Here is a 72,089-nt window from a genome sequence, read left to right as displayed (position 1 = left end):
GTTACAGTAGTGGATGACTTATACCACAAGTGTCACGAGGAATTGCACCCACCTCCTAGTCTGCCGTAGCAGCCAGCGGCAGGATAGCTGACGCCAGTGAGGATCCAGAGGCCACGTCAAGGCGATAGAACCTCGAGAATGTGCAAGGCGCTGTCCAAGATGCCGCCGCACAGACGTCCGTCAGTGACACCCCCTTCATCGCCGCCCAGGACGTGGCTACGCCCCTGGTAGAATGGCAGATGACATTTGAAGGGGCAGGTTTACCGGCTACTTCATAAGCCTTTTTAATTGTGTCAACTACCCAGTGGGATAGCCGCTGTTTAGACAGTGCACATCCCCTATTCTTTCCGCCGTAGCAGACAAATAGCTGCTCTGAGCGTCTAATACTCTGCGTTGCCTGAATATACAGTCGCAACGCACGGACTGGACACAGTAAGTGGGCCCTTTCCTCCACCCCGGATGTAAACGGGGGAGGATGGAATGCCGCCAACTCTATGGCCTGATTAGTATGATTGGGGGGCAATACTTTAGGTAGGAATGAGACATTCGGCCAAAGTGTAACCCCAGAGTCGTTCGCCTTCCAATGAAGGCATACTGGACTAATAGAAAGTGCGTGGAGCTCACTCACACGCTTGGCTGTCGTGACTGCTAACAGAAACGCAGTCTTAATGGATAAAGAGCTCAAGGACGACCCGCCATAGGCTCAAAGGGCGCCCGGCTCAATGCCTGCAGGACCAGAGGCAGGTCCCAAGTTGCAGCACGCCCCATCCTAGGGGGGCGTAACCTCTTGGCACCACGCAGAAACTGTGTCACCCAGTAATGCGCACCAACTGACCTGCCATCAATATGGCTATGATTAAAGGATATAGCGGCCGTGTGTACCCTCAACGTGGAGGCCGCACGGCCGGCATCAAGTAGACACTGTAAATAATGTAATACATGTTGTACAGGGCAAGAGACTGGGTCTAGACCCCTGTCGCTGCACCATGATGAGAACGCAGCCCAGCAATTAGAGTACACCAACCTTGTGGAAGGGGCTCTTGCATTCCGCAAAGTCTCACATATTGAGGGGTCAAGCACACTCAAGAGTGACTGATCCCTCTCAATGGCCATACCCAAAGCTGAAGGAGGCTCGGTGATGGATGCCATACCTTCCCGTCCAGCTGGGACAGGAGGTCCATCCTCACTGGAAGCTGCCAAGGATCCCCGTCCAATAGACTGAGGAGCGTTGAATACCATATTCTCGAGGGCCACTTGGGGGCCACCATGAGAACTCTGTGATCTGACAATCTCACCCTGTGAAGCACAGGCAACAACAGGGGGATCGGAGGAAACGCATACAGGAGCGCCCTCGGCCAGATGTTGGCGAGAGCGTCCATCCCAAGCGGGGCACTGGACTCTGCCAGGCTGAACCACAGAGGACAATGAGTTGTGCCCTTTGAGGCAAACAGATCTACACGGGCTACCCCGTACCGATCCCAAATCAACTGTACCACCTGGGGGTGCAATCTCCACTCCCCAGAGGGCAGTCTCTGACGAGACAGATAATCTGCCACAGAGTTTACTCTGCCTGGCAGGTGCATTGCCCTCATCGAGGAAAATAGAGGATAAGCCCATGTCCACAGTCGCTGGGCTTCCCTCAGGGACTCCAGAGACCTGGTCCCTCCTAGATGGTTGACATGAAACACCACTGAGGTGCTGTCTGTCCGAATGAGCACATGCTTCCCCCTGAGAAAGGGTAAGAAGTGCTTCAGCGCCAAGGAAACAGTCCGGAGTTCTAGCACATTGATATGGCGTCCTCTCCACCGAGAGCACCATACCCCCTGGACTGACCTCTTCTGCCATACCGCGCCCCAACCTTGAAGCGAGGCATCTGTTGTCACTACCTCTCGTCTCGCCGGGACTGAGCCGAGAGGAACCCCATGCAGCAGGAATGCATTGTCCCGCCACCGGCGGAGATAACCAAGGCACCTGCGAGTGACTTTGACCTTGACCCCCCTGTGTAGGCAGGGGTCCATGCGAAGGCCATTGAACCACCTCTGTAGTGGGCGTAGATGTAACAGCCCCAGAGGAGTGATCACTGAGACTGAGGTCAGCATGCCAAGCAGTCTGAGCCATGTTAGGACAGTCAACATTGCCCCCAGGCGGAAAGACCGCAGGAGGTTGTGTATCTTCTCTACCCTCTGTGTAGTCGGTCGTGCCTGCATCGATACCGATGCTAGGGACATGCCGATGAAGGTGGTCTGTTGTGTCGGAACCAACGAGCTCTTCTCGAGGTTCACCGACATGCCCAGTGCCTCGATGTGAGCGAGGACCCTGGATGTCACCTGTTCCGCCTCCCTGAAAGAGGGGGCGCAGATGAGCCAATCGTCGAGGTAGGGAAGTATCTTCACTCCTGACAGGCATAGCGATGTTAAGGCTGCCCTCATACACCTTGTGAAGATGCGGGGAGCTAGAGACAGGCCGAACGGCAGAACGGCAAACTGGTAGACTTGGCCTTGAAAGGCAAAGCGGAGGTATTTTCTGTGCTCTGGGTGTATAGGCACATGAAAATACGCGTCCCTCAGATCTATTGAGGTGAACCACTCCCCCTGTGTGATCGTCTGCAGGACGTCGACTGTGCGAAGCATCTGAAACGGAAGGACCTTGAGGTACACGTTCAACCTTCTTAGGTCTAGTATAGGCCTGAGAGACCCGTCTTTCTTTGGGATGAGAAAGTAAGTTGAGTAGAACCCCTCGTTCTGTGAACGTGGGTGAACTACTGTTATGGCTCGTTTGTCCAAGAGCTTGGCCACCTCTTGGGCCAAACACTGGGCCTTCACGGGGTCTGTGACCGAGGTCACCCTGACCCCTGAAGGTGGTGGGGGTCGGTGGCGGAACTGCAACCTGTAACCTTGAGACATTGTTGTCAAGACCCATGCATCCTTGGCATGGTCTGCCCAATAATTCAGGTGCTGCTGTGAAAATCTTCCCGCCGCCGGCCCCCGACCCTCAGGCTGTGCCTGGAGGGTTATTTGGGGGCTTGGGGGGGGCGCTGGTTATGCCATTGCCCACGCTGGGGCTGGCGAGGTCCTCTGGACTGATGTTGCCATCTGCCTGCAGCCGCCTGGTCCCGTTGCCAGGGCTGCGGCTGAGGACTCAGGTAGCCCGAGCGTCGCGGGTCCCGCGCGCCACGTGGCTTAGAGGGTCGAACGGGGGGGGCCATCATGCCTCTACCCCGTTGACCCCAGGCTTCTGAAGCCTGTCGTGACTGCCGCCTACGTTCTAGTGCTTTGTCTGCCTCTGGCCCAAACAACTGGCCCGGCACAACAGGGAGCTTCCGTAGCGCCCTTTCTGCATTCGTCAGACATAGGCGCCTGAGCAAGCCACACCTGACGTCGTGTCACGACCAGGGTGGACATCAAACGGCCAAGTTCACTTGACATTAAGCCGAAGGTCTCAAGAGCCACATCGTTAATGTCGCCCAACTCACTCCCTGGTTGCCCGCTCTCTAAGATCTTGGACTGGGCGAGGAGGAGCACAGAGAGAGAGTTTCCCATACGGGCCATGCAGGCAGCGGAATCATATGCCTTCGACAGAAGGCCATCAGTGACCCGGCACTGCGAGCTGCGACAGCGGGCTGCGTTCTTCAGAGCCTCATCCGGAGGGAGAACCAGCGCCGCAATGCACTGGTCCACAGGAGGTATGTGAACCAGTCCATGTTTTTCTGCCTCACTCATGGAGGCCAGGGCTCTTGCATCCTTGCCTCGGTGGGCAGGTGCGCCTGGATCAGCCCAACACTGCTTCAGCTGACTTAAGTAGTGAGGCGAGGGTGGGACAGCAAAGGGTGGAGCCGCAGCAACCCGTCGGAAGAACGGGTTACTCACAACCTGAGCGGCCGGTGGCTCATCCAAACCGACCTTAGCCAGGGCAGCACGCAGCGTTGCACGCAACGCGCAGGGCCCATCTCCTAGCTCAGTGCTTCCCGAGCTCCTGCGGGAAGTCTCTGAGCCATCCTCAGCCTGCACACTCCCAGGCTGGGGAGTACCCTGAGACCCCCGTTCGGGGGAAGGGTCGTACCTGGGGCTATAACCCCCGTCATGGAACTCAGAGTCTGAAGCTCTAGTTGACAGGACGTCAGCATTGTCTTCCTCCGATTCCCAGGCCGCCTGGCGTGGGGGAGGTGCTAAAGGCAGGCGAGGCGGTGGCTGCACCATTGCCTTAAGGCGCTCTATTTCAGCTCGCAAATCGTCCATTTCATGGCGATATGGAGCCTTGTCAGCCCCCGCCGACCTCTTCGGGGCAGGGTGACCGCGCTCGCCATGAGACCTGTGTTTGCGCTTCGCCTTCCCACCGGAAGGGACCCCAGAGGGTGGAAGGTCTCCCCTGTAAAGGAGGTTCTCCACCCCCTGCAGACTGGCCTCTCTCACAGAGAGTGGCAGGATGCTACAATTCATGCATGCCTGGTCAGTCAGAGCTTCCTTGAGATGACCGATACCCAAGCATGATGGACACAATTCATGGCCGTCCTCGACCTGAAGGTGAACCTTACAGGACGAACACTCCATATCGAGTCAGTTGTGTAGCCAGGCAATACCAACGAGAGCTGTACAATTACCGAACGCGTTAGTAACCTCCAGCAACAATCACAAAGTGTAGCTAATCAGTCAGGCTAAAGTAGCTTGCCGTTAGCTCATCAGGCTAGGAAATCTGAACACCAACCAGAACGTCCAGCAGATTTGATATTCACCTTCAACAGTTTAGAACAGCTTAAATGTCAATCAGGTGTTTAACCAGGCAATCATAGCGAGAACTGTGCAGCCACAGTACGCGTCAGGAACTTCCAGTAACTTTTAATTAATTGATTATTATTATTATTTTCAATCAATTTAATTTTTCAAATTAATTTAACTTTTTAATTAATTTAACCTTTAATTAATCAAACAAGCTATTATAGCCAGGTAAATCAGGCGAGTGCTGTGGGCAGCCCACAGCACGCGACCGACACCCAGTGTGGAGGATCACTCTCACAACACTCTGTGTAAGACAGTGTGTGTGTAGCTGGTGAACGAGCCACGCTCGAAAATCCTCCCGATAGATAAAGAAAAGAGAGGAGGAGATAGTTTGACAACCACAGCCTTAAGAGGGCAATAAATTGCGCTCTCGACAACTGTCACAGGCAGGATGTCAACTCACCAAACAACACGTAGTGTCTTTCTCTCTTTGGACCTGCAAAACAAAGAACCGATGCACGGATTCTTCAGAGCAATACTTACCCGCGATGCACGCCAGGTAGCAAGAAGTTCAAAGAGGCCGCGCGCAGGCTATCATGTGCTTATGTAGCCGGGACGGCGGACGCACAGGTAGCCTACGCGTCACATGACTTTTTTTATATAAATACTCGACCTGCGCGGAGCGCGAGAGGCATTATTCACTACTGTAACTGCCTACTGGCAGTCAGGAGGGAATGAAACAGAACAATTTTTTGGAGAGAGAGAACTCATAAATGATACATGGTATACAAGTGAAATGAGGAAAAACTGAAACATTATAAAATGTAAGCTGATAAATGGGCACTCTCTCCCGATTGACCACCTGAAAACTTGTTTCAGGTGGGTCAGCCCCGGTGAACCCTGTTACTGAACAATCACTCTCAACATGCAATGTTTATCAGAATAAAGAGCTTTAACTTTTTAATAAAAAGGTTTTTGTTTTAACCGAAAAATATATGCTACCCTCATATCAGTGGAGAGAAAAAGCATACATACCAGGCAAACGAATGCTGCATTCCCCTACTAACTAAAGGGGTCATTTATTAATCATTTGAAAGGCAGGATCTTATGAAATACAATAAGACTGACAATTAAATGGGCTATTACAAAGTATTGCCGATTGATGTTTGTCTTCTTCAGTGTCATCATGCAATTCATCCATGATATCCGCCAATTAAAGAATATTAGTTGAGTATCATTTCACATTTGAGTTATTGCCAACGTACATTCTCAAAAATGTATTGACAAACGTACATAGACTAAGAAGTAACCTGTTTGTTTCGACATAACCCGGTCCCTTCTTCAAAATACAAGTCCTCATTTCTTCTGGTTCCCTGATTTGGGGCTCAGAGAAATCTTTGAACTACTATATTAAATAGCCGACAATAGTTTCCATTGAATGGGTACAAGCCATAGGCTTTCTTCTTCAATCAATCAATCAGTCCTCAGGTCCATTCAACTACTGAACTAATCAAGGGGCTCTTGAATATCTTGAATGAAGGATAAGAAGAAGAGCACTGAATTTACTGGGCTTATTGACCAATGGTCTTCACATATAAATGTAAATTATATGTAGCATTAACTTCCCTTTTCTTGTTCCCCACAATCATCATAATCTATCATCATCATTATATTAAATATCATATTATATTAAATATCCTAAGTTTTGAGAGCCACAAAAGGCTAATCACTTAGGACAATAGTTCCCACCCAGTCCTCAGTTCCATTCAACTACTGAACTAATCAAGGGGGCTCTTGAATATCTTGAATGAAGGATAAGAAGAAAAGCACAGAATTTATTTATATACATTTCATTTATATTTTTGTTGTAAATTATATGTATTAACTTCCCTTTTCTTGTTCCTCACAATCATCATAATCTATCATCCTCATCATCATCAAAAGGAAGGTCATACATAGGCTACTTTTGTACTTCACTATCCAGGTGGGGGTGCCAAAACAAACAGGCTACATTTCAATTACAGGTTTGTCAGTATTTGTGTTTTATTTTATTTTATTCATCGGCAGTTTTTTGGCTAGTCGTTTCACACTTATTGAGACTCAGTCTAATCAGCAGCTTGTTGATGTCACTGTTCAGATTATGATGCATTAGTCATAACTCCACTGAAATATATAAAAACAGGTTTCAAATGATAAACTATTAAAATTCTGTTACATTTGCTCACCAATTCTCCACTCCTAGCTCCTCAGTTTTCTATAAAAGCTCCAGAAATAGTGCATAATCCTAGTGGCTTTGTCAACTATTGCACAGAACATGCTCCTTAAACAACACCCACAACCTGTGTTAAAAGATGGACACTGTTGTAAATGAACAATTTTGACTTTATAAACAAACGTGGTCAGATCACATTAACCCATTAAAACGGGGAAAGCATTTGTCATTTTAGCTCATGTACTGTATATGAGTGTCTGGGTCACGATTTAAAAGAAAATATTACATAGCTCATAGCGCGTCATTTTGTGCCACGCTATGAGCTTGTGGATCTGCTATTTTTGAAAAATCATGAACAGTTGTGCAAAGCTTTGAATATATATATATTTATATATATATATATATATATATATATATATATATATATATATATATGTATGTATATATGTGTATATATATATATATATATATATATATATATATATATATATATATATATATATATATATATATGTATGTATATATGTGTATATATATATTCAAAGCTTTGCACAACTGTTCATGATTTTTCCAAAAAAAAAAAAAAAAAAAAAAAAAAAAAATATATATATATATATATATATATATATATATCTATATCTATATCCCTGGAACAAAACATTTTGAGATGGGGGTCTGTGGCCAAATACATATGTTGGGGGTACTTGACATTAAAACATTTGAGCACCACTGATATAGCAACATAAGTTTCAGAAAACTGTTTTGGAAGACATTTGTCAAACTCAAAGTAACACATAACAAAACATTTAATACATCTGGACATCAAACTCAAGTAATACATATCAAAATAAATCTTGCCAAACTCAAAGTAATGCATAACAAAATAAACTAGAAAAAGTGCTCCTCGGAGCACAGGTCTCCGCCAGGTCAGGTACGTTATTGTGGCCTCCTGGTGGCGCTATAATAGGCCAATGTGAAAAGGGTGTCATTTCTTCTTAGGCCTTTCACGGCAATCGGACACTGCATTCATGATCTGAGGCTTTTGTTCCAAACATGTGTTTTGCTAAATTAGACCTGCTGGTGGCGCTATAACAGGCCAATGTGAAAAAGGTGCCATTTCTTCCTCGGCCTAGTGGGAATGTGCGTGTGAAATTTCACGGAAATCGCAAGCTGCGTTCATGATTTGATGCATTTTGTTCAAAACTGACCAATCCTGCAAACTTTGGAAGCCAACCTTAGCCAATGAGGATGGAATATGGAAAATGGGACAGATCCGTGTGGATCACATGACTACAGAGATCATGTGTACCGATTTGCGTGAAATTTGGATAAAATCTGAATGAGTAATATCAAAAACTGTGTTTTATATAAGTCGGCCTCCTTGTGCCGCTATAAAAGGCAGATGTGAAAAATGCAGGGCAAACGTTTTTCTTTGGTCTCTAGGGAGTGCGCATAAGTGCGCAATTACACAGATCAGTGCAGTTATAGGTAAAAGCGCGAATCGGCCTGTTATAGCGCCACCATGAGGCTGATTTGAAAATTCTCAAGTGGTATTTCCTCCTTGGCCTAGTGGGAATGTGCTTGGAAAAATTCACGGAAATCGCACGCCACGTTCATTATTGAGGCATTTTGTTCAAAACGGAGCACTCCTGCAAACGTAGCCAATCAGGACGGAATATGAAAAATCTGAAAGACTCCTTTCGTTTAATGACTATAGATATACTGTGTACCAAATTATGTGATGTTTGGACAAAATCTGTAGGAGTACAGTCAAAAAAATTGTTTTGCAAAAAAACAGCCTCCTGGTGGCGCTGTAACAGGTCCATGTGAAAAATTTGGGGCAGAGGTTCTGCTCTGGTATCCAGGGAGTGTGTGTGCACAGTTTCATTCGATCAAGCCAACGGTGCTGGAGATTAGCTGTTCACAGACAGACACACATACGGACGGACGGACGGACGGACGGACGGACGGACGGACGGACAGGGTGCAAAACATAGTCTCCCTATGCCTAGGGACTGGCGGAGTCAATAAAAAGGCAATCACTAAGACCAGGGATGTAGTCAAGCCGCTTGGGGTACATGCACATGTATGTCAGTATGTCAGTATCATGCATTTACTATGTGGTGCTACTAAAAACATTTTATCAGGACAGGAATGCTGTGATGATCCTGGTAACCCCCCCCCCCCCCCCCGCACACACACACACACACACACACACACACACACACACACACACACACACACACACACACACACACACACACACACACACACACACACACACACACACACACACACACACACACACACACACACACACACACACAATTCAGTTCAATTCAATTTCAATTCAAAGGGCTTTATTGGCATGAGAAAACAAAGCAAAAGTGAAACAATACAATCAAAACAAAACTATGTACAATTAAAAGGGAATAGAAATGATGTGTATACAGAGCTGTTACATTGCAACTGAGGGATATTTAAATTATAAAACCATAAGAATTGTGCATTTGCTGTCAGAAATAGCTAGCCTATATCCACATAGGAAAGGTTAGCTTAGGATAAGCTTTTGCAAAGTTGTGCACAAATAGCAGCTATTTTTCAAAAGTGCTTAAAGGTAATTGCTATTTTTGTATATACAGTGTTTCTACAATTTAGCCTAAATTATTTAGGCATTTAGCAGATGCTCTTAATCCAGAGCGATTTACAGTAAGCAAGGAGATCACGAGATAATACATCAAATGCATAGAAATAGTAATCTAGGATCAAAGGTAAACCAAGAACCTATCAGTCTAAACAGTAGAATATCCAATAAATCTATTTCTATGTACCAAGGTCACTCGATGCAGACAGGCAGGAATACACACAATGATTGTTCCGTTTCATGTCCTTCTCTATCACAGAAGCTCACAGATCTAGTTGCAAGCACATTGTTGTACTTCACACAGCAGATATGGGAGTTTTTTGTCATTAGTGTTTTCAAACTCTCCTTGGGTGATTGTAATCTGTGGGAAGTACAGTATGTGTCTCTGATGTCTTGGTACAGTGGGCAGGCGGTTTACAGCCCTACAGCATGTCAAGAGGAAATTTCTGTTTCCATTATGACAGATTGAAAATAACTATACTTGACGTTAAACCACTTGAACCCCAGTAGCTTTCCCTATTCTGGCGGGAACATTAGCCAACAATAGCAAATCTACAAGCTCACAACGTGTCGCAACACGACACGTTGTGAGCTTGTAGATCTGCTATTTTTGAATTTGCGGAAATTGCATGCTGTGTTCATGATTTGAGGCAATTTGTTCAAAACGGAGCACTCCTGCAAACTTTGGAAGCCATTTTTAGCCAATCAGGATGGAATATGTCTCTAACCACGTGTGATTAGAGATTCATGGTTTATTATGTTTATTTGAGTTTGGTTGAAGTATATCCCACTACTAGTTGACTTATGTTGTATTATTGATGACACATTTGTACCATTTTATGTTTAAGTTTGCCAAATACTGTATTAATATTGATTGTCTGTATGTTTTATGTTATTTCTCATGTAGAACAACACACTGACCGAACCCTGTAATTGTGCCTGTGCATCTCTAAAGTAAAAACGTAGGAAAAAAGTAGGAACTTTGACTTTGACGTGTCATAAATGACATACCATATTGTTGGCTACAGAGCCTGAATCAAGCCTTCACTACAGAACAGCATAATGAAAGATCATAATTACTTCCTTGCCTAGAGAAAAATGTACTTGACTTTCCCCTAATCGATAAGGTATGTGTCAAAGGTCAAAAGGAGATGGGGACGAGAGCTGTTTTCTGTTTCATTAACCTCTTTCAACCTGGTGTCCCACATTTATTCTGTATAGGTGAAGATTTTCAAAAGTATTCCCCATATTTCTCCCCCAGCCCCAAAATAAAAAAAAGTCCACAACCCTCCTCTGAGACACAGAAGTGAGTAGACAGAAATGGTGCCATATTATAATGAGCATTAGTGAGGACCAATTACATAGCATAGGTTGAACATGGCCGAAGTGGTCCTTTAAGGAAACGCTAATGTGTGGGAAAATTAACGACTTGTGATTTAAGAGCACGGACAGTGAGACTGAGCGCCACCCATTCACAAAATACAAGGACACGCAAAATACTGTTAATTTATACATACTATTTAGAGTATATTATATGAATATTAACATAACACTGTACATATTCCGCTTTAAAATACTCAGTATTTACACGTGCATATAAAGTGCTAAAAAAGCCACAAAAAAAACAAATGCACCCTTATGGGTCCATTTGGTTACGCTGAGGATTTTACTGTGTGATTGAGTTTGCAACAACCCCATGTAAATCATGAAACTTGGCCCACAATATTGTGATCCCGGGTATCCTGCGATGTGTTAAGCATGGCAATTCAATATGGAGATAAGTTGCAAGTTATGTAGTTTTGGCCACACACAGTATAGAGGCTGAAAGAATATCCCATAGGACAATAGAATGTCAAGGACAATCTTCTCTGTGATATTGAAGGCCTTTCAGACCAATAATATGAATTGACAGTGGAGGTATTACCATATTATAACCTAACAGTAACTGGAGGCGGGCAGCTGTAGCTTAGTGGTAGAGGCTGTCTGGTAATCAGAATCACATGTGTCGAAGTGTCCATGAGCAGGACACTTAGCTCCCCCCCAAGCACTCATCATGACCATCTGAGTAGCCATCAGCTGGGTAAAGGTGAAACCGAAGTAGAGTAGAGTAGACATAGTCTTATATACCAACTAGAAAAAGTGCTCCTCGAAGCACAAGTCTCCGCCAGGTCAGGTAGGTTATTATGGCCTCCTGGTGGCGCTATAATAGGGCAATGTGAAAAGGGTGCCATTTGTTCTTAGGCCTTTCACGGCAATCAGACACTGCATTCATGATTTGAGGCATTTTGTTCCAAAAATGTGGTTTGCTAAATTAGACCTGCTGGTGGCGCTATAACAGGCAAATGTGAAAAGGGTGGCATTCCTTCATCGGCCTAGTGGGAAGGTGTGTGCAAAATGTCACGGAAATCGCACACTGCGTTTATGATTTGAGGCATTTTGTTCAAAACGGACCTATCCTGCAAACTTTGGAAGCCAATGTTAGCCAATTAGGATGGAATATGAAATTCCGGACACGTCCATCTTGATCACATGACTATAGAGATACTGCGTTCCGATTTGCGTGATAGTTGGCCATAGGCCTAATCTATACAGTACAACATGGCCCATCCTATATGGACATAACTCCTATAAGGCCCTTTTAGACTGAAAATCCTGTAAAAGGGTCGCCACAGGTTCTTTCTTGACCCACAAATGCCTTACGATCCAAGTACTGTGTTCGTAAACTGGAGAGGCAACGATAAAAAGAGCTGAAATCAGAGACTAAAACCAGGTTGAAAAGGGTCCTTGTACAACCAGCTCAGTGGCCTTGTGGTAAGAGTCTCCGCCCTGAGATTAGGAGGTTGGGGTTTAATTCCCTAGCCGGATCATACCAACGACTGAAAAGACAGGACCCCATGCCTCCCTGCTTGGCACTAAGCATCAACGGTTTGATTGGGGGTAAATCCCTGCGACATACTAACGTCATGTCCAGGGCAGGGGGTGTACTTGTACATCAAGTTGCCTCACGGTACAGAAGCGGCTCCTGCCCTGTGGGCCACACGGCCCTTTAAACACCAATGGAATACAATAAAACAAATAAAACTAAAGTCTACGAGGGACACAGGTCCAGCAGGATCTGATGACAAAGAAGTGCCAGATCACCTGCTCCACGCCACACTCTGCTGGATACACAGGATCACAGAGGGCCAAGTGCTGCTGGATTAATTTTCTCCATCACTGCGGTCTTCTGAGTGACCACTTTACTTCTGCATTTGTTGTTTGTCATACCTTTTGGCCTGACCCCAATTCCAAATGACCCTTCACCCATTTAATGCATATCTCTGTCCTTTAACCGAACAACAACCAAATAATACATATCCTATTTCATCACAGTATTGTACACATATCATTTAGTCCATGTCATACGTCAGCATGATCAATACTGTTTTTCTTCTAAGTTTCATCATGTCCAGCGTTAGATCTGCAACTCTGTGCAACATTACAGTCAAGTTCCTCTTCCTTGAACACCCCTATGATTTTGCAAAGGCCCAGTACTGTGTGTGTGTGTGTGTGTGTGTGTGTGTGTGTGTGTGTGTGTGTGTGTGTGTGTGTGTGTGTGTGTGTGTGTGTGTGTGTGTGTGTGTGTGTGTGTGTGCGTGTGCGTGTGTGTGTGGGGGTTCAAAGTCTATACTGTGTTGGACACATCATCAGTTGATAGTGTGTAAACATGTTGATAGGATATTGATCCAAATGAATAAATCTATGTTTTCATGAGCTGGTGCATGTCACCAGCTCATGAAAACATAGATTTATTCATTTGGAAAATCTCTGCTTTGTCCTGTGGGTCAGCGGTCAACACTATTCCATCATTATTATATTATATTTACACTACAGCACTATTACATCATTATTATATTATTGTCACTGTCGGGCAGAAACCAGCTATTTCCACATTAATGGTCAAAAACCTCCTAACTCAGCTTGAGATGGATTTGGCTAAAGTGATACATTCAAGTATCTGACAATGTATAAAGTCACCATACCAAATGTGATGAGGCAGTACTGTGTTGTTCTAAAAACGTCAATATTTTGGCCATAGCTGGTTTCTGCTAGCCTGGTAAAGCCCCTCCCTCCGGAATTCTCATTTCCATTTGATCAAATAGAAATGAGATTTCCGGAGGGAGGGTTTACCAGGCTAGGTTTCTGCCCGACAGCAGAGATATTATATTATATTATATTTACACTATTACATAATTATTGGCTGTATTCTAATATCTATTACTATGGCTAAATTGCTCCTTCAAGGGCATATTTTCACCAATAGATTTATAGAAAGAGGGTACAAACAGGAATGGGTTGATGTCGCTTCTGATCGTTTTAAAGCCATGACGCAAGAGGAATGCCTCATAGCTAAAATTAGACCCCAAAAAATGGATTGAATTCAAACCCATGGGGTTTGAATTCAAACAAATAATTTCAAAACACTGGCATATAATTCAATCAGACCCAAGACTCAATACTGTTTTTAAAGAAGCCCCAGCTGTGGTCTTTAAACACCCTCCCAACTTGAGGATAGATCTTATACACCTGAACAGAAGAAAAGTACTTTTTTGGATGACATTCCCGATGGGAACTACAGGTGCGGTAGTTGCGCCTAAGGCGGCTTCACTACCAAGTGTAATACCTACACACATCCCCACAGTGGAAAAACTGTTAAGATCCGTGGTGTAATCACCTGTATGTCCAAAAATGTAGTGTACCTTATTAAATGTCCCTGCGGCCTGTTGGAAAGACCAACAGATCCCTTCGCACCCGCATCAGCGAGCACCGCTATAAAATTAGATGCGGGGACGAAATAAATCCTGTAGCTTTGCGCTTCAAACAGGCAGGCCACAGTATTAGCTCATTCCGTTATGTTGGCATCGAAAAGGTGGCACAGCCCCCCAGAGGAGGCAATCAGGGGCGCCGTCCTGTTACAACGAGAAATGTTCTATATTCACTATCTCAATTCTATGGCTCCTCATGGTTTGAACGAGGAGTTCGACATCGTCGCCTTGCTAAACTAATGGCCTAAGTAATTTTCTTAAGTTTTTCAGGAAAAATAAAAGACTGATCCAAAACTAAACTATATGATATTTCTTAATCATTTCACCCAAAATGTTTATAACAAATTATGACTATTAAGTAGAAATAACACTGTCTGTCAGTTATGTAACATAAGAGATTTAAATAGGTTTAAATAGGATTAAATCTGACTTAGGCCCCAAAAAAAAGCAAAACATTGTACGAAATGGCTAAGTCACAAAACCATGTGACTTAGGCCCAAAAAAATGGCTATTTTTTGGGCTAAGTCACAAAAAGGGGAGTGAACAGCATGATCCTTTTCAATTAGGATATGGGCGATTTTACCAGAGGTGGCCAGTGTCATGAGGAGCTGACTTAGGCAAAAATATCCCCCATTCCGACAAGGCATCTCAGTGGTACCACCGCATCCCATCTTTTGTGGAACACAGTCTAACCCTTAAAAAAAACAGAGATTTCCATAGGGAGAACCACTGTTAAAATCAACCGGGAGTTGGAACCCCAAGGCCTAAACCACTCACTTAACTCCAAAAACCTGCACTGAGAAAAAATTAGTTCCTAATGCTCTCTCCCCCCCAACCAAAATACCACCTATGTGTGTCTCCCAACCCAATTTGTTCAACTTAACAAAACCCAACAAAACCTAAATTACAAAATTAATTGTGTGATAGAAAACGCTAAAGTTTTATTATCACTAATTTAGGCTAAAAAGTGACGAGCCCCCATCTTGTCATGAACTGAATCACATCATGACAAATGGGAGACGACACACAGGATTAACTTTAAATGTATTTATTAATAACTCAAAGAAACCAGAAACTAATACTTAATTAGTATGTGATGTGGAAAGTCAGTGGTATCAGTAGTGTAGTGCGTGTATGGATGTGTGAAAATGTAGTGTATGTGCAAGGTGCAAAACAAAGTAGAAACTAAACTCAGACAGAACCAAAACCAAACAATGGTTCCTGTGTAGGAGAGAGAGAGAGAATGGCCTTGACCTGGTTAAACACTCCGGAGGATGATTGGAGTCAGGTGTGCCGTCCTCTAGGCACACCCCTGCAGGCTGGTCCCCTCCTCCTACACATGAACAGAGAACACCATTAGAATCACAGCAACACTACACCCAAACAGGATGGGTCATCACATATTGCATTATTGTATATTGCATTTAAATGTTTTTATATATCTGACTGTTTTGTATAGGGTATGGACACTTGATATGTAAAATAAATAGTTTTTCTGATGGCCATATAGGCATAATGGCTGATCTATATGTATCTGTTATTGACTCTGACAGAGACTGAATTCCCATTCCAAATTAGGGCGTTGTCCCCGGGTGTTTCCATTCAGTGATTTGTAAACTCTGCCTACGTACTATTGTGACTTTATATACCTGTCTACTCTTTCAGCTCAGTATACCTGACGAAGGCCACATCGGCCTTTACCGCTCTGTTTATTAAATTATGTCGGGAGAATCAAGACGGTGTGCAGACCTTTTCCCATTGTTCATATTTTCACTTTCAAACATGTTCATTTTAATGACTACCAAGGCTTTTGTGTTTCACCCCAGACGTTTGATTCAATGTTTAGAAATGTGATATTAATTTGATCAGACACTTACTTCCTATATAAACCCATTGTAACTTCAAACTAAATTTTAACCATGTAAGACTCATTGTAAACATCCAGCCTTTGTTCTGGTGACTGATATTGTTTTTTCAATTACTTTTTTCATTTATCTTTTATATAGACTTTTTTTTATGAAAAAAAATAAAAATAATAATAAAGTAAAATATAACAAATTAAAACGTAATTAAAAAACATGACCCACCCCCAGCGCGCGCTCAGGTGGCGCAGTGGTAAAGTCCCTGGCCACTGGCCAGTGCCAGGTACTGGCCGGTGGATTCGGCTTTGTCGGGCGTATGCAAACACAATTAGCTCGCGTTTGGGGAGGGAAGCCAGGCTGGGAGGGTGATATTGGTCATTGATTGTACTCTTATACGGGCTGGGGCGGCACCTGTCAGCAGAGAGTGCTGGGCGGGAGGAGTGCTAGGACGAAGGCCCTACGTCCTCCCGGTGGGGGCTCCTCACTGGCAGGTGAGCCAGTAGGATACAACAGCAGTGACAACACATAAATGTGTGTGGCGAGGACTTAATTGGAATGACGACTAAATTGGGGAGAAAAAGGGGGTAACAAATAATTTTAAAGAAAAAAAAACGACCCCTTAACGCATTAGTATATATCAGTCACCAGAACCAAGTAGGCCTATTGGTGTTTTCAATGGATCTATCATGGAAAGACAAAAGTCTGAATAGATGTTAAAATGACCTCAAACATGTTAGAAACATTTTTCGGTGCATGACACTGGCACGCAACTAAGTATAAATCATGTTTAACTCTACATTCCAACACCTAAATCTAACCTCAAAATCTATTTTCAACCACATTTGGTCCTCAAAGTATAGAAATACAAACACAACAAAACATGACATGTAGACGGTCACAGGACACAATATTTGGTCTCACGAATCTGCTTCATGTCTTTGCTTCACAAACACACACACACACACACACACACACACACACACACACACACACACACACACACACACACACACACACACACACACACACACACACACACACACACACACACACACACACACACACACAGCAGATCTACAAGGTCACAATGTGTCACGTTGCAACGCGTAGTGAGTTTATATTAGATCAGCTATTTTACAGTGCATGACACTGGCACGCAACTAACTATAAATGTTTAACTCTAATTCCAACCCCTGAATCTAACCTATACATTTCTAATCTTAATCATAACCCCAACCTGAATCATTTTCTAATTATATAGCTATCTTTAAACCATTGTTCTTGTGAGGACCGGGAAAATGGTTGCCATGCCTCCTTATTTATTATAAATGACTTTGGGCATGCTTTTCTGTAAAGTCGCTTGTAAAAATTGGTTACTGGTTAGGTTGTATTTTTTGGGGCTTGTTTCTTACGTGTAGTTGATTATCAGTTTCCTAGTGTTGTATAAACCAGTGGTTCAACATTTTCACGTCAAGGACCCCCAAATGAATGTAGTTGTCCAATGTCCACATGGACCCGCATCTGAAAATATTTTGTGCCAGGGACGCATTTAGGTGGGTGCATATATGAAAAAAAAGCACCTTACCCAAAAAGAATTGGAACAAAAGGTTTCTCAACTGTTTTTTGTAGTATGTGGTGTCCTGAATAACATACTAAAAGTCTACCAAAGTTTGACCACTTTTAAGGTGTTATTTTCAAGATGGCGTCCAAGATGGCCAAAACAGCTTAATTCCTTCATTATTTATCCTAGACAAGTACTTTTTGTGTCTAACCCCATGTTTTGGGGGCCTGGGAATCCATTGGACTTGTCCAAATTGCAGAGATACAATTAGATAATTGTGAAATCCTATATTTTGTTTGAGACTCTATTAACACCCTCTGAAATGGTCACCCGTTTCAAGTTAACTTAACTAATTATATAATAACTGTCCAACAACTTATATTTATTTTTTACTGGAACAAGGCTTTAAGATATCCTCAAAACATAACACAACTAATAGTTACAATTTGCAGAAGGTGGTGGCAGAGAATATTGTCAGTTGATATATAATATTGTTTTCAATATTGCCCAAAATAAATTCATCTTTGACTATACACCCCACCCAAAAACAATTTCTTGCATTTTGAACCAATCTCTCTGCACCTTACCCACCCCACAGGAACTTCATAACTCCTCCCCTACATACACGAGAATATTTATTTTTCTCGTGGACAAGCGCAGTGTCATCTTGTAGACACACGATTTTGAAAAACATTGAATAGATGTTTATAGAACTTTTTAACACATTAGGAAGGCAATCAGTGTGGGTGTGCAAAGAGGGATGGGGTGGTTATGGAGGTTAGTGTAGAGCTGTCAGAACTGGGTGCCTAGACAGAGGGGAGTATGCGGGGTGGGTCTGGTCTAGAGTTTAGTGGGCCTAGGATTCCCCCTCAGGTGGGTAGAGGGGAGTATGGGGGTTACTGGATTGCTCCCTGGGCACTTGGAGCACAGAAGAGCAAAGTTAGGAGCCAAGGAGACCCTGAGCTTCTGATCTCCCCCATGTCCGATGTGCAAAACCTCCAACAGAAATGATACACCATTTCAACGAAGACAGTTCTGCAAACGATACATGAAAGATAAACTTCTTTGCCAGATCTCACTCCAAGTGGCTTAGGTAGCCTGTGCTCTCCTCGTTCTCAGCTCCTCCAAAAGCAAATTAGCATTTGGGATGCAAACGATTTCTAAGCCACAGCACGCTGGAGGACGGAGTGAGGAGGAGGAGGCAGAAATTAAGGTATTGGAATGTAGCTAATGCGTGAGGCTGAGAGGAGTCCCTATATGTCGCCTGGCTCACTGGATAGTCCCACTGGTCCCAAGTGGACCTCCACGCTGGCTCCCGAGATAGGCACTCCCAAGATAGGCACTCTTGAGTTAGCATAGGTAGCCAGTGGTGGTGGTTGTAAGACCTCCACATGTTGCAAGACTGTGTCAGGCTAATCTCTCAAGAACAGATTCTGCACTGCGTTGGAATCTGTCGGGGAGGTTCGTCATAACGTGCGCGCATTCAGATCAGGAAGCAGGCCGCGCTTTACCCAATAAAATGTAGTGGGCGGGATTCACATGTCCGTCGATCTTTCCCCCTCGAAACAAACCCAAACTAATTTAACAATAGCGTACGCGGAGCAGACAAAACCACGGAAAGATATTCACATTTTAACTTACTCTTTCATCATAGAAACAAGTGGGCTTATAACCAAAACGATCCATGTTCTCTGGGAGAAGTGGTGTTAGTGTTCCGTGTAGAAATATTGTTAGTGGGAATGAAAACATAGTGGCACCCACCGGAAGTGAAAGCTGAAGGCAGACCTCTAAACCCCGGTTTCCTTGCGCACTGGTGTCACGTTTTCTTCCGCCCAGAGCCAACATGCCAACGTGTCCCTATGTATGCTGGTCCCAAATGGACCTCCTGGCGGGTCTGGCTCCTATGCCCGAGATAGGCGCTCGTGAGTGGGCATAGGTAGTGAGGAGGGTCACACCCCCCCCCCCTCCCCCATAGTGGTGGTTGTAAGACCTCTACGTGGTGGTGCATGACTGTGTGTCAGGCAGACATGGGTGTCTATGTCGGACTGGCTCACAGGAGAGTTGGTGGTGGCTGACCATTAATATTCCCGGGGGCCCCCAGTGACTTATCATTATGGCTCAGAGCGGCATAAACCAAAATTGGTGTATGCCGAAAGCAATGCTTGTTTGTTGGATAGCAGCAGGGACACAGCCCTTTATGGGCGTGGAGGTCGGTTAGATTGGGATTCTATGGGGAGACTGGAGCCCAGGGCGTCATAGGCTATCATATATGTCCCCTATACGTACCTTCTTGCTCTTACAATTATCCAGAAAAAAAGATCAAGGTTCAAGCTTATTGCCAGCAGTACCAATCACAAAACAAAGACATGTGAAATTAATGTTGCACTAAAACCTCACACAGCTACTCACAGGAATAAGGAGATGTCTGTGACAAGCAAATCTGAACCTTATCTACGCCACACTCCTCCACCACGGCACCACCCCCCTCTAGACACCCAGTAGAAGACACTAGACACATGTTGTGATAGCTCTGTACTGACTTGCACACCCTCTCTAGGCCCACAAGTGGCCATTTTTTCCTACTAAGTGTAGCGTTGTGAGCTTGTACATCGGCTATTTTCACAATGTTTGCCTCTTTCTTACCTAATATTTGAGATAATATATACATATAGATAATATAGTCTTATAAGAGTAACTAAATTGTAACTTTAGAAATGTGCAGATACCCTGTATACACTTATACTGTATGTTGGTTTGTTTACTGTTGAGTGAGAAAACAATGTTGCACATTAGGCTTCGTCCACACGTACACGGGTATTTTCATAAACGCAGATTTATCGTTTTCGTTTTTGTAAACCTCCGCGTCTACACGCCCCGTTTACAAAAATCTCTCTGTCCACATGAAAACGCATTAAGACGGTAAAAACGCAGCTGTCATCGCGAGACTGTCTATTCACAGCGGTCAACAACTGTAGTCTCGCGATGACAGCCAAATATATCTTATTATTAAAGATTTATCTTTAATAATAAAATACAAACCAATGCGCTGTTGCGCCTGGCCCAGGAATTAAAGTGCTACGTCAATGCTGCGCCATGCCATTCGCTCCAAATGACACACTTCAGTTTTATTCATTGATTACAAAGGAAATAATGAACTGATTGCAATAATATAAAATTCTCTCAAATCAGTAACAGGTAGGTGATACAGATGTGTCCATCAAATATGGTTTTATTGAAAGGCAATCCAAGGTTAGAGCTTGGAATCCAACCTTCGGGGAATGTCTGACGTTGTGTTTTTATCACCGGTGCCAGTAGGCTATTATTATTATTATTATTATTGTTAATAGACAGGCTACTTTGCAACATATATGTTAGAGCAAGTGCTTGCAGAACATAACAAATTATTATATTTTATTATTATTTATTATTATTTGGTCCCTCCGTCCCTGAGTCCCGATGAGACAGACAAATCCACAGCGCCTATATTTATTTTATTAAAATGTCAATAAAAATATGTATTCTCTAAATATTAATATAATAATATTTCCTGAATGAATGAACTTGGTAAAGTGTCTCGTAGGGTCGGGATGACATGTTGCTATAGTCATTAATTACCCCAACCAACATCGAAGCACCCGTGTGCATTAATCCTTCATTAATCCTCCTTTTATTAAATAAAATAAAAGTTTATATCTGTCTTGTAAACTTTCTATCTAATCTCTGAAGTGTCTATGTTACTTCTGTGTATCAATTATGATTTTATTACCACTCAATAAAATGCTATGTTGAAATGTATATGTTGAAATGTAACTTTCGGATCTGCGGCGTGTGTGTGTGTGTGTGTGTGTGTGTGTGTGTGTGTGTGTGTGTGTGTGTGTGTGTGTGTGTGTGTGTGTGTGTGTGTGTGTGTGTGTGTGTGTGTGTGTGTGTGTGTGTGTGTGTGTGTGTGTGTGTGTGTGTGTGTGTGTGCGTGTGCGCGCGCGTGTATATAGGGGGGGTTGCGACCTTAGGTCGCAACGCACGTCGCCTGCCAGCTAGGTCGCCAGCTACGAACAGTGTGCCAGGCTCCCGACCGACGCACGGACCGCACCGGCCGTGTGTCCAAGCCCCCCCCCCCCCCCCCCCCACATGTCCTGAAGCTATCCGCGACCCCCCCCCCTATTAACCCCTCCATCCCCGCCCCATAAAAGTAATACAATGTTTGAAAATAGCACATCTAAGCTCCCATTGTGAGCTTGTAGATCTGTTATTTTTCTTATATCTATAAAATATGGCTGAAGTGGTTGATGTATAGTTTATAATATAATAATTTATATCTGCAAAGTGTAGGATTATTATTATTATATTATTATTCGTTGCCTAGTCCAATACAAACCAATGCTTGAGTGCGCTCCAGCGGTGCGCCCACAGCCATCTGTCTGTCTGTCTGTCTGTCTGTCTGTCTGTGTGTGTCTGCCTGCCTGCCTGCCTATCAAAAGTCCGCGGCCGTAACACACACGCACGCAGTTAACCCAGGCGTACACGTACAGGCCACACGTACTGTACCCCCCCCCCCCCCCCCCCAGGTGAATAAATAATAATTTAAGAAAAAATAAATGTTATCAAAACACCTATATCTATATGGTATAATGAACGTCAATTAATGTATTATCCCTATCCCCTAGCTGCCAGATTCATATTTACGCACATGCCAAACGCACTGCCTAATAATCAGATATACTATATTATATATAGGCTACTGTCAGCTGACATCATAGCTAAAGCATTATGGCTACAGACAGAGCAGTCAGCGGTCTTTAGATGATAGATGCCAGATGAATAGAAAGATATTTAGATAGATTTATAGATAGATTTATAGATAGATTTATAGATAGATTTATAGATTGATTTATAGATTTATAGATAGATAGATAGATACATGGTGTGTGTGTGTGTGTGTGTGTGTGTGTGTGTGTGTGTGTGTGTGTGTGTGTGTGTGTGTGTGTGTGTGTGTACAAGCTGTGTGACGTGCTGATAGCCTATTTTGTGGCCAAACTATCAATAGAATACATTTCCAATCTTCCAAAAAAAAAACAATGATCTCAGACATTTCATAAAAGCTAAATATAAGATATAACACCGGTGATAAAAACCAATGTATTGACACAAGGAATTAACAGTCACACTTTTGTGGATTACAGTAAAATTGTAATGAAGGTTGGTTTCCAAGCTCTAACCTTGGATTGCCTTTCAATAAAACCATATTTGATGGACACACGTATCACCTACCTGTTACTGATTTGAGAGAATTGTATATTATTGTAATCAGTTCATTATTTCCTATGTAATCCATGAATACAACTGAGGTGTGTCATTTGGAGCGAATGGCATCACGCGGCACAAATTGTCTTCTTTGAATAGACTATCATCTTATATAAACACAATAGACACAAGGAATTGACACTCTCACATCTGCTGATAATAGGAAAATTATAATCACAGACATTCCTGGAGAATTAGAAAATGTTGTGTGCCAGGCTGTGGCTGTGTATATAACCAACAGCACATTGGTTTATATTGTATTGGACCAGTGCGCAACAAATAATGTTAATAATATTATAATAATAATAATAATCCTTGAATAGCAAACATTTCTCCACCACAATAAAGAATATGATGAATGCACATAGGCTATTATGTTGCATAATAAGTAAAAATGTCTCTAAAAACATGGCCTGAGTACATTTACTCAAGTACTGTACTTAAGTACAAGTTAAGTAAACTCGTCCTAACTATCTTGTGGCCTCAAATTAGTATTTTGTGGGCTCGAAATACAAATTCATCCGAGGCACGCATTAGTAATTTGAGGCTGTCACAGTCACTCCAGCGCAAGGTGACCAGCTCCCCTTAAAGTTAATTAAACCATAACATGACATGTTGTGGATATTCAGCCAAACTAGTGTGATTGAAAACGTAGGCCTGCATTCTTCATGTCCTCAACTCAAAGTAAACGGTGGATTATTTCTTCAAATAGACCGTCGGCGATCACAGAGGCAGTGGTAACATGGGTGATTCACATCCAGTTGTTTTAGTTTATATTGGATGTGATTTCTCCATCGCAATGCTTTCCCATCAAACAAAGTAGCCTATAGGTTAAATAGCCTTGCCTACTGTATAGATGTTTTACAGACAAACCATAGATAGACTACTTCAGAACGACCTCAGCATCACCAGCTGGCTCCTGCCCAATGTGCAGCTCTCCACCGGAGCACAAACTGTCCTGCAACTTTTACTACACTCACTATTAAATGGTGATTATTGAATTACAAGAAGATGCACACATTGACAAAAATATGTTGTGGCTCTTTGGATGCAAAAAAATATTCTATTGTTTCTCGACGTCATTGCTGACATCTCGCACCTGGCTGTAACTTTTGGTAAAGCCTTTTCTGTCAGAGCGCTAACCTTCCTACCTTATTGATTTTTTATTATAGTCCTACAGGGTTTGCCAGTGGGATTACCATATTCTGTGACGGTCACGGTATAAACTTTCTTTGTCAAGAATGATACCATCACATCGTACTGAATGGATTAGGTTTGTATTTTAATTTAACCCATTAATAGAGCAGTGCGCAATGTGCGCTCTGTGGAGACCTGACTGCTGCTGTTTTGCAAATAAAAAGCCCATAACACCATGCACATTCATGAGGGATAGCCTGCCCTGGTCAGAATGTCACAATCTGAACATTTATGGAGTGAGTGATTAATGAATGCTTAAACATTAATGGATAATGGCTGGTGTTTGGTGGGAGTTACCCATCTCCAATCTCCTGCTGAAGTCCTGTGGTCAAAAACACACAACGTGAAGAAGAGCTCCTGCGCTTATGTCGGTTATATATAACTGTAGGCTATCCAAGTTGAGAGACCGCTCTCTCCATGAAAATATTCCAGCTAAATCCTTTAGATCTGTATGACTGTTATGGCACTTTTTAAATGGGTGAATGATTAAGCATCTAACTTATAACATTGTAAATATGTTAGATTGTTTTTAAATCGCTTGATTTTAATTGCTTGTAGGCCAATTATGTAATTATGTCACTTGGAAATATTTGATAAATGAGTGCCTGTGTCCCACAACCCAGTAGCCTATTAAATGGCGATTTTTTTAATTATAAAAATGCAGATTTGAATGCACATCACTTGTTGGGGTGCTGGGTTAAAAAGAGGAGCATGAAAAGGTCATTGTATGAAATTTACTGGAGCGACGAGTCTACACGTTTGATTTTATTGTTAATTATGATTGACAGGGTAACATTAATTTTGCTAAATGTTTCTTCGGTGCAAACTCAATTTTGTTTATTCATAGGCCTACAGAATATAATTCGTTCCTATACGTAGAACATAGCCTACCATTAATGGAAGACAAGTGTATATGCGCGGTCAACATGCAATGACAGTGAGGAAAGGAATATTAAATAAATGATGTAGGCTATAGGCTAATTATTATATCATATTATATTATATTACAGTACTCTCAACTGCGCATGCTTATAATGTGAAAAACTCCGTTTACGCCGCCCACACGGCGACACATAAACGCCGTTTTTAGAAAACTACACTGTGGCCGGAGTTTTCAAAAAGATGCGTTTACATGGACCAAAAACGCGTTTGCGTGTGGACGAACCCCCCAAAACGCATATAAAAAGCTGCGTTTATGAAAATACCCGTGTACGTGTGGACGAAGCCTAAGCTAACCATCTGGGGACCCCCCAAAATCATTTGGGGGACCCCCAGTTTGGGAACCAGACACCTTTACAAACAAATTGGTGAAGACATTTCTCTGTAAGGAATTTCTTCCAAGATTTGTGTAATATTCCCAGTCTATCACTTGGCAGCCATGTTTTTACAAATGTCACAGTACCACCCAGTAATAATGAATTTATTCCTTATTGGTATCCAAAGAAATTGTGAAAGCTTCAACAGAATGTGAATTACATGTATAGGTGATGAATTCTCCTGGGCATTATGGCGTGTAGAAAAGGGAGAAATGTCCAATTACATTGTTAAATATGCTTACAACCAATTGCTTCAATATTTAATTGTACTTATAATCACTTGACTATAATGTATATATGCTAATTGGATTCCTAGATCACCAAAACATGGGGTTAGGCACCATAATTACTTGTTTAGGGCAAATAATGAAGGAGTAATGGTCTTTTAAGGAACTGGTGGCGGCCATCTTGGAAATTTGACATTTCTAATTATCAGATTTCGGTAGACTTTTGATATGTTATTAAGTACACCTGATACTACAATAAACCATTGAGAAACCTTTTGTTCCATTTGTTTTGGGATCAAACCATATTTGCACCCGCCTATATAGCTCTGTGTTGTTAATCCCCCCCCCCCCCCCCAAATGTGTCTTTATTTTATTTTCAAGACTATAAAAAATAGCTGTACCAGATTTGTGTTCAAATGTTTAAAACGATATTCAAGATTTCTTGTGAAAATAGCAGATCTACAAGCTCACGACGCAAAGCGCATCGCAGATGCACAGAATTCGACGTGTCACCATTAGTGTTGCCATGTCGGCTTATTATAAGCGACTTTGGGCTTCTTTTTCTGTAAAATTGCTTGTAAATATTGGTAGTTGTGGGTTGTGTTTTTTTGGGCTTGTTGTCTAAAGTGTAGTTGCTTATTTGGGCTTGTTTCCAAAAAAATAAAATATTATGTAAACCAGTGATTCTCAAATATTTTCATATTGTTTCAGGGAGCATATTTGCGTTGTTTAGAATGTTTCAAAAAAATATTCCAAATACTACACATTTTATTACAAGAGTTTTTGAAAATAGCGCATCTCTACAAGCTAGATCGGCTATTTTCAAATATTTAAAAGTTCTCATGATGTGGCCCAGCCGCTTCTTTTGGGCTCGTTTTCCTGGTTGCTTATTTCTCTCACACAATCTGGCAACACGGCACAGACTTCTACGGGGTTACCGGTTTCGGTGTGACATCGAGGAAGTGTTTTGTTTGTTTTTTTCACGCCGTGTTGTGGTTCAAAAACAATCAGACAGACATCATCAGACCATGATGGAGGAGATAGAGATGTTAAGATCGCTCGTCAATGAGCGTCTGTGCGCGGCAGCAGAGGAGATCCTAGATCTGTTCGGGAGAACCATAGCCCAGTACCAGCAGGAGATCCACCTCCTGAGACACAAGCACACTGATACGATGCCAACAATCAGTCCTCTATCAGGTCAGTAACGGTGGCAGTGTTGCCATGGTCTGTGAGAGAAATAAGCAACCAGGCATATGAAAACAAACCCTAAAGAAGCAACAACTAAGTAGAAGGTGCCTTTAGTTAGACCACATGAGCACCCAATTAAACCTATTTGCATCGGCTATTTATTTTAACTCTTGAAAGGAATATTTTTTAAACATAACAACACAAATGCTCAACGGAAGAAAACATTTAATGAAAATATTAGAGAACCACTGGTTTAGTAAAATAAATAAAAATTGGAAGCAAGCTTTAATAAACAACAACTACATGACGTTAGACACAAGCCCAAACAAACGCAACCACCAATATTTACAGAAAAATAAGGCCAAAGTCGCTTATTATAAGCCAACATGGCAATACTGGTAAGTAACAGACATGCAAAAGTGTCACTTTTCAGCTACAGTCACCTTTTTGAACCCAAATAGGGCAATTGTGTGACACCTGACCCGAAAGAAAACAACATGTTGTCACCTTTTTCACCTCGGGCTGTTTGCATGCCTGAAGTAAACAGTGGTGGAAAAAGTGCCCAATTTCTTGTTTGACTTAAGTAAAAGTATTTGAGTACTTGAGTAAATGTACGTAGCTTTTAGATGAGTTGTGTTCGGCTAGCGACACCGTGGTCTCACTACGGAGGGTTCATATTTGAGGCTTCAGTCCTCCGCTGTTTACATTGAGCCTGCCATATCAGTCTTTGCCGCTAGACGTCGTCGGTGAGTGAACCGGTGCAGATACTCTCTCAAGTCTTATATTATCTATTCCACCGTTTCCCAAACAGTGGGTCGGGACCCATGCTTGTGTCGCCGACCACTTTTAATATGGGTCACAAGTAAATATACCTTTTTTTCATTTCCTACATAAAAAAAAGTGTATATACATTATATATATATGTGTGTGTGTGTGTGTGTGTGTGTGTGTGTGTGTGTGTGTGTGTGTGTGTGTGTGTGTGTGTGTGTGTGTGTGTGTGTGTGTGTGTGTGTGTGTGTATGCATGTATGTATGTTTTGTGGGTGGATCCAATGTAGTTTTATTATTGATTATCTTGTTGTTAATAATAATTAAAAAAAATATGTATAGATTAATCACAAAGTGTTAATTTCAGTAGCAGCAAGGGAAGTGAAAAATAAATAAATGCATATAATAAACTATTTAAATGTGCACTCTTAAGTTAATTCAGTGACACCCACAAATAATCATATTTGATACTGGGGGCCCCACCCTGACAAGCCCTCGGATTTGTAGGATTTGACTCGGGCTTGTAGATAGGCTATTTTAAATTATGTTGCCTCTTTCTTATATATTATTTGACAATTTGGCCAATGTTTGTTCAGTTTTTATTGTATAGTTTGTCGATTACTTTTGATGCAGTAAGGGTCTTTTTCCATTTAATGTATTTTCTCCCCCCCCCCCCCCTTTCTTTTCTCCTAAAAAATCATGTGGGGACCCCCCACAGGTTGAGAACCACTGAGTTAAATGAATATTGGGTTTTTACAAACGCTGTTTTAATCAGATTTTGTATTTCTTGTCCAATCAGCGGCATGGATAAACAACCTGTGTGGTGATGATGATGATGATGATCAGCCTCAGTGTGATGAAGATCAGCCACCGATAACGGATCACAGAGAGATCAAACTAGAATGTGATGCAGATGTACAGGTGTGTGTATGTGTGTGTGTAGCGCTGTCACAATTATTTTGCATAATCATCAGAATTGTTTGCATTCATCTGTATAAATTAATCTGTTCAGACATTTTCAAAAGTAGCGGAGACGGTAGATCTACAAGCTCACAAACACATGGCCATGCAACGCGTTGTGAGCTGGAGGATTTGTTTTTGACCCATTAAAACCAGGAAAGCATCTGTGTCATTTTAGATTTTAGCTATAGATACAGTATAGCTACATACGTTTTTTAAATAAAACTCTTAGGATTTAGAACATTGGTTTAGAACAGTGGTTATCAAAAATAGTAGATGTACAAGCTCAGAGTGCATCAACTTAGTGTTGTGCTGTGAGCTTTTACATCTGGTATTTTGTAACATTTTTGAAAAATCGTAAGTGTGTGAAAAATGTTGTGTCCCTGGCACAAAACATTTTCAGATGGGGAGCCTGGTATCCAGCCTGCTTCGCTACGTTCGGCGGACTTTTTTCTCTCTCTTCGCTTCTCAGTCTGGAAAGCACCCTATTGACTCGTTTTGCAGAACTACACTGGAACTACATATGTGACGTTAGGCAACGACGTTGCTGATTGGATGTTGTTCAAACGAATGACGAATCACAACGATCACACTGTATTTTTTGTCCCGCCCCGCACCACAGACCAATCAAAAGCCACGGTTCGATTCCAGCCTTATGCCATGTCCCGTCTCCCTTGGAGATAGCGTGCTTTCCAGACTGAGAAGCGAAGAGAGAAAAAAAAGTCCGCCGAACGTAGCGAAGCAGGCTGGATCCCAGGCTAGGGGTCCGCGGCCAAATACACATTTTGGGGGGGTCCTTGGCACAAAACAGTTTAAAAACGACTGATTTAGAAGGCATTTGTAGGATCGACCTCCCTTCTTAAAAGGTTATTTCATTTGGTTATTGGTACCAGTCATTTTTTTTTTGATTTGATTTGATTTATTTGAAAAGCCAAAAACCACATGGTCACCGCAGTTCGAGGATAACACAAGAAAGTCCTGAGACTTATTTCCGTTGAGGTCCTCTTACAATTAACAATCAATACGTTAAAAATACAGTACAATACAAAACACATATAACTACCGAAACACTACATAGACACAAGTGACATACACAGTACACATTACACAACAATACAAAACACAAGTAACATTTACAGTACATACATACAAACAATACAAGAACACAAGTAACATACACAGTACACAAACAAGTGCTACCTTATCTTTCCTAGTCTAAAGACCCTCTATAGGGGAACCTTTTCTAATAGACATGATTTCGTTTTGTATTTAAAAGTCCTCAGATTGGTTGTCAGTTTGACACTGTTTTCGAGGTCATTCCACTGTGTGGCTCCTATGTAAGTAAATGATTCCCTGCCTACTTTACTTTTAAAAGCCGGATGGCTCACATCTGCTACACTGGCTCTGGTGAAAAAATGGTGTACTTCGCTTCTCTGAGTAAAACATGTCTTTAAAAATATGGGGACCTCACCATATATTATCTTATGAACCATGGTCAATCTGGCCATCGTTACCCTGGATTCCACTGGGAGCCAGTTGAGTTCTCTAAACTGGATCCTACCTATATGGGATCTGGGTTCTAACCCTAGAATGACCCTGATCAGTCTATTCTGAGCTGACTGTAGCTTTGTTTTGAGGGATTTCATTAAGCCCTCGAACCAAGATGTACATGCAAAATCAAAATGGCACATAAGAGAATTGGCCACCACCTGTTTTGTCTCCCTATCCAAGTACCTTGCGGTCCTTGCCAGAAATTTAGTCAATCCGGAGACTTTGCTCAATACCTTGCTGGCCATATTTCGGCCATCTAGATTACCCTCCAAGATACATCCCAGGTATTTCACCGATGATTTTGCTTCAATGTAGTCAGAATTTAATTTGACCTTGAAAACAGGGCTCTTTCCTAATTTGATTTTAGAGCCAAACAGAATTGATTCTGACTTCCCTGTGTGTAGAGATAACTTGTTATCTATAAGCCAGGAATTAACATTTGTCAATTCCTCACTCAGGGAACTCTCCAGTGTGGATTGTTCCTTATGGGACATCAGCAGAGCAGAATCATCGGCATACAAGAACAAATCACAGTTACAGGCGTCTGTCATATCATTCACGTATACCAAAAACAGTGCTGGGCCTAGAATGCTTCCCTGAGGAACACCACATTTCATGATGCTTAAATCAGACAAAACACCATTTACCTCTACCCTCTGTTCGCGATCCGTTAGGTAGGATTGAAACCATTTGCATGCTGCCCTGTCTGCCCCCAGGGCCTCAAGCTTATTGAGAAGTCTAATGTGGTTCACCGTGTCGAATGCTCGCCGTAAGTCAAGTAATACCATTCCACATAGCTTCCCACTATCAACCTCTTTCCTAATTTGTTCTGTTAAGAATAATAAACATGTGTCAGTTGAGTATGACTTTCTAAAGCCTGATTGGAGTTTGTACATTAGATTGTTCCTATTTAAGTACTCGTTTAATTGGTCATTAATTACCCTCTCAAATATTTTTGACACTGAACCCAAAACTGACACCGGTCGATAGTTACCGGGGTCATTTTTGGCTCCTTTTTTAAACAGGGGGAGTATTTTGGCCTTTTTTAGGTCATGGGGGAAGACACCCTGTTCAATTGATAGGTTGAAGATGTGCGTGATACTGGGCGCTATCTGCATTGCAGCATCCCTTAAAAAGAGAGGAGCTATTCCATCCAGGCCTGTGGCCTTAGTGCAATTGATCTTGGACAGCATCTCATATACCATCTCCACCTCTACCTTCTGCAGGGAGAATGAGTTGGAACACACTCCTTGTTTCCCATAAAACTCCCTGACCCTGTCTATGTCATAAATCCCAGGTGCCAATGGCAATTTGGAAACCAGATCTGCTGCGACATTTGTGAAATAATCATTGAATTTATTTGCAACCAATTTTTGGTCGAATACCATCTCTTCATTAATTTTAAGGCCTATATTACTGCATTTATTGCTTTTGACTTTATCTCCTGCACCTAGTTCTTTTAGAGTCTTCCAGAGTTTTTGTGTGTTGCTTTTATTCTCTAATATTTGTTCTTTATAATGAGTCTGTTTTGTGCTAATAATGAGCCTCTGAGTTTTATTCCTCAGCTCTCTAAAAAGGGCCAAATCTTCTACAGTGTTCGTTTTACAATAGCTCTTGTGGGCTTTCTCTCTGGACCTGATTGACTCCAAAATGTCATTATTGAACCAACGGCTGGACCTCTGTTTAATTCTCACCTGCCTAAGTGGTGCGGTTGAGTCAATAGCTTGGTGGAAGATCTTCCCAAAAATTTCCCACGCTTTATTGACACTACCACATGGGTGATTAAATCTGGAGTCCAGTCCTTCTTGCCTATTTGCTCTATGAATTTTTCCGCTGTATAATTTTTGAAAGTCCTTGCTAGGACAGTCTTGTGAGCGTGAAATCTTTCCTTCTCTATTCTTCTCGTACAGTATGTCATAAAGTGATCGCTGATGCCATACACAATGGTGCCACTCTGTGATACTTTTGAGACATCTGAGACTAGAATAAGATCAATGATGGATTTCGTTGTTTCACTTACTCTCGTGGGTTGTTTTATTAATTGCGTAAAACCAAAGGAGTTACACACATTTTCAAACCCTTTAAAGGAAGGGTGGGAAGGTTTAGATACATCTGTGTTCATATCTCCCATTACCAGAGTCTCCATTGAATCAGCAACGTTGGATAACACTGTGTCCAATGAGTTGTAAAACTCTGTCTGATCTGGAGGTCTGTAACAAGCCCCAAATAATATGGGTTTTGTTTTGGTTAAACAAATGTCCAACCATACGATTTCCAGATCATTCATGAGATCTTCTCTGAGGTTAAAAGAAATGTCCGAACGTACATAAACACACACTCCACCCCCTTGACGATTTCTGTCTTTCCTCACTACGTTATAATTCATGATTGTTATTTCCGAATCATTAATGCTAGAGTCAAGCCAGGTTTCTGAAAAACATATTATTATACATACATACATATTATATCATTGTCAGTCATTTCTTTGTCCTGTGCAATTTTTGTTTACAAAGCTCTTAGCCTTCGATCAAGACTGTCTTGACTTTTGGTTTCGTATCTATGATAGTCTTGGTCTCTACCCCCCTAGTCACTGCCACTGGACATCCGCACGCCAACCCATACTCCTCCGTACATGTACCAAAAAACTAACATATAAAGTGTAAACTGTTAACTCGACATTCAGAACCTGTGTGCACTGTATTAGACCGTATTTTTCAATAGATATGCGTTTTCGTCCCGCCTGTGTCGGACTCTGTCGTAAGTTCCCTGTATTCCTAAAATACGGTCTAATACAGTGCACACAGGTTCCTAATGTCGAGTTAACATCCGTGGCTACTAGGGCTTTCACGACTAGAGATTTTTACTGGTCGACTAATTTCACCCAGTGGTAATCTATTTTGAACTCAAATCTTTGCTTCTGGGGGTCCCTAGCACAACATATTTTGAGATGGGGGTCAACGGCCAAATACATATCATGTTGGGGGTCCTTGACATGAAAAATGTTGAGCTCCACTGATATAGCAACATACGTTTTTCAGAAAACTGTTAGGATTTAGAAGACATGTGTAGACTCGGCCTCAGGACTTAACCCATTAAGACCGGGAACGCATCTGTGTAACCAGTTTAACCCATTATTTTACACTTGTATATTCAAAAATAGCAGAAATACAAGCTCATAGCGCGGCACCGAGTGGCGTGCTATGAGCTTGTAGATCAGCTATTTTTGTAAAATCATGAATATTTGCAAATATTTGTTTTTGTTTTAAGCGGACATTTGTAACTTAAGTCAAATGTTCGCTTTAACAATATATATTCGAAGATTTGCACACATTTCCACGATTTTTCAAAAATTGCAGATCTACAAGCGCATAGTGCAGCACTCGGTGCTATGAGATTGTATATCTGCTATATTTTAATAGCCAAAGAAATCTTAAAATTACACAAATGATGCTTTCCCGGTCTTAAAGGGTTAATGGGTTAAAGATGTTCCAATGCTCAATGCCAAAACACACAAATCAATCATTGTAACCATTTTGTCAACAAAACTTATCATGATCGTTCCCAGCCCCAGGTGTGTGGAACATCTCAACCATCCTCAGACCTCCAGCTGGTATCTCCACAACCTTCTGAAGACACAGAGGACAGCGAGGATTACTCCCAAAACACCGACGAACATCCACCCAGCGGATCTCCGTCGGTGAAGAGAGGAAAGGCCAAAACGCAAGCCGTGCCTGTCGGCGTGGCGTCAGAGAGCCCCGCCCGCTCGTCGCAGGCAGAACAAACGGCGACGTCGGGTCTCGACTCGTCGTCGACTCGTTGCAGAGTTTGCGGAGAGTCGTTCCTGAAGAAACGGACGTTTATGAGACATGTTCAGGTAGGGATGGCACAACACTGGAATATGTAACTTCGATAAATACCACGAAATATATCGATATTGAATATAATTATTTATATACCTCAGGGGTGAATATAAAACCATAAAAGTACACACCCCCACTTGCACAGTACAAGAGAATACAAATAATAATATTAATGAACAATAATCTACTGTGAAAGTCGTCTTATACTGTGCAAGTTATTGTTTTATATTCATTATCGCACAACCAAAACGTGGTTGTGCAGCACCTTTCAACAGTTGTGATCCAACAGGGAAGGTTTGACAAGACTGAGAGCATTTAGATTTTAGCTATATATATGGCAACATAAGTTTTTTAAACTCTCAGGATTTAGAACAGTGGTTCTCAACAATAGCGGATATACAAGACCACAGTGCGTCACTTCGTGCAGAGCTGCGAGCTTGTACATCTGCTATTTTTTAAAACAAGTGTCTTCTGGGGGGTCTCCCTGTTACAAAACATTTTCGTATGGGGTTCCGCGGCCACACACACGCACACACATCGATGTAGGGGTCCTTGGAACGAAAAGGTTTATTTTAGAAGGCATTTGTAGAATGGGCCTCAGGTCTTAATGGGTTAAAGGATGTTGTTTTCATTGCAGAATGATTCTCCTCAGCTTAAATGTGGTACTATAAGAGAAATGTGAAAACAATAGACTACACTGTATAATGCAAAAAAGTTGTTATGCCTTCAAATGGTTATTTTACAGCTTTTAATTTAGGGCAAAATAACGACCCTTCCCTATATATATTTGCCTATTCCCTATGCAAACGCTTTGCTGAGTGGTCTGTAAGGTTTGGGCCAATCATGTGTTCTTTTGCCCTAAACCAGGGGTCTTCAACGTTTTCAGCCCAAGGACCCCCTAGTTGAGAGACGGATGAAGCAGGGACCCCCTCTATATTGTATAAAATTTAGTTTCAGATTAAACTTTTTTTGTTTACTTGGTTTGCTCTTTTTTCCCTGTACACCTATACCTCTTCGCCAAAAATAGCAGATCTACAAGCTCACAGCTTGAGAGAGCTTGTAGATCTGCTATTTTTGGCTAAAGTTTCCTTCAGAATAGGGATGCTAGGGTTCAAGTTAAGGAAAAAAATTATATATCACACAAAGATTTGGCGGACCCCCTGTAGTTACTCTGAGGACCCCCTAGGGGTCCTGGACTCCCTGTTCAAGACCCCTGCCCTAAACCAAACGTTGTAAAATAGCTGTTTGAAGGCATGAACCCATTAAAACCGGGAAAGCGTCTGTGTCAGATTTTAGCATTGGCTATTTAAAAAAAAATCTGATCTACAAGCTCACAGCGCTACAAGCTCACAGATAATTGTATTTTATAGTATCAATACTGTGGGAAAAGAGTGTTGAAATAAATTCAGACATTCAGTATCTACGTATTTGAAGAATATACGATATCTTTTTTGACAATTCAGGTTCATTCCAGTGAGTGCGGTGTGTGTGGGAAACATCTGGACCTCACAGAGAGCTTAGATGTTCACCTCCAGGCCCACCGGACGTGTGACTTCTGTGGAAAACACTTTGAGGACATCATGGACCTGGAGCGACACGTCAGGACACACACGGGTCAGTGTTGCCATGTCTGCCATGCCATGTCATATCAGGCCCGGATCTAGCCTGATGTGCGCCCTAGGCAAGCTTTCTCTTATGCACCCCCCTTTTTTTGCCCTCAAAATATCAAGCCAGGTGTCCCTGAGTTGAGAAAAAGCTACATTTCCCCGGATAAAAAAAAAAGAAATCAAATCAATTATCATTTATTTTGGTCAAATCAATTAGTTTGATTAACACATTGAGTGCCAGGTACTATGTATCCATATCATCCTCCGAGTGCCAGCGTTTTTTACCGTGTTTTGACGATCTTTGGAGAGCCGCAGAAGCCACAACGTGCACGCGGATGTAAACAAAAAGTGTCAGGGGGATGGGGGAGGGTCTCGTTTCTCCACTGGAACAAAAACATTTCTATCGCGATAGGCCATTTTGCTGCTATCGCCCGTTGAAAATGGCTCGTTTTCACCAAAAGAAAAATAATCCGAGCTGGAAGTGTTTTCCTACAAATGAAGCATAGCGTTAGTTCATGCAGGACACGGAAGTCGTGCACGCCAAAGCTGTAACCAGCGGTCAGTCAGCTGATGTGAACATCAGCATTCTGTTTCCTATTCACAGCACAGTGGTCATTACGTCACACACTCATTATCCAATCACAGCTCACGCATGAGCAAAGAGGATCCTTTAAATACGTCTTCTATTCTCTAGGTCTTTCTTGGTTGCTGAACCAATGCATTTTGCTAGCTCCTCCTCCACCCCAGCCTCCACCTTTTGATTAGAGTCTGGCTTAGGCTCAAATACTTGTGGTTATCATGTTATCTGCTTGTTTAGAGTCTTGCATATAGGCTGAAATTCTTGTGTATCATGTATATCTGCTAATTCCAACTAATATGTCAATGTACTGCTATTGTTGACATTGTATCCCTATGGGGATTTGCTTATGCATTCTCTGAATATATGCTTAGCAGGCTGCTGCAAAATTCAGTGAATATTCTCCCAAAGCGGAGCTTTAACGCCAAGCTTAACTGTATTCCATTTGTGGCAATAAATGGTGTTCTTAATCTACTAAGACGAGAGTGTTTCTGATTGAAATCCTAATATAGGAATGGACGGAAGTGATGTTTTTTGGGATGACGTCACATTCGCCGATTCCTTCTAGCAGAGTCAAGTGATCATTCCTAAGTTGCGTTAGAGCGTCTGTGGAAATTTCACCCAATTCTTTTTTGGAAAAGACGTAGATCTACGTTTATGGCACTCAACGGTTGGATTTGAAACAACGTAGATCTACGTCCTTGGCACTCAATTTGTGAACTGTCACACCCCTCTACACACACAGGTCAGAAGGCGTTGGACTGCTCGGTGTGCGGCAAAGGCTTCTCGAACCGCGAGGCGCTGGTGAAGCACATGGGCGCGCACAGCGGCGACGGGCGCACCTTCCGCTGCGACGTCTGCAACCAGACGTTCACGCTGAGCGGAAACCTGAAGCAGCACATGAAGATCCACACGGGGGAGAGACCGCACGGCTGCTCCTTCTGCGGGAAGACCTTCCGGCTGCGCGCCACGCTGGCCCGCCATGTCAAGAGCCACACCGGAGAGAAACCCCACAGTTGTGCGTACTGCGGTAAAGGCTTCATCGAGAAGGGGAACCTGAAGGTCCACATGCGCACGCACACCGGAGAGACGCCCTACAAGTGCTGCATGTGCGGGAAGAGGTTCAAACAGCTGTCGTGTTTCTATAAACACTCATGTCACCAAACGGCACAGCACGGGGACAGAGTTTTACCATACTACACCAAGGATGACCAGTGACAATGCTGTGTCAGTGCTAGTTTCATGCAGGGTTCCTGCAGATCCTTAAAAAAGGCCTCCTTCCTTTATGTAAGCTAAGGCTTTGAAAAGACATACATTTTCTTAAATTCATGCTTTAAGGGTCTTAAAGGTGTCACAGACTAAGGCCCCGTTTAGATGACAACGGTCTCTAGACTAGAGAACACGGCAAAATACAATGTCAGATGTGCCTTCCGTTTAGACTGAAACAGCATTTTTGGGGCGTTGAAACGGCAACAAAGTGAAACCCCCTTCCAGAGTGGAAATCTTTGAAAACACTCACCCATCTCCATGTAAATTAACATGCAATATGGGGGAAACGCATAGAAACGGCAAAACGTGTGTCGTCATGGCTCACGTCGGCTCACCGCTTCGCGTATGCTATTACATCGGTGTAAACAGTCACAGTGTGTCCCTCTTTTTGCCCGTACAGCTCCCACTCTGTAAAAGTCTTAAATACAACTCGCCTAAACCTGCAGAAACCCTGTCATGAAAGCATCCATTATTTGTCACCCTACAAGTGCTGCATGTGTGCGAAGAGGTTCAAACGGCAAACACTTGTGTGATCAAGCGGCACTGCTCGGGGACAGAGTTCTACCATACTACACCAAGGATGACCACTGGCTTGGCTGTCAGGATCGTGACATTTCAGTTGATGATTAATTGTCATACAAATGATTGTGATTAATGATTCAATTGTGCTTTTGCCTTTTGAACAAAACATTTAAAAAAAATGCACTTCTGTTTGTCTTTTAGGCTTCATAAACAAAAATTGCTCAGGGCAGAGAGGGTAAATAACTTAAATATACAAAGAAATGACTGACACTGACCAATAACAACCTATATAATGAACTCTGGCCAAAACGGGCCATATTCTTAAAAATTTAATATTTAAAAAAAAAGTTCAAAATAGCAGATCTGCAGGCTCACAACAGCTTGCAGAGCTGCCATTTTGGCCGAATGTTTGCCCCAGAATAGGGATGCTGGTTTCATGTGGTTAATGGTCTCTATGCATAACTGTAATCCCAGGTTCCCAAAGGTGGCATACCCGTTTCCCGTTCCAGTTAATTTTCTCATAGCTTTATTTCATTGGCTCAGCAGTACAGCAGCGGATTTGACCTGGAAACACATGACACATTCATATATGTTCTGGCCTATTAACACATTGAATGCCAAAAACGGTCCGGACCGTTTTTGAGGGTCCAAACGAGAAGTGCCGAAAACGGTCCGGACCGTTTTTGACCCAATTCTATTTTTATACATGTGGGCCACGTGGGGCGCTAAAACGAAACTTTGACATCACCCAAGCAGTTTCTGAGAAGAAGAGGCTGGATGAGGCTCCATGTCAAAAATCCTTCCGGTCGGCGTTTTCAATGTTATCTCCTTGATTAAAAGCTTAATATCTCCATTTCTTTTTAATGTGGTGGAAACGAGCCGTTTTCGATCGGCGATCACGCTGCAATGGAGGGTCGCGTTGGAAATATTATTGTTCCAGGCGTTAGTCGGGACCCTCCGCCGTCTCGCACGCACGCTTTGTTTACATGCATTTCCGCGTCGGGGCTTCTCACAGCACGAAATGTATAACGCAAGTGGATGGAAGAAATGCTGGCACTCAACGTATAATATTTTAATAAACCTCTGGCACCCAATGTGTTAACGGAAAATATGATGAAACCGACATTTAGAACCTCTAACTCACTTAATAATATTAGAATAATCAAAATTTCGAATAGATTTTTTATAAACAACTAAGTTGATTAGTCGGATTAACTACTTGCCAATCGAACAAAGCTATGAGACAATGGCCCCGATTCATCAAGCGATTTACGACCATATTTTGTACTTACCGGCATTTAAGACAAATCCTACACCTGCAGTCAGATTCATCAAAGTTTTTTGGTCTGTGTTTTGAGCGTGAGGTCCGCACGTTCCCAAGTCAGCCCCGAGGCTGTCTTACCAGGGCTGAAATGTGCGTATGTCTTTAGAATGCTTTATTCTTCATGTCAAAATCAATTACAACAGTGGCAAACCTCAAATAAAATATGTGTGTGGCCAACTTGTGTCAACACATTTTTGAAAAGACAAAATATGAAATTAAAAAAAGTAAAAATAAATGAAAATAAAATAAAATAGCCGTTAGGCCTAATCATGACCAGCTTGTTCAAAGTGATTAATGGTGCTATATAAAGGACTTGGGGGCGGCTCTCCGACTGGGCACTATGGCATATTTGATGCTGTTGGACCATTTGGCCAACCAAGCCACGCGAAGAGGACTGTGCGTCTTCAGGGACCGAGCGAACATGTTTGAGGAGAGTGACGAGTGGCTCCGGTGCCGCTTTCTCCTACCCAGGCACAGTCTGATGGAGCTCTGTAATACCCTGGAGCCATATTTGACCAGTCCAACAAACAGGTTAAAATGCAAAAAAAAAAAATGTAATGTCTAGGTTTTTAATTGGATTTTTTTGGCCTATTTATGCCATGCAGCAGTTTCAGATATGTTTCAAATGTAAAGTGCATTGCATATCAAATTGAAGCCTATTATTAATTAGTATTATATTATAACTCATGCCATCCCCGCACACGTCCAAGTTCTGTGCAGCCTGGGGTTCCTCGCCACCGGGTCGTTTCAGCGGCTGGTAGCCGATAGATCCGCCATATCGCAGGCATCCCTAAGCCGCACGCTCCCGAAGGTGCTGGATGGCATCATCCGCCTGGCACCGCAATACATCCAGTTCCCTTATACAGCTGAACAACAGCGAGAAATAAAGCAAAATTTCTTCCACATCGCCGGCTTCCCCAATACCATTGGAGCAATAGACTGTACCCATGTGCGCATCAAAGTGCCAACTCCAGACCCATATCCATATTTCAACCGCAAAGGATATCATTCCATAAACATCCAGCTCATCTGTGATGCCGACATGAATATCCTGAATGCAGTTACCCGTTGGGGGGGCGGGAGCCACGACTCCTTTATTTTACAGAACAGCAGTGTGGGCATGCGTCTTGAACAGGGGGCTGCTGGAGACGCATGGCTCGTTGGTGAGTGTTTATCAAATAGCTTATTTTGTGCCTTTTCCTCTCACTTTTCCTCTCACTACATGGAAATTCAATTCACAGGATCGCATGGCTAACCATTATCCGATCTGTACCATAGGTGATAAAGGCTATGCCGTGGCTCCCTGGCTCATGACCCCCCTGTACACCCCCCAGACCCAACAGGAGCGGGCTTACAACGAGAGCCATGTGGCCACACTCTCCGTCGTGGAGCGCACCATCGGTGTGCTGAAAGGCCGCTGGCTGTGCCTCGACATAGCAGGAGGAAAGCTCCTTTATAAGCCCGAAAAGGTATGAAATACAAATGTATAGTATAACCTCCACATTACACCAAGACCTGAAAAACAGTATATATTTATGCAGTCTATGAATTAGGTCCCATCTACTCCAACAGGTATGCAAGATAGCCATGGCCTGCTGTGTCCTCCACAACATTTCCAAACGCCATGGTGTCCCCCTTCCAGAAGAAATCCCCCCCACCCATAGACATGCCACTGGACCCACCTATTGGTGCTGAGGACAACAGGGCAGCACTGGCACTGCGCCAACAACTAATTGCTCGTTTTTGAAGTAAGGATGCATAGACACACGAAGCAAATTAAACATTCAAAGTATTTTTATTCACGCCTGAGCGCCCTTGCTATTTCTTCCACTGCTGCAGCAACACGCTCCACCGCCGCCAGCAACAGCTCCTGATTCCGGAGCACCGCTGCTGACACCACCTCAGCCCGGTCAGGAGCTGGCGCGGTGCGCGCACCAGCTCCTGACCGGGCTGACGTGGTGTCAGCAGCGGCAGATGATGAGGAGGAGGAGGATGATGATGAGGGAGGAGGCGGGGGGGCGGCGGCGGCAGCAGCAGCAACAGATGATGATGATGGTGATAATAATGATGATGATAATAATGAGGATCGTCGGCCAGATGACGTGCTTGCCATCTCACCATCATCAACCACCCGTGGAGCTGGAGGTGGAGGTGGTGGTGGAAGAGGAGGTGGAGGAGCAGCAGCAGCAGAGCCGTGGCTCTGTGCAGAGGCCACAGAAACATCAAATTCACCTGTAATAAAAAAAAATCACAATTATTTGATGAGCTTTTATTCCTTATTTATCTTGGCCCCTTCAATTTATTTTCATTTAGTTATGCAACAAGCGAGGCTGCTTGGAGGGAGTACAGCCTATAGTTTTGTGCTCATTATCAAATAAGAAGCAGGCCAGTTATCAGGTTTAGAATGGGTTGATTAGGATTTATAGTTTACATACTATCGGCTGAAGATGCCCCCGCCATGGCGTCCGTGTCCATTCCTGCCGCGGAGGGGACGCCGGAGATAGCCACATCTCCTATTAGGAGAATAGTTTAATAGTCAAATCATGGGACAAATGTAAAGGTATGGATCAAAATAAAAATTGAGTGGTCTACATACCAATGATGGCGCTTACGCGCTCGTCGAGGGGCGACGGTGATGGTGCTGTGTCCGGCCCCCCTCCCGTGGCAGTACGGCAACTCCGGCGCTTGGCCATACGGCTCTTCACTGAGGCCTTCATGTCCGTCCACTTTTTCTTAACTTCTTTCGGCGTCCTTTGATTGATGTAATACTTTTTTAACAGTTTGCAAATACAGTGCAAGGTTCTTAAAGTGAACTAAAACTAACAAAATAACGAAAACTCAAATTAGTTTTCCTTAACTGGAAAAAAAAAAAAAGGCCTACACCAAACAATAAACGATAAACTGTATTGCGTGCTTACAAAACTAACTAAAGTTGTACACAAAATGCCCTAGTTTTCGCTGTCAATTTATCAGCTTTTTGGGATATGAAATCCTAATCCATTTATTCTAAAGGGAAGATAAAGTTAAAACTAACATAATTAAATTCTCCAAACGAACAAAAACTAAACTACAATGAAACATCCAAAATTATAACCTTGGTACAGTGGTATGATTATGGTGCTAAAACAGCAGAACACAAAAAGCCTGTTGTGGGCCTGTGTATTATATTCACCTTAACACGACACTGACCGCATTGACATGGGTTGTAATTTCTTCCCACGCTCCCTTTTTATCTAAATTACAGATTCCTTGAGAAACTGAACTGAAAATAATTATTTTGCGGCGTTCTACGCCATCAAGGAGCACCTGAATCTCGCTTTCAGTGAAATTGCGTTTCTTTATTTTTGGTGCCATGGCCAGATTTGATCAGAGACAAACTGCTGAGTCACGGTTCACGCCTTTTATGGTGCAAAATGGGGCGTGGAGCAATGCAAATGAACCTCTCAGAACATTCACGCCCAGCTGGCTGTCATTATAATATAGACCTGGTCATACGCACGTCTCTGTGATATACGAACCCCTTTGAGAATTGCACGTCAGTTTGTGAGTACCAAAAATACGACCTCCTTTATTTACCCCATATTTACGACCAGCATAATGAATCGGGGCCATTGACCCGGAACAGGAAGCGGTTTTGTCACCTTCTGGAAACGTGGGTCTACAGTTAACCCATTAAGACCTGAGGCACATTCTACAAATGACTTCTAAACAGTGTTGGGCATTAACAAGTTACTTTTAATATATTACTATAATATTATTTTACCCAGTAACGAGTAGTGTAAGGTATTACTCTGCCAAAACAGTAATATTATACCATATTACTATGTTCAAAATATTACATATTACATATTACTCAGGTTTTGTCAGCCTTTTGAAAACATTTTGTTTAAAAGGTCAAGAGAGATTGCTGCTTTATTTTATAGCCCTTTTGGCTTATTCCAAATTTGATTCAGTTCTAAAAGGAGCTGGCTAAACAGATTGTGTTGTTGTACGTCTCTTTTTTTGCCGGTGGGGGGGGGAGTAATGTGTAATATAATATATTACTCTTGATTCCAAGTAATAAGTAATATAATAGGACTTGTTATGTTATAAGTAACATATTACTCTCCTGAGTAATGACTGCTTCAAAATCAAATTAAATTGATAGAAAATAAGTATTTTTTGGGGTGAACTACTCCTTTAAATATGTTGTTCCAGGGACCTCGAGAAGCAAAAATTTGAGGTACAAATGTTCGCTTTAAAAATATATATATATATTCAAAGAGTTGCAGAAATGTTCAAGATTTATCAAAAATGGCAGATCTACAAGCTCGTAGCGCGGCGCTCGGTGCCGCGCTATGAGCTTGTAGATCTGCTATTTTTGAATAGCCCAAAAAATATATATCACAGATGCGTTGGGTTAAATGTGTTTACAATGAAATGGAAAAGTTTGAGAGCGGGTGAAGTTATTCTTCCAACAAGATCCCAACCTTTTGCACTTTCCAAAATGGTCCTAGGAATAGAGAAATACACAGGACAGGTCACATAATAATGTCACATATCCTCGTGGCTAGGCAGAAACCTTGCATCTCCATATTTCAACTTTTTAGGGTTTTTTGTGTCACCCAAAAGTAGCAAAAAGGGCCGATCTACCAGCCCTCAACAGATCAGCGCAAATAGTGCTACTTTTGAATGTGTTGAAAGTGAAAGTGGTGTGTTTGGGTTTCATAAATATTGAACCTATGAAAGGTATTAAGGGTTTGACTAAATAACTACGTTTTGCGCCACGTGTCGAGCTTGCAGATCTGCTGCTTTTGATACTTTTGTGACACGTTGTATTATGATCAAGTAGGGCGTTAATTTACGAAAAGACACAAAAGGTTAGAATATGGAGCTATACAAGGTTTCTGCCCGACAGCAACGATATATGACTCCAGCATCGACCTGGTAGTCACAGTGCAAATAATGCAATGTAACCAGTGGGGGACAGTAACAAAGTACATTTATTGGAGAACAACTTAAGTACATCTTTTTGAGTATCTGTAGGCCTACTTTTAACTCCGCTACATTTCTAGGAAGGGAAAAGGGACCATTGAAGCCCTATTTGAAATATAGTGAAGATAGCAGAGCTACAAGCTCACAATGAGACACGTGAGCTTGCAGATCTTCTCTTTTCACTATTATTGATATATTCGTTTTAATATTTATTCTGAATTTTCTTTTTGGGGGGAAATGTATAAATTGTACTTTGTAATGTATAATTTTGAATACTTTATTTTTTATTTTTTAAGCATCTACTTTTGAACACAAGTATTTTTAAAGTATAGAGATATAGTATCTATACTGACTCAAGTACTGGGGTTGATGACTTTGTCCATCCACTGTCAGTCACATTGTACTAAAACACCTTTACTTCTTGAAAGAAAAGGACATCTAGCAAAGTTCACATTTGTGTCTAATCTGGAAGAACAGCAGTAGGCCGTTGACAGTTGATCTGATGAATAATATTGACGTAATGACTTGGTAACTAACTGGTCTGATGCAGGTATATTCTCTGTTGAGCTTCATTCCATCCACCCTGTAAAATTATCCGAATCATTTGCTACATTTGAAAAATAATTGACTAGTCTAGGAGTGATCATTTATTGTTGACCTATTTCTACCATATAGTGCAGGTTTCGTTCAATTTCGACTCCTCTGTCACATGGTACTATTTTTTGTGTCATATATTTTGTGCGTGAGTAGGCTGCCGCGGCGCAGTGATTCTGGACACAAACAATAGTACCATGTGACAGAGGGGTCGAAATTGAACGAAACCTGCTCTATATGGTAGAAATAGGTCAACAATACAAATGACGCTAGTTTTTTAAATTAATTTATTTTTAATGAACGCCCCCCACCAAATCTACTAATCTACCGGAACTACTTCATATTCATCAGAACCGGACCATAACCTGACCATAACTCTGACCACGGGACTCGGGCAATCAATTAATACCTTTGCAACCACTACATTAATTAGGTATTTTTACTTTGCTGGAGTATTTCCAATTTTCAATAGTTTTACTTCTACTCCACATCTCAGAGAAAAATATTGTACTTTTTACTCCACTGCAATTATTTGAAAACTTAAATTACTATAGTTACTTTATATATTTGTATTGTTATTACAAAACATACATGTATCACTTCAGCCCTATTTACTTCGGCTGTTTGAAAATAGCGAATCTACAAGCTCACAATGCGTCGCAATACGTTTTGAGCTGGTAGATCTGCTATTACCAAAGGATTTTCATAAATTTTAGACATATGATAACTTGTGAAACGGGACATTTTGCCTAAAGAGTACTTTTACTTTTGGTACTTAAAATATATTTTGATGCCAATACTTTAGTACTTTTACTCAAGTACATTCTGACTACCGGAGTTTTACTTGAAACAGAGTATTTCTGCATTGCAGTATTGATACTTTTATTTAAGTAAAACAATGTGAGTACTTTTTTTCTGGGTGGTTGTAGTCTACCTGCTCTTCTGCTGAGACATCTCTATTCTGTGGTCTGGTAGGACACCTACTGGTTGACAAGAGGTACTGCATTAAGGTCAAAGCACACACTATTCATCCTCTTGTCTTAGCAGGCTTTCTGTTACAGCTCTACTGCAGTGGTTCTCAACCTGAGGGGGGTCCCCACATGATTTTTGATGGGGTCCCCAGATGACGGTGACCTTTTTAATGCCTCAATAATTACTGCATCAAAAGTAATCAACAAACTATACTACAAAAACTGCCAAATTGTCAAATAATATAAGAAAGAGGCAAAAAGGCAATGTATATCTGGGGAACAGAGTAAAAAAAATTAATTGCCTCAACTCCTACAATTCCAAGTGCTTGTTAGGGTGGGGGGTCCCCAGTTCAAATACGATTATTTTGGGGGGTAGCCGCCTGAAAAGGTTTAGAACCACTGATTACTGACTACAGTAGACATTTCTCTCTTTATTTATTTTCCTTTATTTTTTTTCCCTTTTTTACTTTTTTGGAAGGAAAAGGGAAGTTTTGATATGTTCAGTCCTTGCAGTCATTTCTGGACACTCGCCCGGAGAGAATGCCGTCTGTGTGCAGCTCGTGGAAAAGTGGAGATATTTTTTACTAAAACACGTTTTCTGCCAGACCTTTCGAATGGATATGAAAGTAGAGGACAATATCTGACTCCAAGTCACAGGAATTAATTATTGGGTGAGTACACAGTCTACACGACGCAGCAAGACACATACATGTAAAGGCCGCCCAGATCAGTATGCTAACTGTGCGGGATTTTAGCAGAGTAGATGTCATTTCCTGTGTTCTAGTGCATTTTGTGAGTTTAATACTTTTATCAGGCCTGCTTTACTAGCATAGGGAAATGATGGGTAAAATGTCACCCTTCTCTGATTAAAAACAAAAATTAGGCCTACAGAAATTGATTTGCTGAGTGAAAAAAATGTAAGACCCGTCTTAAATGATAACCATTCATTACTTAAAATTGAATATCTCTGTATGATTGCAGGCACTGACCACAACCCCCAAGCGGGGGTCTGGGGGTAACATAAATGTAATTTCCTGCTGTGTTCTGGTGAATTTTGGGAGTTTGATACCAAATCAAGGACAAATCCAGGAGAAATTATAATCCAGGAGTCCAGAAGGAGATATGGTTGAAATGAAGGAAGACTTCTGCAGGATCTAGGAGGGTTGGCACTTGGCAACCCTGGATCTATGCTGTGTATTTGGAATGCATGAAATATATGTAATATTGACAGACATTGATTCTAGGGCAGTGGTGTAAACTAACTAAGTACATTTACTTAAGTACTGTACTTAAGTACAATTTTGACATATTTTTACTTTACTTGAGTATTTCCAATTTTCAATACTTTTACTTCTATACTGCACTACATTTCAGAGGCAAATATTGTACTTTTACTCCACTACAATTATTTGAAAACTATAACTAGTTACTAGTTACTTGTCGCGATGCGACGCATTGTGAGCTTGTAGATCTGCTATTTTCAAAGGATTTTTAAGAATGTTATACATTAGAAAACTTGTGAAACATATTCTGCGTAACAAGTACTTTTACTTTTGATACTTTAAGTACATTTTGATACCAATACTTTTGTACTTTTACTCAAGTAAATGTTTTATTCCGAAACTTTTACTTGTAACAGAGTATTTCTATATTACAGTATTGGCACTATTACAAATATTTGGAGTCCTACTTTTTCCACCACTGTTCTAGGGCTATCTATATACAGTACACCTTGATTCGACTCTAAAATGTCTTAAAGTACTGCAGGTGTGTCAGCCTTCCGTTTCAACAGGGGGCGCAGTAGAGCTGCGTCACTCGTTCCACTCCCAGCCAGAATGCAAACACGTTGACGCGGAAGTCAAAACAAAACAGCATCAACAGCTGCAGCCCAGCAGCAGAACCACGGGTGTTTTGGGGGAGTTTTAACATCGTTTTGAAGTTTTTACACAATTTCAAAGGGTTTTGATTTATTTTCGCTGTGCTTTATTGTTGTTGTTGTTGTTTTTAAAAGCCCATCATTATGTCTGAGATCGCCATGCTGAGGCTGCTGATCAACGAGCGGCTGACGGCGGCGGCGGAGGAGATCTTCTGTGTGTTCGGCAGAGCGCTGTGTGACCTGGAGGAGAGGCTCAGCCTGAAGACCATGGAGCTGGAGAGACAGAGGAGGCTGCTGGACCTCAGCGTCAAGCCCCAAGTCAAGATAGAAGAAGATCCCCATCACGATGCAGGTCAGAGACTAGCCAATGGTTCACATGACGCTCGTCTGTCACAAGCGTCATGGCGCAACTTGTTCCTGGTTTTGGAAATGTCTCCATTTGAGCCCGCACATCTACATAAACGTTCAGATTTCAAATATAAAGTGTTTACCCCAAAGCCACGGATGTAACAAGTTGAAACGCTTGGGTCTAAGTACCCGTATCTTCCGTATTGTTCAATAAAAGCATTTTAATCCGATTCGGTGGCCATTTTCTCAAAATTTCCGTTATGCTTTCAACTACGCGCCCCTATCGGTTGGGAGGTGTATTGCACTCTGATACATCGTAACTATATGAGAAAACGGCCGCCGATTGGATTAAAATGCTTTTTATTGAACAATACGGAAGATGCGGGTACTTTAGCCCTGAAACATGACTGTCATACAATTAAGCGTCATGTGAACCATGGCTACGGGTACTTAGACCCAGGCGTTTTGACTTGCTACATCCATGGCCATGGGGTAAGCACTTTATATTTGAAATCTGAACGTTTATGTAGATGTACGGGTTGTAAATGGAGAAATTTCAAAAACCAGGAACAAGGTTGCGCCATGACTGTCATGATATGACAGTTATGTTTCAGGGCTAGGCAGAAACCAGTGGTGGAAACACTACTCACATGTTTGTTTGTTTTTTACTTAAAGTTGTACAATGCAAAATCACAAATAACGATTTTTAGCAACCTCTGCTGGTCACTACCGTCACTGCATACAATTTCCGTAGTCCTCGATTACCCAGAATTCCATTCGTTTTCACCGGAAGCCGGAAGCGTTTCAAAAAGCGATCTTTTAATTGTTTTATACTATCTACGGATCGTTTCTCTTAGCCAGTGGAGCATTAGTTACCATGAGCTGTGCTTTCTTTTTCTGTTCTTTTTCGATCTTCCAATCCTACATTCTCTTAAAATCAGCGTGAGGTTCCTTTTTGTTATTAGCGCGCTAGTTCCTGGCCAAACAGGAAACCGTTGCGGTAGTTCCTGGCCAAACAGGAAATCAGTGCATTTCCGCCTCCGTTTTCCGGCCAGATGACGTCATTTCCCCGGGAAAGTCCCCCCCTTCACCGTTCAATAGTAAATATATAAATAAAAGGCTTCCGGGGGTGAAATTCATGGAGTGGGTGTTGTGAAACTTTTGCCACTCACAAAAGATATACAATTTAACTTTATTTTTGTTGAAAACGTTACCTAGTATGCCTTTAAGTAATGTATCGATACTGCAATCAATGTGGAAATACTCTGTCTCTCTTACAAGTAAAAGTCCTGAATTCAACATGCAGGACTTTTTAGGTATGAAACCCTCCTAGGAGGGTTTCATACCTCTCCGGTAGCCGCAAGAAACTCTTATTACTCTTATTTCTAATATCTGGAATCTAGAGTTGCAATACCAACCCTTGACAGCCCACACATCCAGTCTGATTGTATTAAACAACTTTAACTCACCAACATTGCAGCTGTACGGAAAACTTGAATTATCCTTTTTCTATCTGCAAAGTTTTTGTTTCATAAAAATCCACCGTAGACATGCTATCTTTAATTAAATCATGTATTTTTTTTTTTGCAAATCTTTGAATATATATTTTTTAAAGTGAACATTCGTAACTCAGATCTTTGCTTCTGGGGATTCTACAAATGTCTTCTAAATCCTAACAGTTTTTTGAAAAAACGTATATTGCTATAATCAGTGGTGCTCAAACTTTTCCATGTCAAGGACCCCCAAAATGATATGTATTTGGCCGTGGACCCCCATCTCAAAATATGTTGTTCCAGGGACCTCCCAGACGCAAATATTTGAGTTAAAAATGTTGGCCTTAAAAAAAAAAAATATATATATATATATATATATATATATATATATATATATATATATATATATATATATATATATATATATATATATATATATTTATTGATTTGCACACATTTTCAAGATTTTTCAAAAATAGCAGATCTACAAGCTATGAGCTTGTAGATCTGCTATTTTTGAAAAGCCAAAGTATGAAATAATGGTTAGATGTGGTTTACACAGATGCGTTCTCGGTTTTAAGTGGGTGAAGTTCTTTGTGCTTCACAGATCTTCCTCAGCTCCTGGAGAGCGACTCCGCGGCGGCGAGTCTGGAGGCGTCCGAACTTCCGGAGGAACTTCCGTGCGTCAAAGAGGAACCGGAGGAGATGTGGAGCGCCGAGGAGCGAGGGGACAACGAGCACGTCATCAGGATGACGCTGATCCAGACCGCCGGCGTGACGGACAAACACCCCGAAGGACCGAACCCCCCCCCACCGCCGCTAACCGTCCACCGGCACGAGACCCCCAACGGCTTGGACTGCGAGCCCGGCACGTCGTCGTCTATCACGCGAACGGACGCGCCGCTGCCTCCGCTTGCGAGAGGTCCAGTCTTGTCTCCGCACGTCGCCAAGTGCCGAACGTTGCGTTCCGGACTTCCCGCCAACCCGCCCTACGTGTGCAGCGTGTGTGGCAAGGCGTTCGGCCAGCGGATGTACTGGGCGGCGCATGTGCGTCTCCACCGGGGCGGCCACGGCGCCCTCAGGGACCGCAGGGACAACAAGTCGTTCCGCTGCGACATCTGCGGCAAGTGGCTGACCCGGCTCGACGGCCTGGAGAAGCACCTGCGGGTCCACACCGGGGAGAAACCCTACGGTTGTCACCTGTGCGGCAAGCGGTTCAGCGACAACTCCAACTACAAGAGACACATCCGCAGGCACGGCGGCGGTGGGCCCCGAGGGGACGCGGCGATGGCCGACACGTCCACGGACATGATGGGGGTCCTCCAGGACACGCAGTGATATCTCGAACATCCGCAGACAAGGCTGAGAACACACTGATGTGTGACACATTCACAGATACGCTGGGGGGGCCCCAGGGGTCCTGAAGAGACACAGGGATGTGGGACATTTCTACCACCTGCTGTGCCTGTCCTCTCCTGTCATATTCTGTTCTGTTCTGTTCTGTAGAGCCAGACCGATGCCATGTTTTTTCCGTCCGATGCTGATCCCGAGTCCTAGAGCAGTGTTTCTGGGAACCCCCAGGGGTCCTTGAGGGGGTTCCAGGGGGTCCCCAGCTAAATGAGTAACAGTTTAAAGGTAGTGATATTTTTTGGTTAAAACAAAACGATTTTTGTTAAAAGGTTAAAGCTCTATATTCTGATAGTAATCATCGCTATAGAGTGTTTGTTCAGTAACAGGGGTCTTTATTTTTATTGAATATTTTTGTTAGGCAGAAATGTTAAAAACAGCACAAGTACAGTTAAAACACTTTGTCGAAAAGGTCTGTACAAAAAAGTCCTTGTGATCTTGTTTCCATTGAAGTCCTTTGAATATCCATGTCTCTCCAGCACTTTATTAAACAGAAAATACATTTTCAGGTAGGTGACAAAATGTCAGCCAATCAGGAGAGAGTACCCATTTATCAGCTTCATTCTTATAGTCTTCCAGTTCCAAATGTGTCTGCTCATTTCTTTGTGTCATCCCTTCCAATTTCACTTGTTTAATCTATATCCTGACTGAGTTCTCTATCCTGATTGGATACATTTGGTATCCCGACCTGAAAATGCATCTTCTGTTTATTAAAGAGCTGGAGAGACATGGACACTCCTGTTACTGAACAAACACTCTATAGCAAAGAGTACTATCAGAATATAGAGCTATTTAACACTTATTTTAACCGAAGAAAATCACTTACCCTACCTTTAATGTAATTGTACTTTCAGCAGCTAGAACGTATTAAACCATTAAAACTGTGGAAGCATCTGTGTCATTTTAGATTTTGGCTATTCAAAAATAGTAGATACAAGTGCCGTGCTATGAGCTTGTAGATCTTTTTTTTTTGCAAATCTTTGAATATATATATATAAATTATATTATATAACTCAAATCTTTGCTTGTGGGGGGTCCCTGGAACAAAATATTTTGAGATGGGGGTCGGCGGCCAAATACATATAATTGACATGAGAACCACTGACATAGAAACATACGTTTTTCTGAAAACTGTGAGAAGTCAATTTGTAGAATCGGCCTCAGGTCTTAATGGGTTAACTCAATGAGAGAATGTATTCACCTGTTTCCTAGGCTATGTATTTTCCACTTCCTGTCGATTTCATTGGATATCATTGGTCATCTGACCAGTTTCATTGGATTTCATTGGATCAAATCGACAGGAAGTGGAAAACACACAGCCTAGGAAACAGGTGAATAAGAATGAAAATTCGGATCATTGGTTTCACTCTCTACACCTACAGTATAGACAGCCAGGGTCCCTGACACAAAATCCTGTTAAGTGGGGGTCCGCAGCCTTATATACGTATCAATCTGGGGTGTCCTTGACATGAAAATGTGTGAGAACAAAATGTGTACATAATTGCCAAATCGCAATTATTTGAGATAATAAATATTCATACATTTTCCAAAAATAGCAGATCTACAAGCTTTACGCATTGTAAGCTTGTAGATCTGTAGATTTTTTAAAAGTATAAAATTATTAAATATGTCAGTAATTTATTAGTATATTTAAGTTATTTGTCATATCTGCCCTGTGCAAATTTTGATTATGAAGCCTAAAAGGCAAACAGAAACATGTTCCAATGTTCAATGCCCAAAACGCAATTAAATTGTTAATCTTCAACTTAAATGTTGTATTGAGATAGCCCTAGTGAGAACAACTGTCCTGGACCAAGGGTTCCTCAGGCCGCGACCCCCCAAAATAATCATATTTTAACATATTTGCACTTGGAATTGTAGGAGTTGAGGCATTAAATTGAGTTTGGCTCGGTTCCACAGATAAATATTGTGAGCTTGTAGATTGGCTATTTTCACAATGGTCGCCTCTTACTCTGTTTGATATTTGACAATTTGGTATCAAAAAGGTCTTAAAAGTCAACCCATTTAGACCTGAGGCCGATTCTAAAAACGCCTTCTAAAACCCAACCTAAGTTTTCTGAAAACATTCAAATTCTTACAAAAAAAATGTATACAAGAATATATTGCTATATTTATAGCAACAACTAATGAGACACAGAGGTGGCTCACGGATTGAAAGGTATAACAACGTATAGGACGTAAATTACATTGGAGCAGATGAGTGTGCAGGTTTTATAATTTTTCTTCAATCCAATAAATGAGAAATGAGACATTCTGCATTATGAGTAAGTTTAATGTGGTACTGTAAGTCTATTTTGACAACAATACTTTACTACATTCTTTACTTAAATAAAACTTCTGAATGCAGGAATTCGACTCTTAACAGAATATTTATAGATTGCGGTGTATTGCTACTTTTACTTAGACACAACATATGTGTGCTTCTTCCACCACTGAGTTTAACCACTGAAGTCCTTGTATACAGTGGAAAATAATAGAAAATGTTCACCTATAATTATGACTTGATTGAAAGTTGTTACAATTCTTCACACAAGCAGCTTTAAATAACTGATTTTGGTTTTCAGTTGGAAATATTCCTACCAATTCAATGTTTTTTAAAAGGGTTTATTTATTTCACTAATTAACACTTTAATTAAGCAAAGAGCTGCTTTCCATTCATACATGTCATGAGTCTATTTGTCCAGCAGGGGACAGCAGCGTCCAGGTACTGTGTTCTATTCATTTACACTGACTGAAATATTTTCCTGCTTGATCTTTCAATTATGTTTGATTTTTGTTTTGATTTTATCTACGCTGGAAAAATGTTTTAATAAAAGCTGGAAAATATTTGTTTTTCAAAGAACATTTTGATATATTTGTCAATAAATAATTACCTTGGTTCAAAGCTAATTTTGTGTTGATTATTTCCTAAACTATTGCATATTCAAGTGACTTGAATGTTTTCATTAAATTATTTTCTTAACAGTATTTGATATACAGTATATGTTGCATATTTAGCAACAAGTTTACAAGCTTTTTTGTCATGCACCGTTGCTCCGATCCGCACCAAACTTGGCACAAACACTTGTTCAGGGGTCTGCCATTAGAATAGTCACACCCGGGGCCATGAGCGGCCCCCGGGGTCCACAGCCACACTGTTAAGTGGTTAACATAATAATGTATTTATTTTCAGGTTCTGCGGAGCCCCCATAAAGGTCTGATATAGAATCACCCATGGTCTCAACAGTCTCAAGAGTCACCTGACCTCTGTTCATAAAAGTCTAAACATCTTTGTTGTCCTTTCTGGTGTCTGGCCACTGGACCTTCTGAGTACACTAGAGACGACCAGTTCTCTTTTTTAATTTCAAGGACCTCCACAACTCTGAGAGTGTACAAATGGAACCAAATGGTTCCATTTGTACACTCAGAGTTACAAACATGTATTTTGAGCCTCCTCAAGGAACCACGATGGTCCCAGGACCGCACTTTGAGAACCACTTCTAGAACAGGGGTGGGCATGAGGCCTTTCTGGGCATATGATCTACTTAGCAGTTTTTTTCAATACTGGTGAGATCTAAATTACTTTCACCAGACAGTGAAAATCACTACCGCTTTTGCTTTATATTATAGCCTGCTAATTCAAATAAAAATGCAATGCATGTTCTCACTTCACCGTCAGTTGAAGGAATGTTGTGAAATGATTTGTGGTTTTGCCAAAAATAAAAGGGTATTTCCTAGTTCCTTCTATTCACCATTACCGTGCAGTTGCTGAAACAAATAATACTTTAAAATTCTGCTGACAACACGATCCAGTTTCATGCACGGTACACAAATATGCATACGGCTGATATTTCACATCCTTCATTCTTTTTCTCCGCAGAAAGTCTTTCAAATGTCCCTTTCTTCTCCATTTCCCATTCAATATGACAAAAAAAAAAGAAAGAAAATATGAATAGTACTAAACAGGTTTAACCCATTGAAACCGGGAACGCATCTGTGTAATTTTTATTTATTTATTTGGGCTATTCAAAAATAGCAGATCTACAAGCTCATAGCGCGGCACAGAGTACCGCACTACGAGCTTGTAGATCTGCTATATTTTTGAAAAATCGTGACATTTTATGCAAATCTTTGAATATATATATTATATTTCTAAAGCGAACATTTGTAACTCAAATCTTTGCTTCTGGGGGTCCCTGGAACAACATATTTGGAGATGGGGGTCCACGGCCAAATAGATATAATTTTGGGGGTCCTTGACATGAAAAAGTTTGAGACCACTGATATTATAGCAACATAAGAAAAAAAATAAAAAAGACTGTTAGGATTTAGAAGACATTTGTAGAATCCACCAGAAGCAAAGATTTTAGTTTGAAAAAATCGATTTGAAAATATATATATATATATATTCAAGGATTTGCACACATTTTCACGATTTTCCAAAAATAGCAGATCTACGAGCTTGTATATATGCTATTTTTGAATAGCCAAAGAAATCTAACTACTAAGCAGGTTTAATGGTAGTAGTCCAGTACTAACTACTAAACAGGTTTAATAGTAGTAGTTCAGTACTAACTACTAAACAGGTTTAATGGTAGTAGTCCAGTACTAACTACTAAGCAGGTTTAATGGTAGTAGTCCAGTACTAACTACTAAACAGGTTTAATAGTAGTAGTCCAGTACTAACTACTAAAAAGGTTTAATAGTAGTAGTCCAGTACTAACTACTAAACAGGTTTAATAGTAGTGGTCCAGTACTAACTACTAAGCAGGTTTAATGGTAGTAGTCCAGTACTAACTACTAAACAGGTTTAATGGTAGTAGTCCAGTACTAACTACTAAACAGGTTTAATAGTAGTAGTCCAGTACTAACTACTAAAAAGGTTTAATAGTAGTAGTCCAGTACTAACTACTAAACAGGTTTAATGGTACAGTCACAGGCAACACAGTAACAGGTAACACAGCTGGACCTTTGATGTTTCCAGGGCCATTCCTGTGTTCATTCACGCTGTGTCGCTCCCCTGATATGATTGGTTGGGGTTCACATTCAAACCAGCAAGCCTAAGCGTGGCTTTTGATTTGATTTGATGTGATTTATTTGAAATGTAATAAAAATCACATGGTTGCAGCAGTTGGAGGATAACACAATAAATTCCTGAGACTTATTTCCATTGAGGTCCTCTCACACTCAAAGTTAAGTAAAAAATACATTACAATATGAAACACATGACAGTAACATATACAGTAGGCTGCATACATAAAAACAAGCGCTCCCTTATCTTTCCCTAAACTAATGACCCTCTATAGGGGAACCTTTTCTAATAGACTTGCTTTTGTCTGCTGGTTAATAAGTAAAAGTAGCAATACCACAATATAAAAATACTCTGTTACAACTAAAAGGCCTGTATTCAAAATGTCACTTGAGTAAAAGTACAAATGTATTGGCATCAAAATATACTTAAAGTACCAAAAGTAAAAGTACTAAAATGTTTGAAAATAGCAGATCTACAAGCTCATAACGCTGCGCGATGTGACGCGTTGTGAGCTTGTAGATCGACTATTTTCAAATAGTCTATGTTTCCAGCCTATATTTCCAATTTCCAATACTTTTACTTCTACTCCACTACATTTCGGATCCAAATATTGTACTTTTACTCCACTGCATTTATTTGAAAACTTTAGTTACTAGTTACTTTGTAGAATTAATTTTTATTACTAAACCTTTTTTTTTATTACAAAACATACATTAGCCACTTCAGCCCTGTATACATTTCGGCCATTTGAAAATAGCTGATCTACAAGCTCACACTTGTAGATATTTTCAAAAGATTTTTATGCATTTGAAAACTTGAAATGGGACATTCTGCATAATGAGTACTTTTACTTTTGGTACTTTAAGTACATTTTGGTGCCAATACTTCTGTACTTTTACTCAAGTACATTTTGAATTCCGGACTTTCCCGTAACAGAGTATTTCCTTATTGCAGTATTGATACTTCATTTCCTGCCAGAATTATTTCAGATTTTTGGCTGTAGACTGCCAGAGATTTTCCATTGAAAAAAAAAAATTCTCAGGAGCCGAGATACAGATTTTTTAAGTTTTAAGTTAACAATGAAGTGGATAGGAGTTTAAATCTTTGATATATCATATCTCCTTGGTCTTTGGGTCTAAAAATAAGAAAAAAACGAAAAAAAAAAAAAAAAAAAAACTTTTTTTTTTTTTTTTTTTTTTTTTTAAATAGAACGCAGATCTGCGTCTTTGGCAGCCAGGCGAGAAATTAAATAGAACGCAGATATGCGTCTTTGGCAGCCAATGTGATATTATTAAGTAAAAAATGTGAGTGCTTTTTCCACCACTGGCACATGGACCACCTTCAGAGGAGGGCCTCTTCCTATAGAGGGACCGGAGACGAGGGCGTGGCTGCACGCACAGAGTTGGACATTTGAGGCGCCGTAGACGAAAGAAGAGGTAGTCTGGGTTTTCAAATGGCTCCGACATCGACCCAAAAGCCCCTTCGGGGTCGACCGGTACATCTTAAAACACATGGTTGCCCGCCCCATGCCTAAACAAGAACAGTGGTTCCCAAATATTTTAGCGCGAGACCCATAAGAGAAATTAAGACTTTTGCCCGGGACCCAGTTCAAATTATGATTATTTTTGGGGGGTCCCCAGTTCAAATATGATTATTTTGGGGGTCCCGGTTCCCAGTTCGATCCTGGGCTCCCCCAAAGTTAGTGTCGAAGTGTCCTTGAGAAAGACGCTGAACCCCTAATTGCTCCCGATGAGGAGGTTGGTGCCTTGCATGGTTTCCTCCGCCATCGGTGTGTGAATGTGTGAATGTAATGCACAATCTATGTGAAGGGCTTTGGATACAAGCGCTATATAAATGCACCATTTACCATTTTATTTACCATTTTATGACTTTGGCTCATTCAACCTTGATGTCATTAAATTAAACGTAAAAGTCTCATACTGAGTTTAACTCAGAGGATGTACTGTAGGAATGTTTGGAATTGTAATGCACAATAATTACTTTCTGAACGGTTCTGTGAAAAGCAGTAGCTTCCGAATGATCACATGAAACGAAAGAGCCAAACATCTTGATAAAAATGGTAATGTTCATCCAAGTTGTTACAACCCATGATCATTCACCGATTGATCTCAATCGATCAGCTGATCATTGAGATTTCTATCAGTGATTGGTTGGAGTCAGTGCATGAAAACACCTGCAGCATTTATTACGTATCATTGCTGTTGGGCAGAAACCTCCTTATTTTAACTTGTTATGTTTTTTTCGTAAATCGATCATCATGCAAGAGTGTCGCACAAGAAATAAATTGCAGATTAATATGTTGCAATTTGATGCATTGTGAGCTTGTAGATTGTCTATGTTATGTTCACTATTCTATTTAAATATAAAATATATATATATATATATATATATATATATATATATATATATATATATATATATCTATATATATATATATATATATACATATATATATATATATATATATATAATAAAAAAGGAACGTTTTGGACATACAAGGTTTCCACCCGACAGCAACAATATATATCTTATAAATACATATTGTGCATAACTAGAGATTTGTTGATCAATGTAATGATTCTAAATCTTTTTCATTTCAAGCACCCACAAAATTGGTGCATTAGGCCACAGACTCCCATTTGATACCATTTATTTATTGATTTACTTTAAAACTCTGATAATGTGCAAATGGACCAATTTGTATGCAGATTCAAAGCTATATTTCACATTCACATTGTATTCCTTAAGACATTTTGAAACAGTATGAAACCTCCTGAAATCCAAAAATGAAGAAGTGACATAGAGTCACATACTGCACATAACCCCTACAACTGAATAAGTGTTATAAGTGTTAACACATGGGTCCCCACATGATTTTTTTTTATCAGGGGGGGTCCCCACAAGATTACCGTTTTCTCTCTCAACAGTAGAATAAACAAACCAACATACAGTATCTGCACATTTCTAAAGTAACAATTTAAGGACTTTTAAGACCTTTTTAATACCTCTAAAATGCTAAAAAATAAAGACCATTACTGTGTCAAGAAGTAATCAAGAAAAATATACTATAGAAATAATCAAACACGTCGTGAGCTTGTACTGTAGGTCTGCTATTTTCACAATATTTATCTGTGGAACCGAGTCAAACCAAATGTAATGCCTCAACTCCTACAATTCCAAGTGCTTGTCAGGGTGGGGGGGTCCCCATTTCAAATATGATTATTTTGGGGGGTCCCCAGTTCAAATATGATTACTTATGGGGTGGGGTCCCCAGTTCAAAATCCCCAGTTCAAATATGATTATTTTGGGGGGCCTGACCAGTTTGAGAACCACTGTTATACAGTATGTTGAGTTGACACACGTCAACAATAATACATAGAGTGTTTATATACTAAGTGATGATGCTTAGCAGCTATGTTTTATGTTAACTGTAGGTTAACCAGCCTTTTTGTTGATGTCATTAAACCAGTTGTTACCTAACTTTTTTGTTGTCTTTTTTCACCAAACTCGTTACCCCAGACATTCAAAACACAGACAATCTTTTGCTAAATGTATTAGCCTTTGATCATGTTGTAAGACTGTAAATATTCATTTTGCACCACACTGAGTCTATTTCATTTATATTGTGGGATGGCAGTCAGAGACAGAATAATCAGTAGTAATAGTCACAGATATAGAACAAAGTCAAGATTTTTTATTTTCCCAGAGAAGGACATGTACAGTATTTAAAAGACTGCAAATTAATCCTGATCAAAATGATTCAAATTAAACAAAGAATGTTGAAAATTAAAATAAAGAGATGAGTTTGCTAACAAATGTGGATTATATGTGTTTAAAACAGACCTCACTAATATACCTACAGTATAGCATAATGAAAAAACAACTTTATATGAATAAAGACGTGTAATAAATGCAATCAACAAAACTATAAACCAACCAATGGCTCAAATATGGAGAACCTTAACATTAAAGGACACCACACAAAGAAAACAATATCGTTTTTTTCCCCCTTCTTTTTTCTTACCCACATTAAGCCAAATAAGCAAGACGGATCAAACAAGAAAACAATAATCAATGAAAATCAATCAAGGAACAAAAAGGGTCTGGAGATGCCGGCCAAACTGAAAATAAAGATCAGAGAGCAAGGCCAACCCATATAGGGCCGTCGAAGCTAGCCCCCCTACCTTACTCAAAATCATCAGCATCTGAACTAAAATATATCAAATTTAACAGGACTACCGGTCACCTCCAAGCCTAATTAAATCAACAGACTAAAATAAAACAAGCAAAAGGAAAAGGCTATCTAAGGATGACAGTTGGATGACAGTTGCCACCCTCTAACATTATTGCATTTAACTTCAGTTTGTTTATGCAAATGTTTCCAAATTCTTTTCGCTGATTAATCTGATTTTAGATCGCCGCTGAGTGCATCTCAAACAACATCTGCATGCGACTTGCACGTTATGGATGTGTTCTTGTCTGCAATCATATAATACATGCAACTTATATAGTCCCTTTCTAAATACTCAAAGTCGCTTTTCAAAACAGCAACAAAATAAAAACAACTTTAGTAGGAAAAAAAATGTTAAAAAGGTTAGAGGACTAAACAACACAAAAATGCTAAAGAAGGGGAATTTGAGTTAGGTAGGGTCTGAAAAGGTGGGTTTTGAGTGTGGTTTTAAATGTGGCGAGGGTGGGGGCAGCTCTGGCGTGAGCTGGGAGTGAGTTCCATAGGGAGGGGGCGGCACATGAGAAAGCCCTGTCTCCCCAGGCTTGAGGTCCAGGAGGTTGGCATCACCAGACCTGAAGGAGTGGGAGGGGGGCGTGGCGTTGGAGGAGGTCAGAGAGGTAGCGGGGGTTGTTGATCGCCTTGTGGGTGGTGATTGGTATCTGGAAATCTATTCTTTGCTTGAGTGGGAGCCAGTGAAGGTTGTGGAGGACTGGGGTGATGTGATCCCTGGTCAGGTTTTGGTGAGCAGGCGGGCAGCGGAGTTTTGTACATATTGTAGTTTCTTGAGAACCTTGGTGGTGACACCGTATAGGAGGCTATTGCAGTAGTCGAGTCTGGATGTAATGAAGGCAGGCATGAATGAGTGTCTCTGCAGCAGTGTGTGATAGACTGGGACAAAGGCGGGCAATGTTGCGAAGGTGGAAAAAGGCAGTTTTGGTGGTCTGGTTGACATGGGACTGGAAGGAGAGGGTGGGGTCCAGGATGACACCAAGGTTGTGGACTTGGGTGGAGCGGGTGAGGGAGTCTGGGCCAATGATTAGGATTACCGATTCATTGCGGTTGAGTTTTAGGACGTTTGATTGCATCCATGTTTTGATGTCGGTCAGCCTGGTGGTGAGGGTGGAGTGAGTGATGGCAGTGATGGTTGTGGAGGGGAGGTAGAGCTGTGTATCATCGGAATACCTATGGGAATGGAGGCCATGTCAGCGTAGTATCTGTCCGAGGGGGAGCATGTAAAGGATGAAGAGGAGAGGACCAAGTTGTTAATGGAGATTAATTTATGTCTGTGAGAGGTATGATTTGAACCAGGAGAGGGCAGTGCCAGTTATTCCATATACTGTACATTCTTTTACCACTTTCAACCTGGTGTCCCTATTTTGGTGAGTGGGAGGAGTTATAAGACATGATTGACATCAGGTGAAGGGGGAGGAGTTGTGCTCTCAGGCGTGATTTCCCTCCTGAACATAATTTGTTCCAACGCCATTTATGTAGTATGATTATGGAGTCTATGAACTCATGTTTAATGGGACTCTCTGCAGTCCATCAAAGTGAGTTGGCGTAGTGCAGTGGTTCTCAAAGTGTGTCCTTGACGGTGTTCCAGGGGGCCCCCATGCATAATTAGTTAATATAACATGACAATCATTTTAACCACTTTAACCATATGTCATGCTTTGGCTATTTGTATGTGTTTTAACATAAATCTTTGCTTCTGAGGGTCCCTGGCACAACATATTTTGAGATGGGGGTCCACAGCCAAATATGTGTTATATGAAAATGTTTGAGAACCATTGGCGTTAGGGATGGCCAAATGGAGACATTTTATTAACCGTTTACCGTTAGGTCTTACCGATTAATTAATCGATAACCGTTAAGAAAAAAAAAAGTGCCAAAATACATTTTATTTCAAAGGGCCAAGTCTACACAGTTTGTTTTGTGTCTCCAGCAGAGTTTCTAGTGTCTCTATCTCTCTGGAAGAGGATGCACATGAACTCTGCAGCCGCACTGAGGCGCTCCAACACAAACAATACCAATACAAAGACGAGGAAGAAGAAGAAGAAAGTGGAAGTTACGTGTGGTTGCAGGTGTAGACTTGGCCAAAAAACAATTAAAACATTTTTGGCACTAAACATTTTCTTTTAAACGATTAATCGTTAGTCGTTAGTATTAATCGGTGGCCGATTTCTTAACGGTTAACGGTTATCGGTTGGCCATCCCTAATTGGCGTAGTGCATCTCATCTCACTACTTTGACTCCATGCACATAGAGCATTAAATGCAGCTTCACACTAATATGTTCTTCCAAAATGAACCAATAGTTTGAAAGAACACTGTGACATTTCTTCTCTGGATTCAAATTTGAATTTGTCCACAGTCACTCGTCAATGCAGTCCATGTTCAGTTATGTCTCCTGATCAATCAATCAGCTGAGCTGAGTGGACTGGGTACCTCACCCTCCCAGTCACTCTTTGACATTATGGAGCGCTGCTCATCGATGCTGCTCATCTGAGGGTTGAGTTGAGTTCATTAAGTTTTCCAAAGATGTCTGTTACACAGTGACAGGAGGCACATTTATTGCCGGTCACACAGAAAGTCATCACAAATCTCTGCAACACTCTCCCTTCTCCACAACCATCATGCTTCTGTGTGGAAGAGCAAATTCAGATGTTCAATGTCCATATTGCTCCATAGTTTTGTAAGCAGTGGATGTGTCTTTATGTATGGATGGTTATATCCTGCTGCAATTCATCCACAAAGAGCCAGATACCAGTTGCTCACTATGAATCATGCAATGATTCATAATACAGAGGAGGCCAGTTAACATCTGTATGCCTGTTCGCTGTCCCACCATAGACGGAGCCCCGTCTTTGTAAAGTCCAATAGAATGTGTTTTTCCCCCTCCAAATACCTGTGGAGGGCATCCTACATTGTCTACAGTCTCATGTTCAGGACACAGCACAACATATCCTCAAGAATAGATTCTCCTCCATGTCGCAAATATATGTCAAAGCATCAACAGTTATTCATCCTGCGTTGACATTTGTAGAGATTAGTCTGGGGACTTTTTGAAGCCGTTTTGTTAATGCGCTCTCTTGGTCATTAGCATTTGCATCTATGGTTCTTTTCACTGTGTTATCAGAAAATGATATTGTTGCCATTTTTACAATTTCAATGGCATCTGGCAATATCAAAGTCTCTATAATGGTACAAAAGATGCTTTCAAGACATGCTCAATGACAGTCATTGTCTTTCTGAAGTTCACTCAAAACTTGAGCTGAGCATTTTTATTTTAAAAGAAATGTAATTTTTTCTCAAAATGCTTCCAACACAAGTTCCAACACAGCAGACATTTAGTCTTTTACTCGTAGTTTTCAGTTCTTTTTGAGTGTTTGTTTTTCAGTTTCACTTAAAGCTGTCATAGGACAAAGACATCTTTCCAGTTTATTTTCCATTTTCTGTTAATCTGATTTTCATTGTTTATGTTTGTGGTGTTTCTATAATAATAATTATAGAATTATTATTGTTGTCGTCGTCGCCGTTGTTATTATTATTTATAATATTATTATTGACCAATAATAATGAATTACAAGCTATCCTTTTTAATTCCATGCAACCCCACTGGGTGTCGCTACCCCAGGGTTGGGAAGCCTCCTATAGAGATTAAACATTCATCTCTTTCAGACAGTAGATCAGGTACATCTTTATATGATAAGGACTCTCACTGATCTTCGTCTTGATGTAATCGACTGTTTCCTGATTGGTCTGTGACCAACGTTGTGTCTGATTCAGAAGTTCTTCCAAGAGAAACTGATTGGTCTCCAATGAGAAGCCCAGCAAGAAACGGAGGACCATGTCCAGATGTCTATTTGGACTCTGCAAGGTCTTGTCTACAGCACTCTGGTAGAGATTATGTAGGTTAGATTTGCCTGTCAGCAGCGTGGAAGACGTGGATGGTGTTTGTGGTTCTGCCAGTAGGTTGATGCCAGTGTTGATGAAGTGTTGAAAGACAAAAAGAGCAGCCAGAAACTCCTGAACGCTCAGATGGATGAAGCAGAACACCTTGTGCAAACTGCATTCCTCTTTATAGATCTGTGTGAACACACCGGAGTACACAGAGGCATCTCTGATGTCAATGCCACATGCTTTCAGGTCTGCTTCATGGATCTCATTTCCTTTATCCAGTTGTTCAAAAGCCAGTTTTCCCAGAGACAGAATGGCCTGGGTATTCACTAGATTCCAGTCAGAATCTGTCTGGGCTTTGTGATGATACTTGGCTTTCTTCTGTTTGGACAGAACCAGGATGAAGCGGATATACATCTCAGTCAGGTACTTGGGCAGCGCTCCTCCCTTCTGTGTTCTCAACACGTCCTCCAGAACATTAGCAGTGATCCAACAGAAGACTGGGATTTCACACATGTGGAGGCTTTCTGACATCATGATGTGTGAGATGACTGTTCTGGCCTGGTTCTCGTTACTGAATCTCTTGTTGAAGAACTCCTTCTTCTGCGGGTCAGTGAACCCTTTCAACTCTGTTACCCTGTCAACATAGGCAGAAGGGATCTGATTGGCTGCTGCAGGTCGTGTGGTTATCAAGATGCGAGCAGAGGGAAGCAGGTTTCCTTTGATGAGGTTTGTCAGCAACACATCCACGGAGGTTGGCTTTGTGACATCAGTCCAGATCTCATTGTTCTGGAAGTCTAGAGGGAAATTACTTTCATCTAATCCTTCAAAGATTAACACAACGTTAGATCCTTTGAAGATGTGGATTTCTGCTTCCTTGATTTCACCAAAACAATGATGATAACCATGATGTTTAAGAAGTTCCTCCAAGCTGAAATTCTTCTCTTTCCCCAAATTCAGCTCCCGGAAAGTGAATGGAACCATGAAGTGGATATTTTGGTTGGCTTTTTCTTCTGCCCAGTCCCGAATGTACTTCTCTGTTAGAACTGTTTTACCAATGCCAGCCACTCCCTTAATCATCACTGTTCTGATTGGTTCATCTTGTCCAGGTAGACGTTCAAATATGTCTTCGAACGTGCGTTTATTACTGACCTCGCCAATCCCTCCCACTGTGATGTTGGCCTCATCCAGAAGTGTTTTCCTCCCTCTTCCTCCGACCCACTCAAACAAATACCTAAACTTCTTCGCCATTTCAGACTGGAGTTGTTCTCGAGGAGGAATTCCTAAATGACCAAAGAAAGAATAACAAGAAGTGCATTGAAAAAGTGCAGATTACCCCGAAACAACTTTAAATTCACACCTCAACAAAGTTAACAAAGGCTGCCGACCGCCGGTTGTCACATCAGCAGGAATTAACATAGGATTAACATAGGATTGAGCCTAGATGCATATCAATTGTCCACTGTGTGACCTGTAGTGTAGGTGTAAGCAACGTGTGCGTGACGTCATTAAAATAGAGTGCAACCACTTTTCAATTCACCAATGCAACACTGCTTCTACTGTACCCTCTCAAATATGGAACAGTTTAACATCAGATGAATTATTTGCAATTTTTACACAACAGTTTAAAAATGGCTGTTCAATGTTTATTTTGTTATTAATTAGGGGTGCATCATATATCAGAAATCACATCGTAATCGGCCGATGTTGATCATCTTGAATTAATCAGCATCTGTTTGACGTTAAAAACGGGCCCGATGTGAACAACCGATGATTGATTGCTTCTGTCTAGCTGCTGCAGTAGTCTGTGTGTGTGGTGGGGGTAGGCGTGTCGGTGTGTCTGTGTGTGTATGGTCTCCAGTCCTGGTGGAAGGGGCAGACCTTGTTATTAAGCAGCGTGGGACTCAGACAGACAAACAGTAAACACTACGACACTAGCCTGGATTCCAGGCTACCACTACATGTGCTAAAGAGGAAAAGAAAGTCTCTATGGCAGTTTTATTGGACTTTGTGTTGCACCGTATTTTGTTACCTATCCAATATGTGTCCTGTCCTGTCAATGCATAGGTAGGTCACACAATTAGATGAGTAACCACATGCGGCGTACCATGTCCGCTGTCGTGACAACAAAATTGATGTGGTCTGCATTGTCATGCTATACCAGGTCCTACATGTAGATATACAAGAAAAGAAAAAACATGAAAAGATGTAGCTGCGAAGAGCTTTAGACCCAGTTAAAGATATAATGGAGTTTTTATTCTTCTTTTTTTAGCTCAGAGTTACAGCTGACACTAGCGATGTAAGCCGCCTGGGCGTATTTCACAGTAAAAATAATGTGTAGTGATTTGCGGCAATGGTCAAACCCCAGTCTCCCACTCGGCAAACCGACGCACATCCTACCGTGCCAATAGAGGTGAGCCCGACTGGTAAAGTTATGCGATGAGGATGCCCTGTGAAATCATTCAACACTGCCAAGCTAAACGGCTCAACCTGCGTTTGTGACTTGCTCATGAAAATTGACGATCTACAAGCTCACAACGCGTCGCGGGGGCTTTGTGTTGTAAGCTTTGTAGATCTATGGAATGTTTGTCGTGCGATACCATCGTATGACAAAGTGTAGCCTACACTAGGCTTTTAATGTCTCCTCTCTACTTGGAAAGCCTAAGTGTTCTGTATGAGTAGTAGCAAACAGTGTGTTTTGAAGAAAACGCACTATGGTGGAAAATGGCAGGAATCCAGGGAAAGAAAGATGTTGATTGTAGGTGTCGTAAATTGAGCCCGTTTAAAAGACGGAAGCAGAAATGTTTCTCTTTGGTGGGAATAATTCACAAGCTTAGAGTCCGAGGGAGTCGTTTTCCAAACAATGTTTTATTGTCAGAAATGGCGAACAGATACACGATTTCCAAATGTTGTATTGCGCCATGAATTAAGCAAAGCTGTTGCATATATACTGTTCTCACATGTTACTGTATCCGGGGTTGATCCAAAACCCCGCCTCTTAGTGACATGATTCTCGGCCAATCACAGAGACCCTGTCTCTCTGTAGCAGCGGTTGCGTGTTGAATTAGTATGCAAATGCAACTGTTTTTAATCTTTAGCATGTATCATGATTAGTACATTTGTCCCTTCATTTCATTAATTAAACATAGCTTCAATCAATTATCTACATTCAATATATTACACACATTAAAATAAGACCAAAGGTTATTTCATTAAATCATTGCAACCCAAAGCTACACTCATAAAGTCTTATTAAAATATAAGCTCACTTCAGAGTTTTCCCGTGTGCCGGCATGTAATTACTATGAGAAGAACTTAAAGAGAGTTAGGTGGTTACTATTCAGTATGTGACCTTCCTTGATTATTTAATCTGTGAATCTTTAATCCAGTTTTATTAAGCAGTATGAGTAGAAAATCCTTAGTACAATGTATCCTGTGTGTGTATTCAACAAGTTCTAGGTTTCATATCAGAATATCATTATGTTTTCACATTAGATTCAATTATTAGTACTGTATAACTCTAGCAATTAGCTAGAGGTTTAAAATACTTCAAACAGGTGAGGTACTTCACGTCAAATGGTTCAGCAGCTGCCTATTGACTCTGGAACTCAGACAAAAGACTTCATCTGCCTTGCATTCCAGAGCCGATAGTTGCCACCAGTGGCCCCTGCTTCAAAGAGGTTTCCCACTGGGACGTCTGTTCACACAAAAGGCTATTTCCATACATTTAAATTGATTCTATCTGTCTTTTATTGTCTTACCATAGAAAGTGTAAAACAGTGTCACACCTAGTCATTGATGTATCAGGCGTGTGATTTTCTTTAGTATTTTCCCGGCCTGCAATTTAGTAGTAAACCAATGTACTTAAATCATAATTTCATATTTCTTGTAGCCTTCAGTCATCAGATACCACATAGGCTAAAATGTGAAGTGGGCTGTTGTAGCGACACCATGAGGAGATTTGAAAAATGCTAAAAACTTCCTTGGCTTAGTACGGGTAAGTGTGTGCAAAGTTTCCCAGCATTTCGGGCAGAAGCCAATCATAGTAAATTGAAACGGATTATGAGAAATGTGACAGATATATCTTGATCACATGACTACAGAGATAATGTATACCGACCGATTTGTGTGAGGTGTGGACCAAATCTGTAGGAGAAGTAACAAAAAAAATGTGTGTCGCTATAACTAGCCGATTTGAAAAAGGAATTGGTGGAGATTCTTCCTTGGCCTACTGGGAGTGTGCGTGCAAAGTTTCCCGCTGATCGGTCCAGTTATAGGTAAAAATGTGAATTGGCCTGTTATAGCGCCGATTTGAAAGATGTAGGATTTCTTCCTTGGCCTAGTGGGAATGTGCATGCAAAGTTTCACGGCAATCGGATGCTGCATTCATGATTTGAGGCATTTTGTTCAAAACGGGCCCCTCCAGCAAATCGGAATAGAATCCAAAAAATCTTGATCACATGACTACAGAGATGATGTGTACCAATTTCAGTGAGGTTTGGACAAAATAGGCAGGAGTACTAGCAATAACTGTGTTTTGCAAAGAAACATCGTGGAAAACATGTCTGCTGGAAATGGGCGTGGCTTATTTGGGGAGTCCCGTAGTGAACAAAATATTTTGATTGTATGACCTACGGTTCAAGAATGATAGACCAAAACGTGAATTGGCCTGTTATAGCGCCACCATGAGGCTGATTTAAAAAAAATGTAGGGTGACATTTCTTCCTTGGCCAAGTGAGAATTTGCGTGCCAAGTTTCATGGCAATCGGATGCTACGTTCATGATTTGAAGCATTTTGTTCAAAACGGGCCACAAATCGGATCCGTCTTGATCACATGACTATAGATATAATGGGCCCGATTCACTAAGCTGTTTACGCCCATATTTTGATGGCCGTAAACACTTCCCACCTTACGAGTCTGATTCATTAATGTTTTTCTGTCGGTTAATTTCGCGGGAGGTCCGGTCGTTCTCACGTCTGCTCTGAGGCTGACTCACATGGTACCAAAGCTTGCGTATGTCATTAGAATGCCTTATTCTTCACGAAAAATCAATAACGACCTCAAATAAAATATGTATGTGCCCAACATTTGTCAACACATTTATGAAAAAAATAGAAAATATGTCAAACGATTTATTGCTTGTAGCCTATGCATATTATAGGTCATGATGCCAATTCAACCGATTTTATTTTATTTTTAGGCTATCAGTTGCATTTAGAGCTGATTATTAGGTCCCTCAGCGTGTTTGCCAGTGTCGGCCGGGCCGACTCAGCCAAAGCCTTCGTCCTACTCCTCCAGCCCAACACTCCCCGCTGACAGGTGCCACCCCAGCCCATAGGAGTATGTGCGATGACCAATATCACCCTCCCCGCCCAGCTTCCCTCCCCCAAACACGGGCCAATTGTGTTTCTGTAGACGCTCGACAAAGCCGTACAGTATGTACCACTGTGGATTCGAACACACAACCTCCATAGTGGTGGGCAGGGATTTACCACTGCGCCACCAGAGCGCTTCAGTTTCACCCTTTCTAATGGAATACACAATCCCTGAGTACAGCGGAGAAAGACAGATTAAAGCCAGTTTGACTTCAGGTATGAACTCAAACTGTCTGTACTGTCTGTGAAGAGTGCTGTGGAAAGTTGCACAATGATTCACTTGTCTTGAGTTAACTGTAGCAATCATCTCCCTCCACCTCTAGCCATGTGGAGTGTGTTTACATTTAGATATTAGGGCGAGAGTATGTTTTGCACCCTGTCCGTCCGTCCGTCGGTGTGTCCGGGTGTCGGTGTGTCCGTCCGTGTGTCTGTCCGTCCATTTGTCTGTCTGTGGCACCGTTAGCCTGGCCGCTGCGAAACTGTGCATACACACTCCCTGGAGGCCAAAGTCAAACCTCTGCCCCGAATTTCAGATTTGGCCTGTTATAGCGCCACCAGGAGGCCACAATAACCACCTGACCCGGCGGAGACCTGTGCTCCGAGGAACACTTTTTCTAGTTCAATATATTTTATCACAAAATATATTGTAAACCAAGCCCGGTTTATTTTTTTATGTTCATAAATATTCTATAGTTTAACTCAGTGATTCCTTTTTCATTTCAAAGATCCCCAGTTTGACATTAGGCCACATACCTCAGCCTTGGATGAAGACTCATAGATTTATTCTAATGATTTTGACATAAGTAAAAGTCTCGATAAAATATACCTAATTTATGTAATTAAAAAAACGTGTTGTGTTGATGACATTTTTACTTATATTTCAGCAGGATTTATTAAAAAAACGGTCAATGCATTCATCTTCAGTAGACTGGACTACTGCAAGGGTGTCTAAGAATGTTTTAAACAAAGTTTAAATAAGTAATTGATTATTGCATTTGATCTTACCAATTTCCTCAATCAGGAAAGCTTCGTGTACTTTAAGGGCATCGTACAATGCTGCTCTCTGTCTTCGTGTTAGCATCACGCTGAGCAGGTGCCTCATTTGCTCCATGCTTGTCCTCTGCGATAGAACGACGGCATGGGACTCAGCATGGATAATGTTCCTGCTTAGCAGATCGTCTATTATAGGCCTCACATTCCGAACCATTTGAATCAACGGTGCCCTGTGCTGCATCACAAAATGTACTGTTTGCAAGGGGAGAAAAGTGTTTGAGATAAATGTGTCACAGAAAATGATGTCATATCAATGAAAATAAAGCTCTCTGCATCTCCACATCCACACATAAATAGTATTGTAACAACTAATATTGAGGATGTACACCCTGGCGGCAGCCAACAACCTACTCACTGGTTACCTCAAGCACTGTAATAAGGACAGAAAAAAACTCACCTTTTTCTTTCAAAGAAGTCAAGCCGTCAACAGCATCCTGTTGAACACAGTCATGTTATTTCAATCATATCATGTCTGAGCGCCAATAGAACAATATTATGTCTTGTGCGGTATTGGCTAAAGAGTAGTAGGTTTCAACCAGAAACACACCACCTGAGATGAAAGGTCAATGTTAAGGTCAAGGTAAATTTCATTGTCCTGATGAGAAGGCAAAAACAGGTAAATACTCAGTGACGTATCCCCAAGATACCTGTTATATTGCAAGGAGTTATATAGTCTGCATACTATTACACATATGTATGGCCCTAATCACAATACCATCACATCCTATGTTTAGTCCTGTCCCTCTCATTTAACAGTCTAATTGCTAAAGGAACAAAATAGTTGTCAAACCTGTCTGTTCTTGTTTTCCTTTGCAGAATCGTTCTTGTACCCTGGAACCTGTTGTGTAGAGGGTGAATAGGGTCACTGATGATGCAATCAGCCTTATTCAGAATAAGGTCTTTGCTCAGCTGTACGGCTAACATGGTCTCACCCAATCTGGGAACCCATTCGGTTAGGTCACACCCAAATGACCCTATACGACATCCTGAGAATGCACTGTAACTTATCTTGGTTGTGCATGCTACCAAACACACACATCAGGTCAAAGGACACGATTCTCTGTAGTATATCCTTATAGAATAGTTGCTAGACATATTAATCAACATTATGTCAACATTAAAAACTCCTTGAAAACAGCTGTATACTTAAAAAGTGTGTGGGTTGACATTGAGGTTTGACACTCAGTATAAAGTTTATACAGTGTGAGTGTATACAGGGTATACAGTCAGTGTATAGGAGACACCTTTATCAATTCAATCTTTATTTCAGACTCAAGGGGGATCCATATCACAAATCAAAAATCCAAGATGGCGACCATTTTTTTCAAGATGGCCACCACCTTAGCGGAGCAGA

General features: G+C 41.5%; 2 protein-coding genes across 2 annotated transcripts; both read left to right on the top strand.

The window, feature by feature from the left end:
* Nucleotides 1-26,839: 26,839 nt before the first annotated feature.
* Nucleotides 26,840-38,326, top strand: LOC308095121 (uncharacterized protein). The gene is made up of 5 exons (XM_080442064.1): nt 26,840-27,034; nt 28,592-28,713; nt 33,869-34,177; nt 35,627-35,777; nt 37,093-38,326. The coding sequence occupies exons 1-5, from the start codon at nt 26,866-26,868 to the stop codon at nt 37,563-37,565; spliced, it is 1,224 nt and encodes a 407-aa protein (XP_080298190.1). The 5' UTR covers nt 26,840-26,865; the 3' UTR covers nt 37,566-38,326.
* Nucleotides 38,327-47,881: 9,555 nt separating this feature from the next.
* Nucleotides 47,882-54,025, top strand: LOC308095238 (uncharacterized protein). The gene is made up of 2 exons (XM_080442219.1): nt 47,882-48,229; nt 50,326-54,025. The coding sequence occupies exons 1-2, from the start codon at nt 48,022-48,024 to the stop codon at nt 51,054-51,056; spliced, it is 939 nt and encodes a 312-aa protein (XP_080298345.1). The 5' UTR covers nt 47,882-48,021; the 3' UTR covers nt 51,057-54,025.
* Nucleotides 54,026-72,089: the final 18,064 nt, after the last annotated feature.

Source organism: Gymnoscopelus braueri (genome assembly GCF_963280865.1).
Source record: "Gymnoscopelus braueri genome assembly, chromosome: 11".
In the NCBI taxonomy this organism is placed as follows: domain Eukaryota; kingdom Metazoa; phylum Chordata; class Actinopteri; order Myctophiformes; family Myctophidae; genus Gymnoscopelus; species Gymnoscopelus braueri.
This window is presented reverse-complemented; position numbering and strand designations above follow the sequence as displayed.

Bases quoted from the DNA above. Each gene is read 5' to 3' on its own strand.
- LOC308095121 (XM_080442064.1), top strand. From the start codon at position 26,866: ATGATGGAGGAGATAGAGATGTTAAGATCGCTCGTCAATGAGCGTCTG. The intron at 28,714-33,868 runs GTGTGTGTATGT...GATCGTTCCCAG, and splicing joins AATGTGATGCAGATGTACAG to CCCCAGGTGTGTGGAACATC. The intron at 35,778-37,092 runs GTCAGTGTTGCC...CTACACACACAG, and splicing joins ACACGTCAGGACACACACGG to GTCAGAAGGCGTTGGACTGC.
- LOC308095238 (XM_080442219.1), top strand. From the start codon at position 48,022: ATGTCTGAGATCGCCATGCTGAGGCTGCTGATCAACGAGCGGCTGACG. The intron at 48,230-50,325 runs GTCAGAGACTAG...TGTGCTTCACAG, and splicing joins AGATCCCCATCACGATGCAG to ATCTTCCTCAGCTCCTGGAG.